At 45.9% G+C, this 72,089-nt stretch overlaps 1 protein-coding gene across 2 annotated transcripts; it reads right to left on the bottom strand.

Moving 5' to 3' along the window:
* Window positions 1-28,001: 28,001 nt before the first annotated feature.
* Window positions 28,002-67,763, bottom strand: LOC143960914 (uncharacterized). 2 transcript variants are annotated; one of them, XM_077469931.1, is made up of 5 exons: window positions 67,696-67,763; window positions 63,688-63,806; window positions 61,416-61,509; window positions 57,815-58,747; window positions 28,002-41,244 (listed from the first exon to the last, which is right to left on the bottom strand). In XM_077469931.1, exons 2-5 carry the CDS (start codon window positions 63,757-63,759, stop codon window positions 39,626-39,628), a joined length of 2,718 nt encoding a protein of 905 aa, XP_077326057.1. In that variant the 5' UTR covers window positions 63,760-63,806; window positions 67,696-67,763; the 3' UTR covers window positions 28,002-39,625. The 2 variants fall into 2 exon arrangements, with proteins under 2 accessions (XP_077326057.1, XP_077326056.1); XM_077469930.1 differs by having other exon boundaries at window positions 67,691-67,736.
* Between the last annotated feature and the right edge of the window lie 4,326 nt (window positions 67,764-72,089).

Below are 72,089 nucleotides of genomic sequence, written 5' to 3'. Positions count from 1 at the left end.
ATTTATACAATGGAACGATTTTATTGACAATATTCTTCAAATAATCTAAGGTAGGGGGCTGGGTAGATTTCCATCTAAGGAGTATAGTCTTATGTGTGTAAAACAATAAGAGGCCTATCAAAGTTCTCATAGATCTAGAGGTAGCCAGTAGATGAACGAGACCTAAAATGCAAACATTGTTGGTAGGGGTCTTTAAAAATGACTTAGTCCCCTCCTTAGACAAATTTACTTTACAGCTCATGGTCAGGATTCACCTGAACCAACCTCCTTTGCTCACTATCTCAGTTAAATAGGGAAAGTAGACATAGGGCGGTTGCAGCATCCGACAGAGAAGTATTTTCCTGCTTCTCCAAAACCCATATGGTTTTATCAAGAATTTACTTTGGGTTCTCCCTCAATATTGCCGATGGTAATCGGTACTTCCTATTCGGCCAGGTGTGTTTCAGATCACTCCCCTCTTGTGATCACTCTATCCCTACAAACCTCAACCAGTCATACATTGTGTAAGGTCAATCCATATTGCTTGACACTTCTTCCTTCATGGGAGGAAGTTGTATATGCCTTAAAGGAATATTTAAAATGTTATAAACCAGAGGCTACAATGTCTTTGCGGTGGGACTCCCTAAAGGCTTTCTCGAGGAGGGCTCTCATATCCCAGATAGCTAAAATTAGAAAAAAATGTAGGTCTTGGGAGAACAAGATAACTCTAGAGGTCACATGTGCGGAGATAAATTATGTGGCAGACCCAACTTTAAAACACCAACAGGAATGGCCGCAGAGTCAAGAATGTTATGCTGCTTTATCTCTGAAAAAAGCTGAACAAAAAAGATTTTTCTTTCATGCTTACTTTGAGGAAGGGGAAAACACTGGGCACCTATTAGCAAAGATAGTAAAAGCTCAGAAACCCATGTGGCAGAACTAAGGAATACAGCCAATGTCCTAGTTGATGCAACTCCACATATCTCCTCTGTATTTTGCCACGTCTACCAAAGTTTATACAGTAGTAAGGTTTCATATCAGAAGGAGTCTTTGTTAGATTTAGGTCCCATCCAACTGCTTTCTCTATTGAGTGCAGCATGTGTGGCCTTAGAGGCACCATTAGCTCTAGATGGCAGAAGAGAGTGTACCTAATAACAAAGCTCCTGGCACTGATGGCTTTTCGGGGAAATTTATAAGGCATTTGGTGAGCTTCTTCTACCAAAGATGTAGGGGTATTTAATGCTGCTTTTGATGTTGGGAAGTTGCCTGAATGAAGCTATTATTATTGTACTATTAAAGCCTGGCAAGGACCCTGTCAATCCGAAATCTTACCATCCGATCTCCTTGTTGACATTGGACGTTAAGCTCCTGGCAAAAGTATTGGCTAACAAAACACATAGATTCTCTTGTTCACCCAGATCAATCCGGGTTCATCCCAGGCAGGTCTACCGCCACAAATATTCAGCGATTATTTTTGAACATTCGGATTCCCGCAAACAATAATAGAAACAGTCATTTTATCACTAGATGTGGCTAAAGCTTTTGATACCATCAAACGGGCATGTGTCAGACTCTTTCCCGCTCCACCATGGCACAAGATAGGGGTGTCCCCTTTCAACCCTGCTTTGCAGTGGCATTGGAGATGTTGGCAGCTGTGAACAGTCAGTGTATATTGTAGGCTTCTCTAGATTTACAGGTGTTGATAAGGTCTCTGGTCGCACCCATGTCCCTTATCTCCACATATGGCTCTTTTTCCAGATTTTCTATAAATGGGACAAATCAGTCCTTCCTCCACTTGATCGATTACCGGGAGATCTACCCCCTGAAGTGGCATTAATATCTGTAGTCACCTCATTTAAATATTTAGGTGTCATTATTACCCTCCGGGTAGATGACTACTTGTCTCAAAACTGACTGCCTATGCTCCCTAAATTACGTCAAATGGGTAAAACTTGGTGCAAATTGCCACTTTCAGTAATTGGGAGCACTAAACTGATCAAGCTGGTCTGCATGCCACAAATATCTGTTACATAATTGCCCTGTCTGGATCTCCAATGCCTCTCTGGTGTAATCTGACATTACCTAAACTTACCAAACTTCAGGGTTTCGACTTGTGGAAGAAAGCAGGGATACTGCGCTTACACCAGTTGTATGATAAGGATGTTCTGTTACCTTTCGGCACATTGGTGGGTAGAGTTCACTTGTTCCAAAAAAGTTTTTTCAGTACCTTCAACTCCGCTATGCATTACAATGTCAATCAGGTTCCTGCCCATTAAAATACAACCCCTCTTCTCAATATTGTGGTATCGACTTCCTGTTCCAAAAAGGTTTGATAGGGCATGTGTATTTGACATTGCAAGCTTGAGCTCAAGTCCATCTGTCATGTGACAGTCAATAGGGGGAAAACGTTGGTCCTTTGGAGGATGATCAATGGCAACAGGCCTTGGCAATAGTACAGCAGGTTTCTCTATCTCCATCACATAGGTTAATAAAGCTCTTCATACTACATAGGGTCCACTAGCGGCTATACTGTTGGGGAAGAGCAGATACACCTGACTGTCTGCAAGGTTCCAAAAATATGGGCACCCTTATCCACATGTTATGGCATTGCCCCAAGCTATACATAAACTGGTCCACTATCTTTCAGATCCTTAATAACATTTGTTCTATTCAAATCCCTCCTGACCCCAAATTAGCAGTACTGGGTATTATCCCAGAGGATACTCTTCCAGATAACTTTAGCTTGTTGTGGACAAGGGCCTTGCATTTAGCTTGTAAATTGATAACACAAAAGTGACCCTTAATTTTAGCCTAATGCCTGACCCAAACCCTAAGGGCCCATTTTTATCTTTCTGCTGCACCATTAATTCTGAATTGCACCCCAGTACATTAAGACAAAACACCTGTATTTCAGCACACCACAACACATGGAAATATATGATAGCGTGTTGCTTTAAAAAAATTATGACAAGTTGAATTTTCAGGACAACTTGGTGCAGTGGCAGCCTATTCAATTTTCATCTTAATGCAATACATGCAGGGCCGGACTGGCCTACCGGGATACCGGGAAATTTCCCGGTGGGCCGGCTGCCTGGCTGCCCCTGCGGCCGCTGTGAGGGCAGTGGTACCTGAAAAAAATATGGCTCTGGTGCCGGGCTGATGTGAAACTGCGCAGGCGCCAGCGCAGTCCCGAAGCTGGCCGTGCTCAGGCTGAGCCCGTACATGCTTGGCAATTTTCGGAAAGGCGGGCACATGCGCAGTGACACAATGCCATAGAGCGGCACCATTTTTAAAAGTAAAGCAGCGCTCAGTGAGGTCTCCTCTGGTAGCGTGTGCCTCATCTTACGTCCCCCCTGCCGCCTCTGATGTCCTTAATGCCCCCCTGCAGCCTCTGACCTCCTGAACACCCCCCCTCCCCCCTGCAGCCTCTGACCTCCTGTCCGCCCCCCTCCCCCCTGCAGCCTCTGACCTCCTGTCCTCCCCCTGTAGCCTCTGACCTCCTGTCTGCCCCCCCTGCAGCCTCTGACCTCCTGTCCACCCCCTCCCCCCTGCAGCCTCTGACCTCCTGTTTGCCCCCTCCCCCTGCAGCCTCTGACCTCCTATCTGCCCCCCTCCCCCTGCAGCCTCTGACCTCCTGTCTGCCCCCCCTGCAGCCTCTGACCTCCTGTCTGCTCCCCCTGCAGCCTCAGACCTCCTGTCCGCCTCTGCAGCTTCTGACTTCCTGTCCCCCCTCCCCCTGCAGCCTCTGACCTCCTGTCCGCCCCCCTCCCCCTGCAGCCTCTGACCTCCTGTCTGCCCCCCCTCCCCCGCAGCCTCTGACCTTCTGTCCCCCCTCCTCCGCAGCCTCTGGCCTCCCCTGTCCCCCTCTGCAGCCTTTGACCTCCCCTGTTCCCCCTTTGCAGCCTCTGTCCTCCCCTCGCCACCCCTGCAGCCTCTGACCTCCTGTCCCCCTCCTCCTCTGACCTACCCTGTCCTCCCTCCTCCACAGCATCTGACCTCCCCTGTCCCCCCTCCTCCACAGCCTCTGACCTCCCCTGTCCACACTCCTCTGCAGACTCTGACCTTTCTGCCCCCCTCCTCCACAGCCTCTGACCTCCCCTGTCCCCCCTCCTCCGCAGCCTCTGACCTCCCCTGTCCCCCCTCCTCCACAGCCTCTGACCTCCCCTGTCCACCCTCCTCCGCAGACTCTGACCTTTCTGCCCCCCTCCTCCACAGCCTCTGACCTCCCCTGTCCCCCCTCCTCCGCAGCCTCTGACCTCCCCTGTACCCCCTCCTCCGCAGCCTCTGACCTCCTCTGTCTTCCCCTCTGCAGCCTCTGACCTCCCCTGTCGTCCCCTCCGTAGCCTCTGACCTCCCCCATTGTCCCCTCCGCAGCCTCCGACCTCCCCTGTTGTCCCCTCCGCAGCCTCTGACCTCCCCTGTTGCCCCCCCTGCTGCCTCTGACCTCCTGTCCCCCCCCTGCAGCCTCTGACCTTCTGTCCCCCCTCCTCCACAGCCTCTGACTTCCTGTCCCCCCTCCTCCATAGCCTCTGACCTCCTGTCCCCCTCCTCCGCAGCCTCTGACCTCCTGTTCCCCCTCCTCCACAGCCTCTGCCCTCCTGTCTCCCCTCCTCCATAGCCTCTGACCTCCTGTCCCCCCTCCTCCGCAGCCTCTGGCCTCCCCTGTAGTCCCCTCCACAGCCTCTGACCTCCCCTCCTCCACAGCCTCTGACTTCCTGCTCCCCCTCCTCTGCAGCCTCTGACCTCCCCTGTCTCCCCTCCTCCACAGCCTCTGACTTCCTGTCCCCCTCCTCCGCAGCCTCTGACCTCCTGTCCACCCCCTCCCCCCTGCAGCCTCTGACCTCCTGTTTGCCCCCTCCCCCTGCAGCCTCTGACCTCCTATCTGCCCCCCTCCCCCTGCAGCCTCTGACCTCCTGTCTGCCCCCCCTGCAGCCTCTGACCTCCTGTCCGCTCCCCCTGCAGCCTCTGACCTCCTGTCCGCCCCTGCAGCTTCTGACTTCCTGTCCCCCCTCCCCCTGCAGCCTCTGACCTCCTGTCCGCCCCCCCCCTGCAGCCTCTGACCTCCTGTCTGCCCCCCCTCCCCCGCAGCCTCTGACCTTCTGTCCCCCCTCCTCCGCAGCCTCTGTTCTCCCCTGTCCCCCCTCCTCCGCAGCCTCTGTTCTCCCCTGTTCCCCCTTTGCAGCCTCTGTCCTCCCCTCGCCACCCCTGCAGCCTCTGACCTCCTGTCTCACTCCTCCTCTGACCTACCCTGTCCTCCCTCCTCCACAGCCTCTGACCTCCCCTGTCCCCCTCCTCCACAGCCTCTGACCTCCCCTGTCCACCCTCCTCCGCAGACTCTGACCTTTCTGCCCCCCTCCTCCACAGCCTCTGACCTCCCCTGTCCCCCCTCCTCCGCAGCCTCTGACCTCCCCTGTACCCCCTCCTCCGCAGCCTCTGACCTCCCCTGTCTTCCCCTCTGCAGCCTCTGACCTCCCCTGTCGTCCCCTCCGTAGCCTCTGACCTCCCCCATTGTCCCCTCCGCAGCCTCCGACCTCCCCTGTTGTCCCCTCCGCAGCCTCTGACCTCCCCTGTCGCCCCCCCTGCTGCCTCTGACCTCCTGTCCCCCCCTGCAGCCTCTGACCTTCTGTCCCCCCTCCTCCACAGCCTCTGACCTTCTGTCCCCCTCCTCCATAGCCTCTGACCTCCTGTCCCCCTCCTCCGCAGCCTCTGACCTCCTGTTCCCCCTCCTCCGCAGCCTCTGACCTCCTGTCTCCCCTCCTCCATAGCCTCTGACCTCCTGTCCCCCCTCCTCCGCAGCCTCTGGCCTCCCCTGTAGTCCCCTCCACAGCCTCTGACCTCCCCTCCTCCACAGCCTCTGACTTCCTGCTCCCCCTCCTCCGCAGCCTCTGACCTCCCCTGTCTCCCCTCCTCCACAGCCTCTGACTTCCTGTCCCCCTCCTCCGCAGCCTCTGACCTCCTGTTCCCCTTCCTCCGCAGCCTCTGACCTCCCCTGTCCCCCCTCCTCCGCAGCCTCTGACCTTTCTGTCCCCCCCTCCTCTGCAGCCTCTGACCTCCCCTGTCCCCCCTCCTCCGCAGCCTCTGACCTCCCCCCTCCTCCGCAGCCTCTGACCTCCCCTGTCGTCCCTTCTGCAGCTTCTGACCTCCCCTGTCATTCCCCTGCAGTCTCTGACCTCCTGTCCCCCCCTGCAGCCTCTGACCTCCTGTCCCTCCTCCTCCGCAACCTCTGACCTCCTGTTCCCCCTCTTCTGCAGCCTCTGACCTCCCCTGTCCCCCCTCCTCCGTAGTCTCTGACCTCCCCTGTCTCCCCTCCTCCACAGCCTCTGACTTCCTGTCCCCCTCCTCCGCAGCCTCTGACCTCCTGTCCACCCCCTCCCCCCTGCAGCCTCTGACCTCCTGTTTGCCCCCTCCCCCTGCAGCCTCTGACCTCCTATCTGCCCCCCTCCCCCTGCAGCCTCTGACCTCCTGTCTGCCCCCCCTGCAGCCTCTGACCTCCTGTCCGCTCCCCCTGCAGCCTCTGACCTCCTGTCCGCCCCTGCAGCTTCTGACTTCCTGTCCCCCCTCCCCCTGCAGCCTCTGACCTCCTGTCCGCCCCCCCCCTGCAGCCTCTGACCTCCTGTCTGCCCCCCCTCCCCCGCAGCCTCTGACCTTCTGTCCCCCCTCCTCCGCAGCCTCTGTTCTCCCCTGTCCCCCCTCCTCCGCAGCCTCTGTTCTCCCCTGTTCCCCCTTTGCAGCCTCTGTCCTCCCCTCGCCACCCCTGCAGCCTCTGACCTCCTGTCTCACTCCTCCTCTGACCTACCCTGTCCTCCCTCCTCCACAGCCTCTGACCTCCCCTGTCCCCCTCCTCCACAGCCTCTGACCTCCCCTGTCCACCCTCCTCCGCAGACTCTGACCTTTCTGCCCCCCTCCTCCACAGCCTCTGACCTCCCCTGTCCCCCCTCCTCCGCAGCCTCTGACCTCCCCTGTACCCCCTCCTCCGCAGCCTCTGACCTCCCCTGTCTTCCCCTCTGCAGCCTCTGACCTCCCCTGTCATCCCCTCCGTAGCCTCTGACCTCCCCCATTGTCCCCTCCGCAGCCTCCGACCTCCCCTGTTGTCCCCTCCGCAGCCTCTGACCTCCCCTGTCGCCCCCCCTGCTGCCTCTGACCTCCTGTCCCCCCCTGCAGCCTCTGACCTTCTGTCCCCCCTCCTCCACAGCCTCTGACCTTCTGTCCCCCTCCTCCATAGCCTCTGACCTCCTGTCCCCCTCCTCCGCAGCCTCTGACCTCCTGTTCCCCCTCCTCCGCAGCCTCTGACCTCCTGTCTCCCCTCCTCCATAGCCTCTGACCTCCTGTCCCCCCTCCTCCGCAGCCTCTGGCCTCCCCTGTAGTCCCCTCCACAGCCTCTGACCTCCCCTCCTCCACAGCCTCTGACTTCCTGCTCCCCCTCCTCCGCAGCCTCTGACCTCCCCTGTCTCCCCTCCTCCACAGCCTCTGACTTCCTGTCCCCCTCCTCCGCAGCCTCTGACCTCCTGTTCCCCTTCCTCCGCAGCCTCTGACCTCCCCTGTCCCCCCTCCTCCGCAGCCTCTGACCTTTCTGTCCCCCCCTCCTCTGCAGCCTCTGACCTCCCCTGTCCCCCCTCCTCCGCAGCCTCTGACCTCCCCCCTCCTCCGCAGCCTCTGACCTCCCCTGTCGTCCCTTCTGCAGCTTCTGACCTCCCCTGTCATTCCCCTGCAGTCTCTGACCTCCTGTCCCCCCCTGCAGCCTCTGACCTCCTGTCCCTCCTCCTCCGCAACCTCTGACCTCCTGTTCCCCCTCTTCTGCAGCCTCTGACCTCCCCTGTCCCCCCTCCTCCGTAGTCTCTGACCTCCCTGTCCCCCCTGCTCCGCAGCCTCTGACCTCCCCTGTCGTCCCTTCCGCAGCTTCTGACCTCCCCTGTCATCCCCCTGCAGTCTCTGACCTCCTGTCCCCCCCTGCAGCCTCTGACCTCCTGTCCCTCCTCCTCCGCAACCTCTGACCTCCTGTTCCCCCTCCTCTGCAACCTCCGACCTCCCCTGTCCCCCCTCCTCCGCAGCCTCTGACCTTTCTGTCCCCCTCCTCCGCAGCCTCTGACCTCCCCTGTCGTCCCTTCTGCAGCCTCTGACCTCCCCTGTCGTCCCCCTGCAGTCTCTGACCTCCTGTCCCCCCCCTGCAGCCTCTGACCTCCTGTCCCTCCTCCTCCGCAACCTCTGACCTCCTGTCCCCCCTCCTCTGCAGCCTATGACCTCCTGTCCCTTCTCCGCAGCCTCTGACCTCCCCTGTCGCCCCCCCTGCTGCCTCTGACCTCCTGTCCCCCCCTGCAGCCTCTGACCTTCTGTCCCCCCTCCTCCACAGCCTCTGACCTTCTGTCCCCCTCCTCCATAGCCTCTGACCTCCTGTCCCCCTCCTCCGCAGCCTCTGACCTCCTGTTCCCCCTCCTCCGCAGCCTCTGACCTCCTGTCTCCCCTCCTCCATAGCCTCTGACCTCCTGTCCCCCCTCCTCCGCAGCCTCTGGCCTCCCCTGTAGTCCCCTCCACAGCCTCTGACCTCCCCTCCTCCACAGCCTCTGACTTCCTGCTCCCCCTCCTCCGCAGCCTCTGACCTCCCCTGTCTCCCCTCCTCCACAGCCTCTGACTTCCTGTCCCCCTCCTCCGCAGCCTCTGACCTCCTGTTCCCCTTCCTCCGCAGCCTCTGACCTCCCCTGTCCCCCCTCCTCCGCAGCCTCTGACCTTTCTGTCCCCCCTCCTCTGCAGCCTCTGACCTCCCCTGTCCCCCCTCCTCCGCAGCCTCTGACCTCCCCCCTCCTCCGCAGCCTCTGACCTCCCCTGTCGTCCCTTCTGCAGCTTCTGACCTCCCCTGTCATTCCCCTGCAGTCTCTGACCTCCTGTCCCCCCCTGCAGCCTCTGACCTCCTGTCCCTCCTCCTCCGCAACCTCTGACCTCCTGTTCCCCCTCTTCTGCAGCCTCTGACCTCCCCTGTCCCCCCTCCTCCGTAGTCTCTGACCTCCCTGTCCCCCCTGCTCCGCAGCCTCTGACCTCCCCTGTCGTCCCTTCCGCAGCTTCTGACCTCCCCTGTCATCCCCCTGCAGCCTCTGACCTCCTGTCCCCCCCTGCAGCCTCTGACCTCCTGTCCCTCCTCCTCCGCAACCTCTGACCTCCTGTTCCCCCTCCTCTGCAACCTCCGACCTCCCCTGTCCCCCCTCCTCCGCAGCCTCTGACCTTTCTGTCCCCCTCCTCCGCAGCCTCTGACCTCCCCTGTCGTCCCTTCTGCAGCCTCTGACCTCCCCTGTCGTCCCCCTGCAGTCTCTGACCTCCTGTCCCCCCCCCTGCAGCCTCTGACCTCCTGTCCCTCCTCCTCCGCAACCTCTGACCTCCTGTCCCCCCTCCTCTGCAGCCTATGACCTCCTGTCCCTTCTCCGCAGCCTCTGACCTCCCCTGTCGCCCCCCCTGCTGCCTCTGACCTCCTGTCCCCCCCTGCAGCCTCTGACCTTCTGTCCCCCCTCCTCCACAGCCTCTGACCTTCTGTCCCCCTCCTCCATAGCCTCTGACCTCCTGTCCCCCTCCTCCGCAGCCTCTGACCTCCTGTTCCCCCTCCTCCGCAGCCTCTGACCTCCTGTCTCCCCTCCTCCATAGCCTCTGACCTCCTGTCCCCCCTCCTCCGCAGCCTCTGGCCTCCCCTGTAGTCCCCTCCACAGCCTCTGACCTCCCCTCCTCCACAGCCTCTGACTTCCTGCTCCCCCTCCTCCGCAGCCTCTGACCTCCCCTGTCTCCCCTCCTCCACAGCCTCTGACTTCCTGTCCCCCTCCTCCGCAGCCTCTGACCTCCTGTTCCCCTTCCTCCGCAGCCTCTGACCTCCCCTGTCCCCCCTCCTCCGCAGCCTCTGACCTTTCTGTCCCCCCTCCTCTGCAGCCTCTGACCTCCCCTGTCCCCCCTCCTCCGCAGCCTCTGACCTCCCCCCTCCTCCGCAGCCTCTGACCTCCCCTGTCGTCCCTTCTGCAGCTTCTGACCTCCCCTGTCATTCCCCTGCAGTCTCTGACCTCCTGTCCCCCCCTGCAGCCTCTGACCTCCTGTCCCTCCTCCTCCGCAACCTCTGACCTCCTGTTCCCCCTCTTCTGCAGCCTCTGACCTCCCCTGTCCCCCCTCCTCCGTAGTCTCTGACCTCCCTGTCCCCCCTGCTCCGCAGCCTCTGACCTCCCCTGTCGTCCCTTCCGCAGCTTCTGACCTCCCCTGTCATCCCCCTGCAGTCTCTGACCTCCTGTCCCCCCCTGCAGCCTCTGACCTCCTGTCCCTCCTCCTCCGCAACCTCTGACCTCCTGTTCCCCCTCCTCTGCAACCTCCGACCTCCCCTGTCCCCCCTCCTCCGCAGCCTCTGACCTTTCTGTCCCCCTCCTCCGCAGCCTCTGACCTCCCCTGTCGTCCCTTCTGCAGCCTCTGACCTCCCCTGTCGTCCCCCTGCAGTCTCTGACCTCCTGTCCCCCCCCTGCAGCCTCTGACCTCCTGTCCCTCCTCCTCCGCAACCTCTGACCTCCTGTCCCCCCTCCTCTGCAGCCTATGACCTCCTGTCCCCCCTTCTCCGTAGCCTCTGACCTCCTGCCCCCCTCCTCCGTAGCCTCTGACCTCCTGCCCCCCCTCCTCGACAGCCTCTGACATCTCTTGTTGTCCCCTCCACAGCCACTGACCTCCCCTGTCATCCCCTCCGCAGCCACTGCGCTCCCCTGTACCATCTGCAGCCTCTGACCTCCCCTGGAGAGGAGTCAAGAGTGGGAGTGCCGCCAGGATGGGGGTCATGGGAGAAGTCAGACATGTATGGACTTTGGAGAGGAAACTATGGGATAAAACCAGAGCCACTGAGCTGGAGCCCTGCATGGTGCACCTGAGAGGAAGTTAGTGACAGCGTCGCCAGGCCAGCCTGAGAGGGGGGGTCAATACAATATTGTAAGGGGGCACTGATATAAAGATTTCCTCCTTATATCAGTAAACCCTCTTATCTTAGTGTTTTCTTTCTGTGGAAGGTGGTCTCTGGTCATCAGAGTCCTCCCCACATTCCCAGAGTTCCCCTTTACATCATAGTCTGCGGGATTCCACCTTACAGTGCAAGGGGGAACTCTTACGTAAAGGGCTATGCTGCAGACCCTGATGTAAGTGAGAACTCTGATGTAAAGGGGAATGCAGTGGACTCTGATATAAGTGGGGTCTCTGGTCACCAGTGTCCCCCTTTTTATATCAGTGTTCCCACTTAGATCATGATCTGCAATGTTCCCATTTATGTCAGAGTTCCCTTGCACTGTAAAGGGGGAATCCTCTTGATGTAAGGGGGAACTCTGTGCTGGGTTATATTAATCTGACCTTCATGTAAATGGAGAAATATGTTTTTTGACTTTTGTTTAACTTAAACACATTGCTAATAGCTTTAGCTACATGTTTATAGCGTAAATATTGATATTTGCACTGAAAACTGCCATTTTTGGCACCTTTTTTGCAGTGTCAGTAAAAAAAAAATGTGCCAGTAAATGCCATGATTTTTTACTAGTAAACAATTGGTGCTGTTTGTAAATTCCACGTCTCTCCTATCTATTTATAATACACTCTTCAAATGTGCTTTAAAATGTATGGTTTTCCCTTTTGTGAACAAGAAAATAATGACATTATGTTGTTGGGCTGGTATAATAATGCTATGGGGCTGGTATGAAATTATTTCCAGTCCGGCCCTGAATGAATGTTCGTTATAATGCACCGCAAAAATCAAAATTGACGCTAAAGCTCAACCTAACATTTAAAATACACCTAACCCACTAATCTAACCCTGTATTTGTCCCCAACCCCTAAACCCTCCCATAACCCTTAAAGTTGACCTATACTCCACTTTTAAAAGTCCTGTCATAGAGCACATATTACAAAACATTATTACCCTAACCTCTTAGCCCTTTGTATGTTTTTTTTAAATATATTTATTATTTTTATTACTGTTGTCAAACTTTATGTCAAAGCTAAACCATTTGAAATTCCTCTGCCAAATGACAGCATCCCTCCTTGATCTTTAGTGCAGGGGTCCTCAAACTATGACATGCCAAGGTCATTTATCAAGCCCACAGGGGGGTGTGTGCGAGTGAGCCTCAGTGGCTGGCTTGGAAAGGAACATCCTGACTTCATCCTGTACCATCTGTGCCTCTGATTGCCTGGCGAGCCTCCCTCCTTTCTCAACATGTCTCCCTCCATCCCCTTCTTTGATCCCAGTCACCATTTTCAGGCCAGACTGCTCATCCGTGGCGTTAATCCAACTACGGCTGGCTGCATACTCGTGGCCCACCGCCATCTCCTGGGATGTTTGAGCTGCCTCTATCCCCCAGGTCACACATCAGCTTCATCCTGTCCTAGAGGCTGTCTGGGGCTGATCGACTGGCCTGCCCCACGGATCAGGCTGATGTTTTCCCTGTCCTTGCGGCTGGCCACCATCTTGGCTCCTTTGCTGCATTGATGTGCACTGGTTTGGCTGCATTGATGTCCACAGCTTTGGCTGCATTGATGTGCACAGGTGAGGCTGCATTGATGTGCACAAGTTTGGCTGCACTGATGTGCACAGGTGTGGCTGCATTGATGTGGCTACTTTAATGTGCACAGTTGTGGCTGCATTGATGTGCACAGGTTTGGCTGCATTGATGTGCACAAGTTTGGGTGCACTGATGTGCACAGGTGTGGCTGCATTGATGTGGCTACTTTGATGTGCACAGTTGTGGCTGCATTGAAGTGCACAGGTTTGGCTACATTGATGTGCACAGGTGTGGCTGGAGTGATGTGCACAGGTTTGGCTGCATTGATGTGCACAGGTGTAACTGCATTGATGTGCCCAGGTTTGGCTGCATTGATGTGCACAGGTGTAGCTGCATTGATGTGCAAAAATGGGGCTTAATTGATGTGCACAGGTTTGGCTGCATTGATGTGTACAGGTGGCAGATGTGTACAGGTGGCTGCACAGGTTTGGCTGCATTGATATGCACAAATGTGGCTGCATTAATGTGCACAGGTGTGGCTGCTTTGGTGTGGCTACATTGATATGCACAGGTGTGGCTGCATTGATGTGTACAGGTTTGGCTGCATTGATGTGCACAGGTGTGGCTGCATTGATGTGCACAGGTGTGGCTGCATTGATGTGCACAGGTGTGGCTGCATTGATGTGCACAGGTGTGGCTGTATTGATGTGCACAGGTGTGGCTGCATTGATGTGCACAGGTGTGGCTGCCTGGATGGGCACTGATCAGGCTGCATTGATGTGCACTGATGAGGCTGCCTTGATGAGGCTGCATCGATGGGAACTGATGAGGCTGTGCCAATGGGCACTGGTGAGGCTGCATCGATGGGCACTGCTGAGGCTGCTTTGACGTGCATTCTGTATGTCCTTGTATGGGCAAGCAAAGTTATTAGTGGTATTTTGTTTTTGTAGCGCTGTATTTATTGGTATTTTGCTAATAGCAATTTGGAATACCTAGAAATCAATTATGCCAAGAAAAAGAAAAAATTACTTTGAGTGCAGGATATTCAAAGAACAGTGGACTTATGATTACTGTTTCATGCAGTACAAGGAAAGAGATGTTTGTCTGATATGCCAGAATGTAGGGTCTGTGTTCCAGAAATATAATTTGCGTCAACACTATGAAACTCAATATAAATATGACTGTTCGCTCCGACAAGTGAGAAAAGATAAAAAAAATTAAAACTGAAAAATACATTGAAAACTTAGCAAAATACTTTTGTGAAGCAGAAGCAGCTAAATATTTCATCATTGCAAGCAATTTTTTAGGTTGCCAAGCTAATAGTGTGCACTGGTAGACCATTTGTGGAGGGTCAATTAGTTAAAGAATGACTTCTTTCTGTTGCCAACGAGATGTGTCCAGAGAAGGCTTTATTTAGTACAGTGAGTCTTTTAGGACCTACAATTACACAAAGGATTGAAGAAATGGGGACAATTTGCATCAGCATTTGCAAAACTCCTCAAAAAAATCCCTATCTTTTGCTGGCACTCGACGAAAGCAATGATGCTTGTGATTCTGCACAACCTCTATTTTCATTCAGTCACAGAGGAGCTTGCTGTACTGAAAAGCATTAAAGGAACAACAGGAGAGCATATCTATGAAAAGGTTTTCCAAACTGTTAATGATTAGGAGCTGGACTGGACTAAACTAGCCTGTGTGACAACAGATGGTGCTCCTGGCATGGTGGGGTCTAAAAAAGGAGTGGTTGCACGCATTAACCAAGAGATGGAAAAACACAACCATTTGCATCCAAACTGCCTCATCCACCAACAAACGCTGTGTTGTAAATCACTGAAGTGGGACTTTGTCATGAAAATGGTGGTATCTTATGTTAATTTCATTAGAGCTCATGGACTAAACCAGACAGTTTCAGGAGTTTTTGTCTGAGCTAAATTTGCCTGTCTCCTTTCTAAGCCTGTCTCCCTCCATCCCCTTCTTCGATCCCAGTCACCATTTCCCAGCCAGACTGCTTATCTGCAGTGTTATTCCGACTGCTGCCATCTTTCCCATCTCGGCCATCTCCTGGGTGTCAGGGAATTAGTAGACCAGACTGTGTGGACTGCACAGAGGAAACCAGAAACACATGTAAGTGAATAATAATGGTGTTTATTTACATAGGTGATAAGTAAGTGAATATAACAGTGCACAACCAACCCAAACCCACAAACAACAATGGTATATACAAATAATGGGAAATACCGGAATCGTAACAAAAGCCAGGCCAAGGTCATACACAGCGGGATCAGTAGATGGGTAAGGATGGGGAACCAACAGGACAGGGCGAGAAAGGATGGATGGGCTGCAGAGCAGGGATCCAAGGCAAACAGGAGGGACAGGTCCAGGGTGGGGTCAGATACAGGCTCAAGGTCAGGATCCAGGGAGAGAGATACCAAGGCAAGCATGTGTGGGCATGTGTGGGCTTGCCGGGTATTTATAAGACTGCAGTAATTGTCCTCAAGTAACACCTGAGCGCAGGAAGTGTTGACTGCTCCATACTGCCAGGATCCATCGACTGGTGGACACCAGTACTGTGGCCCAATGATGACATAACACCAGCAGGGAAAGTCTCTCCTGACAGTTACAAACTGCCAGGAGACATCTGCTGGTGGACTACCCCCCTCAAAGGAGCAGCCTCCGGACGCTTCATTTGGCTGAAATTGTCCATAGTCTATGGCGTCAAGCAGAACACTGGATGGGGGTATGTCAGGCTGGACAACAGGCTCTTCAGGCAGGGCATCAGGGCAGACAACGGGCTCCGGGTCATCGAGCTTGGTAGCAGGCATGGGTACTTCAGGCTGGGCAGCAGGCTCCGGATTGTCAGACTGGGCAGCAGGCACTGGGACCTTAGGCCGAACAGAAAGTACCGTAAGGGCAGGCTGGATCACAAGCACCGGCTCAGCAAGCTGGGAAACGGGCACCAAAACTTCAGGCTGAGACACAGGGACTTCAGACTGGAACACCAATATCAAAACATCAGGCTGGAAAGCTGGCACACCAGGCTGGGAAGCAGAGACATCAGTCTGTGAAGCTGTCACATCAGGCTGCGAAGCTGTCACATCAGGCTGGGAAGCAGAGACATCAAACTGGAAGGCTGGCACATCAGGCTGGGAAGCTGGCACATCAGGCTGGGAAGCAGAGACATCAGACTGGGAAGCTGGCACATCAGACTGGGAATCAGAGACATCAAACTGAAAGGCTGGCATATCAGGCTGGGAATTAGAAACATCAAACTGGAAGGCTGGCACATCAGGCTGGGAAGCTGGCACATCAGGCCTGGAATCAGAGACATCAAACTGGAAGGCTGGCACATCAGACTGGGAAGCAGAGACATCAAACTGGAAGGCTGGCACATCAGGCTGGGTTGCAGGAACTGGGAAGTCAGGCTGGGTTGCAAGAACTGGGATGGGTGTGGAGGCAGGTTGGGTTACTGGCAGGAATGTGTGGGTCGGAAAGAACTTTTGTTTCTTTTTTGGCTTAGCCACTGCAGCTTTGTACGTAGGTGCAGGGCTGTAAGAAAAGAAAGTATCTGGGCAAAAGGAAGACCAAGGAACAGTGGCTGGAGGAGGGTTTTGTGGGATTGTTACAGGTGGAGAAGAGGCAGGTGGATTGAAGGCAGGATAGGTGATACACTTGGAAACTGGGTAATAGTATTTGGTAGGAAGTGGGGTAAATTGGGCTGTAGCTGAGGTTGCCATAGGCAATGGGGAGAAAGATTATTGGGAAGGCAGGTGATCAATGACAGGGCTGGAATGTTGTGGCTTAGCTAAATACAGGAGATCTGACCATGCCAGTAGCACAGGTTGAACAAACGCTGATTCACACACAGCCTGACTAACCAGAGATTGCACTGAATGGATGCAATCAGACAGCACCTGCTGTAAACAAGAGGAATAACTTTCCATGAAATAGGCTGGATCATCCTCTAACAACCATACCAGAGATTCCACTTGGCCATAATTGAGGGGGGGAGAAAAATCACCACTTCCTTCAGGACAACATGACAGGGCTGGCTTTGCACATAATTGAATTAAGGGCTGAACATCCTCAAATAACATGTAGCCCTGATCCACCAGGGAATGAGCTGATCGGATGGTTTCCATAAGCTGGTCACTAGTTCGCCCTTTTAAAATCTGGCGACAATATTCACCATCCTCTTCTGCCAGCACAGAGAATAATAAGTGATTTCATTGAAATCCATATTGGCAGACTAACAAGCCAGGATGGTTACTCAATGCAGCCACGTCTGGTCATGGATGGCCTTGGTATACTGTCAGGGAATTAGTAGACCAGACTGTGTGGACTGCACAGAGGAAACCAGAAACACATGTAAGCGAATAATAATGGTGTTTATTTACATAGGTGATAAGTAAGTGAATATAACAGTTCACAACCAACCCAAACCCACAAACAACAATGGTATATACAAATAATGGGAAATACCGGAATCGTAACAAAAGCCAGGCAGAGGTCATACACAGGGGGGTCAGCAGATGGGTAAGGATGGGGAACCAACAGGACAGGGCAAGGACGGATGGATGGGCTGCAGAGCAGGGATCCAAGGCAAACAGGAGGGACAGGTCCAGGATGGGGTCAGATACAGGCTCAAGGTCAGGATAGCAGGCTCAAAGTCAGGATCCAGGGAGAGAGATACCAAGGCAAGCATGTGTGGGCTTGCCAGGTATTTATAAGACTGCAGTAATTGTCCTCAAGCAACATCTGAGGAAGTGTTGCCTGCTCCATACAGCCAGGATCCATCCGCTGGTGGACACCAGTACTGCGGCCCAATGATTACATAACACCAGCACCACGCCAAAGGATGGATCTTACCAGCGGACGGACTCTTTCCTGACACTGGGCTGTTTCAGCTGCATCCATCCCCCGAGTCACGCATCAGTTTCATCCTGTCCCCAAGACTGGGGCTGGTCAGCTGGCCTGCCCCATGGATCTAACGAATGATTTCTCCATCCTCGTGGCTGGCCACCATCTTGGCTCCTCTGCTGCATTGATGTGCAAAGATGTGGCTGCATTAATGTGAAGAGGTTTGGCTGCATTGATGTGCACAGGTTTAGCTGCATTGATGTGCACAAATTTGGCTACATTGATGTGCACAGATTTGGCTGCATTGATGGGCACTGATCAGGTGGCATTGATGAGCACTGGTGACACTGGCCACCTGACAGTTCAACAACCTCACTGAGCTCAGGTGACTCCAATCAGACAGGTAAACGCCTTGGAGCAGAGAGGTCCCATCAGAAGATCTGGAACACAAGACATTTCACCACTACTGATAGTAATTTTTGGGATCGTTGATTAAGATGTGCTTATATGAGTGCTGCTTTTCATTGCGGTGAGCTGATCTACTAAAAGGAGGAGTATTCTGATGTGATTGAGGATATATTTTTAACGCTCTAACCAAGGTTCCATCTGGTAAGCGCACTCACTATAAGGTGACGGGCACTTGTGCGCATCTGAGTGTGTTCAACCACCGTGGTGTTTTCACATAGGACCGCAACTGTTGATCATTTATGGACTCTTTTATGAACTCTTTAATGATGAATTCATATTAATTGTCATTCTTTATTTATAAGTTTTGAATATATCAACTATTTACATTCTTTATTTTACATTTTTTTCATTTTGGGGAGTTAACTTATAGATTATTTTTTGTTGGCGCAGCTTTTTGTATTTTCTTATTGCTGTAAGGCCGCGTACACACGCGCGGACTGTTCGCCCAACAGTTTCGGCAAACAGTCCGCTCAAACTTAGCATGGACGGACATGGCCACACACGACGGACGAACAGTTTGCTGAAACCGTGCGCGATGACGTGAACGGCACGTACGACGGGACGAAAAATACGACGTCCTATACACTGCATTATAGCTTTCGGCGTGAAAATCCTTTCTGAGCATGCGCGCAACTTTGTTTGACGAACAAGCCTACACACGGGCGGACTGTTCGCTGAAACAAGGTTTCAGCGGACAGTTTTTCGGAAATTCCGAAAAACCTTGTCCGTCCAACTGTCCGCTGAAACTGTCCGCTGAAAGCCCACACACGAGCGGACTGTCCGCCCAAACACTGTTCAGCGGACAAAGTTGGGCGAACAGTCTGCCCGTGTGTACGCGGCCTTAGATGTTTGTATCCCATTTATTGCTGCTGCCTTCTTTATAATTATTAGTAATTTTTTTTTGTTTGTTTTTGTTTCACCCAAGCGCAGTTTATTTTTCCTTTATGCATCAATGGGCACTGGTGAGGCTGTATTGATGTGCATTCTGTATGTCTCTGTATGGGAAAGCATACGGAGACATACTGGTATGCTGCTATATTGTTTTTGTAGTGCTGTATTTATTGGCATTTTGCCAATAGCGATTTGGAATCCCTAGGAATCAATTACGTCAAGAAAAAGAAACATTGACTGTGAGTGCAGGATATTCAAAGAACAGTGGACTTATTACTGTTTCATACAGTACAAGGAAAGAGTTGTTTGTCTGATATGCTAGAATGTAGGGTCTGTGTTCAAGAAATATCATTTGCTTGTCACTACGAAACTCAACATAAAGATAATGGAAAATTTATATCAAATACTTACCGTAATTTTCCTTTCCTGATGGGCTCCATGGCAGCATACGTGTGGGGTTAGCCCCGCCTCCATAATTACCCAATAGGACCTCTACTCCCATAAATCTTTGCTCCAAGCTGCTATCCGTGTTCCGTAACTAGCCTACTCCAACATTTGGGAGGGAACTCCTGCTGCCATGGAGCCCATCAGGAAAGGAAAATTACGGAAAGTATTTGATATAAATTTTCCATTTTCCTGACAGGCTCCATGACAGCATACGTGTGGGAAATAACTCGCCAAACACACCCGGGTGGGCTAAAAATGTTGAGCAAAGAAACTAGAAATGTATTTTTCATTGTCCACTGACAATACTTGTAAACCAAAATTAACAGAAGAAAGCGCAGCTGGCTCTACACAATAATGGGAAACAAAAGTATTAATTGAAGACCAGGAAGCTGCTCTACAGATAACTTCTGGTGCGACATGTCGAACTGCTGCCCAAGAGGTCGAGATGCCCTGAGTTGAATGAGCCGTCACTGCCTCAGGAGGAACCATGCCCTTTGCCTTGTATGCCCTTTGAATCGTTTGGACCACCCAAGATGAGATTGATCTTACTGATGCTCGCATCCCTTTATTTTTGCCATGGAGAAGGACAAAAAGAAAGTCTGTCGTCTGAACGAGGCTGTAGCATCCAAATATTGCTTCAAGGTGCGATCAACATCCAAGGGATGAATCTCTTGGTTGTCTGACATTCTAAACGTAGGTAGCACGATCTGATGATTTTCATGAAATACTGATGTAACTTTTGGATTTGACCCAAGCATAGGGATCAGGACCACTCTGTCCGGAAAGAAGGTTAGAAATGGTTCCACAGACCCAAGATTCCTAATTTCCGACACTCTTTTGGCTGAAGTTATTGCCACCAAAAACACTGTCTTGATAGTGAGATCTCCTAAAGACAGGTGAGCGTCCAAACTTTTTCCAAGATCAGAAAGAAAATCCAGTACTAATGGAAGGTCCCATTTGGGAAACCTGGGCCTTTTTTGAGGCCTAAGCCTGATGGCTCCTTTAAAGAATTGTTGTATTAATGTATGATTCGCCCACGAAACTCCTGTAAAGGCTGAAATGGCTGAAACTTGTACTCTCAGAGAACTAACTGCCAGAGACAAGTCTAACCCTGACTGAAGGAAAGACAAGATATCTTGAACTGCCGGAGAATTATATGAATTTGACCTAGAAGACATGTGGACCATAAACCTGGCCCATATACGTTCGTATACTTTATTGGTACTCTTCCGTCTGGCACTAAGAAGGGTTGGAATCGCTTCTTCTGGGCAACCCAGAGCTTCTAGCCTTCCCCTCTCAAGAACCATGCCCTGAGGTGTAGACAGGATGGGCACGGGTGTAACAGTGTGCCCTGGGACAGTAGATCTGGCCTGAGAGGCAGGGGAACTGGATCCTGATAGCTGAGGAACAACAGCAGAGGAAACCAAGGCCTGAGCCTCCGAAGAAACTGTAGGATTACAGGAACTGGAGGGAAGGCATAGGCTCTCTGGAACTTCCAACAATCCGTGAGAGCATCTGTCCCGAACGCCTGAGGATCCCTGAACCTCGAGTAGTATCTGTGCATCTTGCGATTGTACGGCGAAGCGAACAGATCGACCTCTGGAGATACTCCCAGAGTCAGAAGCCACTTGAAGACATCCCTGTGAAGGGACCACTCGTTGTTGTCTATTCTGACCCGTGACAGAAAATCTGCTTGAACATTCTGGACCCCTTTGTTGCTGGCATCTGAAGTTACTATTACCCAAGAAATGGGGACTATCGAATGATGGTTGCGTAGATTCTTCGCTTGAAGCCACCAGAGGAGAGACATCCTCATCGCTGGAGTAAGGAGTATGCGTTGTGTTTGACTGGACGAGTCCCATTGTTGCAGAAATCCTTTCTGGAAGGGACGAGTGTGCCACTGGGCCCACTTCACCATAGGGATGGTGGCCGTCATTGTGCCAATCACCTTCAAACATTGTAGAGCCGAAAGATGAGATAATTCCCAAGCCTTGTGAATCCTGTCTCGGATCACACTGATTTTCTCCTCCGGTAGGGAGATAGTGCCTTTTAATGTGTCGAACTGAGCCCCTAGAAACACGATAACTTGAGTTGGAACCAGATGGCTCTTCTCCAGGTTCAGGAGCCAACCAAACGTCTGCAGAGTGGAGATGACTAAACTCTTGTGTTCCAGAATTTGATCTCTGTCCTGAGATAATAGGAGCAAATCGTCCAGATAATGATGGAGACGAACTCCTTTGGCTCGTAAAAGAGCTACTATCGCTAGGAGTACCTTGGAGAAGACACGAGGAGATGTTGTCAACCCGAATGGGAGACAGGTAAACTGGAGGTGTTGATCGCCAACTGCGAAACGGAGAAATTGCTGGAAATCCCTTGCTACTGGCACGTGAAAGTATGCATCTTTCAAATCGATTGAGATTAACCAATCCCCTAGCTGCACCGACTGTTGGATTGTAAGAAGAGATTCCATCTTGAACTTTTCCTTGCGAATGAAGGAATTGAGGTTGGTCAAATCTATCACCGGCCTCCATGCGCCATTTCTTTTCTGAACCATAAACAGAGGAGAATACATGCCGTCGCCACGTTCGTCTTCTGGCATGGGCACGGCTGCGCCTTGATCCAGTAAACAACTTACGTAGGTCAATAGGACCTGTTTCTTTTCCTCTGAGCTTGGAATTGTTGTGGGAACGAACCTTAACCTCGGAGTGTTGATGAAAGTCCACTTGTGACCCGAGGAAACCGTCTTGACGGTCCAATAATCTTGAATTGATGCTGCCCAAACATGTCGGTAGTGAAGAAGGCGAGCCCCCACCTGACATGTTTGAGCGGGCCCAATTTCAAAAAGATTTAGTAGAATCTTGGTTACCTGCGGAAGCCCCCTTTGAGGTTTTCTTAAGGGAGGATTGTCTGGACCTCCAAGATCTAGAGAACTCCCTGCCGGGTCTATAACTGCGCGCTTCTCTAGCGCGATTCGAGGTCTGCCTTCTTGGAAAAATACGTTTTTGGTTTTGAAGACGTCTGTCTTGAGGGAGGAACCCAGACCTCCCACCTGTGGCCCGGGATATGGCGCTATCTAGTTTATTACCAAACAAGGAGGTTCCCTCAAATGGTATATGACACCATGCCTGCTTAGATGTTGGATCCGCCAACCAGGGACGGAGCCACAAAGCACGGCGTGCCGAGACTGCTGCCAACATAGCCCGAGACAGAAGGCGGGTAATGTCAATAGATGCCTCCCCCAAAAAGGCTGATGCCATTCTGATCTCCTGAATGGGAGAGTCTTTAGCCGTATTCACTGAGATACCTCTTAAGAACTCCTCAACATTGTCGGCCCATGTTTCAATAGCCTTTGAGACTGCGGCTAAAGCCAAAGTTGGTTTACAAGCCATCCCTGAAGTTAGATAAATTCTTTTCAGATCTGAGTCAATTCTTCTCTCTAACGGATCTTTGAAAGATACCGTGTCTTCCAAAGGGAGAGTCACGTATTTGACTAAACGCATAAGTGCTGCGTCTACCAGAGGAGCTGATTCAAGGTGCTTCACATCATCCTCCTTAAAGGGGTACAATTTAGACACTTTTGATTGCATGGAGCTCTTCCTATCAATCTTGCTCCACTCTTCAGTAATGATTTCTCCCAATTCAGATAGGAAAGGAAAATGTTGCTGTTCCTTTTTGAGTTGTTTGAAAAACTTTCTTTGTTTGGGGAGGGGGGAAGTAGTGGGTTCTTCCCATTTTAAAGCTTCTTTCACTGCCTTGACAAGAGCAGGTACTAAAGCATAATCAAATCCTACTCCTGGATCCTCTGGATCCGATTCGCTGTCAGACAAGAGCACAGAGTGGTGGCTTGGTTGAGAAGATTCCCCAGTCTCTTGTAAGAGCCCTTCACCTCCTGAAGGACATAATGGGTCTGAGGGGGATTCCATAGAGTGATGAGCTTCCCTCTGCTGCAGGGATTCCTTTACCACCCTTCTCACCATAGATTCCAAGCGTTGATCCGCACCATCACTTTCATCTGCGACTTTAGAGAAGCAATGATCACAGAGCGATTTGTCTGATGGGATGGGCATCTCACAGCCCCAACATGAATTAACTGGTCCTCTGCTTGAGTGCGAGTGACCACTGCGTTGTTCAGATCTGGAAGACCTATGGTGACCAGACTTTGATGATGATTTACGGTGGTGCGATTTTGACGATCCACTGCGACTATGCGCACTGTAATGCGGTTCGGACCTAGAAGGGCTATAAGGAAATATACAAAAGAGAGAGAGAGACACAGACCAGGCTGGTATCAAATGCTAAGGAATACTCCACATATACACAGCAATCCAGCCATGCACATACCTGTTACAAGCGGGCAGGTCACTAGTAGGCAGTGAGGCATCCATGACTAAAGAACGCTGACTGTAACAACAATAGACCCTCATAAGCAGCCATACAAAACACAGGAGCAACAATACATCAGAGCAGATCATAACCTACCTTACACCAACCAGAGAATGGCCCCGGGAAGTCGCTGAATTTCCTGCAATCATTCCCAAATTCTGACATCTCTCACTGTGTTTTAAATATGGCGCTCATGATGTCATCAGCGGCGTCAGACGCGAGATGCCTGCGCGCATGCGCGGGAACCAAGCCTCGCTTTGGATTTGGGTCCGCGCATGCGCAGAACGCAGCGCTGGACCCGGAAAACAGGAGGAGAAAGGCTGCTGGAACGCGGAAGCGTCAGCGCCTATGCACAAGAACCAGCTGGCATATGAAAAAGACACAGGTAGAAAAAACACATAAACACTGCTGCCATGAAAAACTGAATTTTTACAGCTCACCACTCCACCAACGATCATCTGGCCGAACAGATTCAAGCACACACCACCGAACCACCGGGCAGATAATGGCCACCTTACATAGCAGGTGATAAGCCGTGCGCACTTATCTTCGGACAAACCAAGCCTTCAGCGCTACTCTGCCATACACTCCATACCCATGCTTAACAGACAGGGCCTATCGGAGGAAAATAGCTTGATAGTCGGCCGACTTGATCGTAGTGAAGATCTCTTCAGATAGGAAACACCTGTCCTATGGAGGAGGACAAAAAAGGAACACGGATAGCAGCTTGGAGCAAAGATTTATGGGAGTAGAGGTCCTATTGGGTAATTATGGAGGCGGGGCTAACCCCACACGTATGCTGCCATGGAGCCTGTCAGGAAAATTATGATTGTTCGATCCGAAAAGTGAGAAAAGAAAAAAAAATTTAAAACTGAAAAATACTTTGACAACTCTGCAAAATACTTTTGTGAAGCAGAAGCAGCTAAATATTTCATCATTGCGAGCAATTTTTTAGGTTGCCAAGCTTATAGTGTGCACTGGTAGACCATTTGTGGAGGAAGAATTTGTTAAAGAATGGCTTCTTTCTGTTGCCAAAGAAATGTGCCCAGAGAAGGCCAAATTGATTAGTACATTGAGTCTTTCAGGACCTACAATTACACAAATGACTGTAGAAATGGGGGACAATTTGCATCAGCATTTGCAAAACAAGTTACTATTTTTTGTTGGCACTCGACAAAAGCAATGATGTTTGTGATTCTGCACAACTTCCAATTTTCATTTGTGGGACAAATGATTATTTTGAAGTCACAGAGGAGCTTGCTGCACTGAAAAGCATCAAAGGAACAACAACAGGATAGGATATCTATGAAAAGGTTTTCCAAACTGTGAATGATTTGGAGCTGGACTGGGCTAAACTAGCCAGTGTGACAACGGATGGTGCTCCTAGCATGGTGGGGTCGAAGGGTCCTTTCACACGGGGCAGATCAGTGCTGATCCGCCCCGTGGATATCCGTTTGCTCAGCGGGGATCGCCGGAGCAATCTGCGCTGAGCAGCAAGATGACAGGTCTGTCTCTGCACACTGCGCAGGGACGGACCTGTCACAGCGCCGCTCTCCCCTATGGGAGATCGGGTGATGACGGACCGCAGTGTCCGTCATCACCCGATCCAATGAGGGATGGAAAAAATATCTTTTTTCTCAGTCACACTTTCTCGGATCGGAGCGGGTCGGATGTCAGCGGACATGTCATCGCTGACATCCGACGCTCCATAGAGCTCTATGGAGCATCCGTTCAGGTCCACCTGAAAAACTGACAGGCGGACCTGAACGGATTGGTAGTGTGAAAGGGGCCTAATGCCGCATACACACGGACGGAGAATCCGTCGGAATGCGTCTTATCGGACCGTGTCGTCAGATAATCCGACTGTGTGTGGTATGCATCGGACTGATTCCGTCCAAATCTCCGTCGGACCCAATTTTCCTACATGTTGGAAATATTTCCCGACCAACTGGGCCGGTCGGACGTAATCCGATCATGTGTAGAGAATTTTGATCGGACCAAGTGCCACGCATGCTCAGATCAAATTCCTACATTAAAGCTACTAGCCTGAATCTAGTCCCATCGTAACGAAATTACGTCATCACGTTCTGAAAGATCGGATTTTTCGACAACTTAGCCCGACCGTGTGTATGCAACAGTTTCGGACACAATCCGTCAGACTAAATCTGACGGACAAAATCCGACGGATTTGGTTGTGGAAATCTCCGACCGTGTGCACAGGGGCTAAGAAAGGCGTGGTTGCATGCATTAACCAACCATCTCTCCCCTCAGATCTTAATCTCAGGAACCATGTACTCAAAATGTCAACCATCTTTGGCAACATATATGTCTGTGAACAGACTTTTTCCCAAATGAAACATCTGAAATCTTCAACCAGATGCAGACCCCCCCCCCCCCCCCCCCAACAGTCTGAGGGAGAGTGAACTGGCCCTGTTTAAAAAGTTTGGGGATCCCTGTTTTAAAGAGGCGTGAATATCTGTTGGCAGGGAAAACTTTACTATAGTCAATCCTAGTATCAAACTGAACTTACATCAGAGAAAAAGTCTGCTCTTAGGTTTGACTTTTACTTTAAAAAGTTTATTATGTAATATAGGTTACATTTTAAAGACAATCTATATTACTTTTGCATACTTTTTATGTTCAGGAGAAAGTGTTTTATATATATTTTTTTCATATATATTTTCAGGTAAATACAAAATATTACTTGCAAATCTTCAAAACCAATTTAGAAAATGACCTAATACCATACAGTTCGCCTTTTACCTCAACCTAATCAATAAACCTCAACATCCACCATAATACTATCACACTATCAGAATAACTACAGTGGCAATAATACTTTCAAGTGAAGGATTTCATGTGCCTGTACAAATATATGAAAATGTTAAAGTCATACAATATGCCTAGCCCCCAGTGCTAAAATTACTGTGCTTAAAGGTCAGCAAACATAAGGGGAGGCCAGGGAGAGGGATCTGTGTTTGCTCTACATTATTAGGCCCCTTTCACACCAGTGTACTAATCGGGTCCACCTGCCCATTTTTCAGGTGGAACCGATCGGACTACCCATTGTTCTGTATGGAGAGGCAGATGTCAGCAGACATGTGGGCTATCTGCACTGAGGCATAGAGTTCTATTGTATCCTGCCGGTTTGGTATACTTTCAGAAAGGGAACAACCCCTGCAAGATATAATAGGAGTCTATGGCTCAGTGCATCTAACCTGCAGCATGTGCACTGGGTTGCACCTGCAGTGTGAGAAAATCGCAGTGCATCAGTGTGAAAGCAGCCTTAGTCCCCTTTCACTCAATTGATCCGATCAGGTCTGCCTGTCTGTTTTTAAGGCAGACCCGATTGGACCCTCCCTTTACTCCTATGGAGCGGCGGATGTAAATGGACTTGTGCCTGTTTACACCCGCCTCCCTCCAATTCAATCCACTAAAAAAAAAAAAAAAATGGAGGGGGATTCATTCCGCCCTGCCTCTGAAAATTGGAGGAACGATAGAAAAGAATGAGCTTTGTCCATGCCCACTCTGCTCAGCAAGGGATCAGTGGAAAGATTCCCTGCTTAGCAAGCAGATTCTGCCCTGTGTAAAATGGGCCTTATAGGGGCTCAGGACAGTAAGGGTTAATTTACATTTGGGGTTGGTAAAACCCCACTGTTGAGACATGTTTTTACCACACAACCCCAACCACTGGTGTAGCATCAGGGACTGCACGGCCTCCCTTTCATATTCTGTTTTACACTTGAAAAGGAGATGTAGCGGGGGCGGCATATACGGGAAGTGATCCTCTCCATGTTCCTCCTCCAATCACTGAAATCCAGCTTCTCCTCCTCTTCCTCCTGCTGGCATTCAGCGGCTGCAGGAGAAAATAATCAAAACAAAAATTTAATTCTGAACCATTTCATATCATGGCCTGCAACTGGTTACCAAATTAGTCTTCAAATGGTCGAGCACCCTGATCCATGACTTGCTTTAGACAGCTAAAACTGAATTGCAGGGGACAGCAATAAAAACCAGACACTAGTTATAAACCCTCACCACTCTGTCCAAATCTAAAAAAAAAAAAAAAAAAAAGCTTTGCCTTTAATTATATTTTTAGGTTCAGCTATGCTTTGAAGTTTTTCTAGAGTTATGGTACATGAATTGGACTCAAGCGGTCAAACCTTAAGTCCTAGTTCACACTGATGCAATGTGGGAGACGCACAAGATTTGCTGTGTTTCCCTGCATCACACTGCATAGCTGCTTTTTCTCCTGCAAAAAAACCCCAAAAACTATTGAGGTAAAATTACAGGCATCCCACGCAACAGGAATCTCATTTTATGAGGAACCCAACACCCCGCTGGTCTGAACATAGATATCAGATAACTCAAGCCAAGTGTGGGACGGTTCCGTCACAGTCCCTTAAACAGTTCATTTCAGAAAGGGCAGCACCAATGCTTTATCAGTATGTCCTTAGCAGAAGCCAGTAAGAGTCTTTAACAAAGCAATGTACACAGTTGACCTGGAGGGTTGTTTTATTCTCCAAGCATTACTCCAGATTAATGACAGCCAAGCATATACAATAAGAGCCAGCAGTCATTTTTTTTTAGTTAAGAACACATACTTTAGGAAATACTAACTTCAGCTTAATGCCAACATAGATACATGGCAAGAATATTTACAAATATATGAAAAAACAAAATTCACCCTGAGCATCCAATATAACTCTTGGCGGATAATTACTCCTCCTGCAAGCTTATAAACAATAAGTTATATTTGTGAATAGTACATGGTGTCTTATTGGCTAAACCTGTATTTTATGATAAGCAGCAATTACATAAATTTACAATTATAAAGTGTCATACCAAAAACAGACTCTTTTTTTGCAACTCATATGTGCTTTATATAATGCAACTTAATCATCATGACTATACCTGTGGAAAAAAAAACTGTAAAGATAAAAACATGGAGATGGCTGACTTCTGGAAAATGCTAGCTGCCTGGTAATCTTTGGTTTATACCTTGAGTCATTAAATCAGAACAAGCATGCAAACAGTAATATCAGAATTTATAATTTGCATGCCTGTTCCAAGTTAGTGACCCAGGCAACCAGGCAACTTTCATTTTCAAAAGGAAAAGTAATGACGACGCCCATATTTCTCTTAGCGTGTTTTTTTTTCTTTTACATCACTCAAACTAATACCTATTTTTTTGGAAAGTTGACAAGAAGGACTTGTTGGCTGACATGCATGGCTCTGCACAGAGGGTTAGTGCCAGGTGTAGTCCTGCACACTTCGGTCAACAAAACTTTTCTAACAGAGGTAGAATACAAACTGTAGTGTAATGTAAAAGACGTTAATGACTCTACTGATTAGCCAAGCAAACAGGTGCCATAAAAACGGTCTCTCACTAGCGAGATATACACGATCAGCCATAACTTTATGACCATTTGCAGGTAAAGTGAATAATATTATCTTGTTACAATTAAATCTGAAAGTGGGTGGGACATATTAGGCAGCATGTGAACATGTTGTCCCTGAAATTGATGTGTTGAAAAGCAGAAACAATGGGCAAGCACAACGATTTGAGTGACTTTGACAATGGCTAGACCACTGTGTCAGAGCAACTGCAAAACTGCAGCTCTTGTGGGATGTTCAAAGTCTGCAGGGGTCAGAACCTACCAAGAGGGATCCAAGGAAAGAAACTAGCAAAGTTAGTTAGTTGGTTAATACTGGTTCTGACAGAAAGGGGTCAGAACACACAGTGCATGGCAATTTGTTGCATATGGGGCTGCATAGCCACAAACCAGTCAGGGTGCCCATGCTTGCCCAAGCCTACAGGTAAAAGCTTCTACAACGGGCACCAGAACTGGACTACAGAGCAATAGAAGATGGCCTTGTCTGATGAACGTCTTCTTTTAAATCATGTGGATGGCCAGGTGCATGTGCATCATTTGCCTGGGTAAGGGATGGCACCAGAAAGAAGGCAAGTCGGCAGAAAAATAAATGACCTGCCGTTGATGTCTTGGTGCCAGATACCACCGCATATAGTGCCTTGATAAAGTATTCATACCCCTTGAAATGTTCCACATTTCATCATGTTACAACCAAAAATGTAAATGTATTTTATTGGAATTTTATGTGACAGACCAACACAAAGTGGCACATATTTGTGAAGTGGATAACCATGATAAATGGTTTTCAATTTTTTTTTACAAATTAATATTTGAAAAGTGCGGCGTGCATTTGTATTCAGCCTCCTTCACTCTGATACCCCTAACCAATTGCCTTCAGAAGTCACCTAATTAGTAACTAGAGTCCACCAGTGTATAATTTAATCACATTATAAATACAGCTGTTCTGTGAAGCCCTCAGATGTTTATTAGAGAACCTTAGTGATCAACCAGCATCATGAAGGTCAAGAAACACACCAGACAGGTCAAGGATAAAGTTATGCAGAAGTTAAAAGCAGGGTTAGGTTATAAACAAAATATCCCAAGCTTTGAACATCTCATGGAGCACTGTTCAATCCATCATCCAAAATTGGAAAGAGTATGGCACAACTGCAAACCTATCAAGACATGGCCATCCACCTAAACTGACAGGCCGGGCAAGTAAAGTATTAATCAGAGAAGCAGCAAGAGGCCCATGGTAACTCTGGAGGAGCTGCAGAGATCCACAGATCAGGTGGGAGAATCTGTCCACAGTCATGCTCTCCACAAATCTGACCTTTATGGAAGAGTGGCAAGAAGAAAGACATTGTTGAAAGAAAGCCATAAGAAGTCCTGTTTGCAGTTTGCGAGAAGCCATGTGGAAGAAGGTCAGATGAGACCAAAATTTAACTTTTTGCCCTAAAAGCAAAACACTATGTGTGGCGGAAAACTAACACTGCACATCACCCTGAACATAGTGGACCCTGGACTTATTCTGTAATGTTGAAGATAGTTTACTACTCATCCCAATGGGTTCCTCAGTCCTTTCGTACGAAGAAAGATACTTGAATGGCAAAATGTCCAACATTATAAAACAAGTCCAGATGAATGTGACTACTACTAGTTTACAGACTAATCTGAGACTCTCTCGACAGTTGTGCTGAAGAATGTCTTACATTTGAACAGCCTGGCAATGCAGGAAAAGGGTGAAGTAGATTGTGTGCACTACAAAAGGCTCTACAAAGAAAGAACCACACAGCAGGGACTGTGGAGGCAAGTGTAATTTTACCTGTCAGTTTAGAAAACTCCACCAAATACATGCTTTTTTATGTGCATATAAATCCTTGAAATAGATTTGGTGGCATTCTTTAAAGTGCGAGGTTACGTATATTTAATAGACTCTGGCAGGTTAAAACACTTGCTGGTTATACAAACTGGGGACCCTCCAATACCCCCGGATCAGCTTGGTCAAAGGTCAATGTGCAGCAATGTTCAATGGAAGGCCAAACTAGGTGAAGAAATGAAGCAAGAACCCAGTTTGTGGAGGGCAATTTCCCAATCTGCCAAGCACACAAGCTTTTCAGCCTCCAAACAAATGTGAATATTTAGCAGGTTTATATTTTATCCTCCTCTACTCAGCATCAAATGTGTAAGGCTTGCAAGGTTGTAACTGCTCTGCAAAGTCTCACTCAAGTTAAAAAATAAATCACAACCCCATCTATATATAGCAGCATATCAGTTCATATAAAAACACATAACACCAATGAACTGCATAATACTCAATATCCACAAAAAACCTAGCCAGAAGAATTTCGCATACTTCACGTATTGATATCTTAGCTGCTGCCAGATAATGCAATTAGAGACTAAAAACATATGGAAGTACATTTCTCCAATTGAGGATGTGTGATCTGTGGTACACATATCCAAACGTTTCTTTCTCTTCTCCATGCTGAAGGTGTGATGACCTCTAATATCTGTGCTTGGCAATGGAAAGTCTTTAAGATCCAAGATGCAGGAGGAGCCAGTTAATGTTCTGCTGCAAGACTTGAAAGGGCACTGGCTTTTTGGACAATTAGCTGTGAATTAAGACCACCATTGAAATTTGTACGTTTGATGTCAACTCAATGAAACATGCAAGGTGACTTGACACTTAGTGATTTGGGTTTAGCAAACATCTCATTTTATAATGTTCAAATACATATTTGTCACTTTATAATTATTAATTTTTATATAAACCCGTTGCCTGTAACTTTATATAGACTCTTCTATTCACAATCCATAAATAGATGGAAGTTGGGCCATCTGTACTATCCTAAACAGGGGTAACACGCCATCTTGCCTTTTTTTTTTAAAGATTCCATCCTCTTTTTTATCTATTAAACACCACAAAAAATAAAACAATGTTGTGCAGATCTACTTAGAGGGCTGCTGGCAACATCTTTCATAAATAGAAATATTTACTGACAGAAATACAGAGGGGGCATTACTGACCACCTCCCGAAAAGGCTAGTTGGTAATCTCCAGATTCAATACTGACCCACTGCAGGCGTGCAGATTTTGGAAGTCAGAGTGAAGCCAGAACTCCACTCTACATACTTGTTCCAAGTTAGTACCTTAAAACGGTGGTCATCAACCCTGTCCTCAGGGCCCGCTAACAGGCCAAGTTTTATGTATTACCTTGGGGAGATGCACACTAAAATACTGCAATCACTGAGCAGCAAATGATATCACCTGTGATGTATTTCAGTTAGCTTGCAAACCTGGCCTGTTAGTGGGCCCTGAGGACATGGTTGATGGCCACTGCCTTAGAAAGTACTGAAGTTACTGGGTACCAATGACAATCAGAGATCCAGTCTTTTCTGACTACAGGTTTTATTATGGACTCATCTATACCCATGTGTTTTTAATGCACTTTAATACGAATACAGGTTAGCCTCTGGTTTAAAAGGTTCTTGTTGATGCACAAATTAAAAGATTAAGTTCAAGTTTGGAACACCCACATTTCAGGTGTCCAAAGCAAAAATGTAGCCGGCAACTCAATAACTCCTTAGTATAATCTTTTATTTGGCTACATCATATACACAGGATCAATGCGGACACGTTTCCGCTATTACAGCCTTACTCATAGCATCAGCATAAGGCTGTAATAGCTGAAAAATGTCAGCACTGGTCCTGTGGTTATTATGTAACCAAACAAAAGATTATACTAAGGGGTTATCGAGTTTCCAGTTAAATTTCTGCTTTGTATGTACGAACAGGGGAGTGGCAATCGCCCAGCCTGAGCACCAACTCTCAGCAAGAATATTTTTAATTGTGAGGTTGAACTTGGGTATCTTCCATTTGTATATTTCAGGTTTAAGATGTTCCAGGACCTCCCCCCTGTGACAGCGGGTGGGAATTCCTTTCCCCCACAGCCGTTATCCCATTTTAACTACTTGCCGACCAGCCACCGCAGTTTAACTGCGGCAGAATGGCACGGCTGGGCAAAACGACATTATGTTGCGTCGCTTCGCCTTTCGGCTACTAGGGGCGCACGCAATCGCAGAGTGTGCCCGACCCCAATGCGAGTGCCCGAAGGACACGACCGCTGGGCTCCCGCAACAGAGTGAGAACTGGGACGCACAGATCCCAGTTCTTTCAGGGGAGACAAGACAGATTGTTTGTTCATACTGTGTATGAACACCAATCTCTCTCTCCTCCTAGACCAGTGATGGCGAACCTTGGCACCCCAGATGTTTTGGAACTACATTTCCCATGATGCTCAAATACACTGCAGAGTGCATGTCCTAGACAGTCTCATTCCTCCACAGTTAGAAACACATATATTGAACCCCTTGATCGCCCCTAGTGTTAACCCCTTCCCTGCCAGTGACATTTACACAGTAATCAGTGCATTTTTATAGCACTGATCGCTGTATAATTGTCAGTGGTTTCAAAAATGTGTCAAAAGTGTCCTATGTGTCCGCCATAATGTCGCAGTCCCAATAAAAATCGCAGACCGCACCAATACTAGTAAAAAAAATAATAATGATAAAAATGCCATAAATCTATTCCCTATTTTGTAGACGCTATAACGTTTGCACAAACCAATCAATATACGCTTATTGTGATTTTTTACCAAAACTATGTAGAAGAATACATATCGGCCTAAACTGAATAAAAAAAAATGTGGGATATTTATTATAGCAATAAGTAAAAGATATTGTGCTTTTTTCAAAATTGTCGCTCTTTTTTGTTTATAGCGCAAAAAATAAAAACTTGCGAGGCGATCAAATACCACCAAAAGAAAGCTCTATTTGTGGGAAAAAAAGGACGTCAATTTTGTTTGGGTACATCGTCGCCTGACCATCCAATTGTTAAAGCGACGCAGTGCTGAATCGCAAAACATGGCCTAGTCAGACAGCTTGTAGTTCTCTATATACTACAAGGGCACTGATGATCCAGCTTTCTAAGAGAAAAGCCATGTAGGTAATATGGCACAAGAGGTGTAAATGGGAGAGAGAGGACTCTAGATTATGTGGAGCAGAAAGTCAATGAAGAATACATTCTCTGGCCAAGGTTCTTAGACTGTATAGTGCGTTTTTGTTAGATCCAGCAGTGTTTTCACAGCACTGCTGTGCACAGACTGTGTTGTGAATATTTACAATATGTTAAAATAACAATTGGGAACTCACATGAAGATAAAAATAGAATGCTTATTGTGAAAGTCAGGAGGGAGTTTCATCCAGGCACAGCATCAAAGGCTTTGTGAGTGGAAAACTGGTGGCAGCGAGGGAGACACCTGTGGTGACTGAGAAGACAGCAAGAGGACACCAAAGTGCAGTAAGGTAATAGCAACTCACTCAGGTACTTAGGAGAATAATATGTAAAGGTCCTAAATTGTTCTGCTGTTGCAATAATTATGGATCCAGGAGCTTTAACCACCACTGCTCAGTTGTTGATTGGTATCCAGGGACACCCAGCAGCAGAGAGGAAACAACATGCAGATCTGGTTTGATAAAGAGGCAGAGATGTCTTGAACTGCATAGCCACACCCACTAGAGTCCTGCGATGTCACTTCTGGTTTTGTCTGCACTTCCTAGACCTCCGCATACTGCTCCCTCTTTGATGGCTGCTGGGTCTCCCTAGATACCAAACAAACAACTGACCAGTGGTGGTTACAAATCCTGAATCCAGAATTACTGCAGCAGCAGACCGATTTAGGACATTTACAAAAGATTCTCATAAGTACCTGAGCAAGTTGTTATTATCTTGTGCAATTTTACTTTACCTTTTTAATGCACTTAGTTTGGCGCCCTCTTGGTGTCTTCACAGTAATTGCAGGTTTCTCCCTCACTATCACCAGTGTTCCACTCAGACAGCCCATTGATGCTCTGCCTGAATGAGACTCCCTCTTGACTTTTACATCATTTTGTTTTAGTAACTTGCCCACTAAACTCAGTTTGCACACCTTGCCGAGTCCATTAACAGAAACTCCCTACAGAGGTACAGGCAAAAAGCTAAAGTAAAAGTGTCACACATTGCATCCACGATTCACCATACAATGCATTGTAGGCTCCTGGGGGGAAAAAAAATAAATGCACTTTTTTTTACTGTTATGTTTTTCCCTAAAGGCGAACTTAGACATTAAACGGTTTATTATTGACAACAGATCACAGGGAGAAAAAAAAACAGATATGTTGAATAAAGGCCAGAGGTTTTACATTAATATTCAGTTAAAGCCAAACACCATGTTTACTTTCCCTTTAAATAGTTCATTATGGCCAAGCTAGCTAGCTCTTTACTAATTTCTGTGTTAGCTGTGTAAACTGTATGTAGCATCAGCTACATACAGTATACAATGCTTTGGCAGCGATACAGGGTCAGAGTACTGCCCAGCCATTCACATGAATCCTTGTATTTTTATCAATAAACGCAAAGCTTCCTTCTGGTTGGCTATGGTGGAAATGTAAGAAGGTGATGTCACGTTTTCCACCTCGGGTAATCAGAGGAAGCCTTCAACTCCTTGATAAAATACAAGGCTTCTTTCAAATAGCTAAGAAGCACTCACCCCAACTCGATTTTGTTCTGGTAGCAGGCAAGAAGTCCCCGTACCGCTGTCGAAACACATCTCTCATCGAAAACAGTTTGATTGAGGCAGCCCTAATGAAAGTAAATCCGGACTTAGGCTTTAAAGATCTCATCTCATACTCATTACTCGTACCTTTGCCCACTGACAAAGAAATGATTAGTCTATAATTTAATGGTAGGTTTATTTTACCAGTGAGAGACAGAATGATAAAAAACAAACAAAAAAAACCCAGAAAAACGCATTTCAATAAAGTTATAAATTGATTTGCATTTTTATGAGTGAAATAAGTATATGACCCCTAAGTAAAACATGGCTTAGTACTTGGTGGCAAAACCCATGTTGGCAATCATAGAAGTCAGACATTTCTTGTAGTTGGCCACCATATTTGCACACATCTCAGGAGGGATTTTGTCCCATTCCTCTTTGCAGATCCTCTCCAAGTCATTATGGTTTTGAGGCTGGCATTTGGTAACTCGAACCTTCAGCTCCCTCCACCTATTTCCTATGGGATTACGGTCTAGAAACTGGCTAGGTCACTTCAGGACCTTAATGTGCTTCTTCTTGAGCCACTCCTTTGTTGCCATGGCCGTGTGTTTTGGGTCATTGTCATGCTGGAATACCCATCCACAACCCATTTTCAATGCCCTGAGGGAAGGAGGCTCTCACCCAAGATGTGACGGTACATGGCCCGTCCATCATCCCTTTGATGCAGTGAAGTTGTCCTGTCTCCTTAGCAGAAAAACACCTTCAAAGCATAACGTTTCCACCTCCATGTTTGATGGTGGGGATGGTGTTCTTGGGGTCAGGGGCAGCATTCCTCCTCCAAACACAGCGAGTTGAGTTGATGTCAAAGAGCTTGATTTTGATCTCATCTGACTGCAACACTTTCACCCAGTTCTCCTCTGAATCATTCAGATTAGGGCTGAAACAACTAATCGATTAATCGACAACTAATCGATTATGAAATTAATCGATTACTATTTTCATAATCGATTAATCGGCCAGTAACATAATGGGTAAAAAAAAAACTAAAATGAGCCCTTTATAATACAAAGAGCAAATAATCGCTACTTTAAATATTACTTTCACTGTTCTACAGTAAATAAAATGATCCCCTTACAGTAGTGATTATCTGCTTTTTCTACTATAAAGGGCTAATTTTAGTTTTTTTAACCCCATTATGTTACTAAAAGTCTTAGATCTGGTTCACATCTATGTGTGTTTTTTTGGTGCTTTTTGCATAAATGCACTACAGTTCATTTACATGGTTTCCTATGGGACACGTTCATATCTGAAAGGGTCAGGGACTTTTAACGCAAAATGGTTCTTTATTGGTTCAATATACTTCAATGGAAAAGCTGCAGAAAAGCGTGTAATGCATTTTGCAGCAATTTGTGTTTTTTAATCTGCCCAAAAAATGCAAAAATGCAAATTGCAGTAAAATCACGTGCGCAAAAATCAAAACGCACAGCAAAGGGCACTGCAGAAACAGATCAAAAGCAAACTGCATATGTGTGTACCGAGCCTTATGCTGGCCACGCAGATCAATTTTCAGATGAGAATATTCAGACTAAAAATCTTTGTACATTCGCTGAATGAAAGAATTTTGGTTGAAATTTTCACTTGTTTTTAAAATGAATGTAATATCTGAACGAAAACCACATACACTGTCTGAAAATTCCTTTGACTAAGAAGTTTTCTATTATTTCTAAATTTTCCCATCACTGTGGTTGAAAATGAACGTCAATTTGACCCACTTTTTTTTATTAAGGTTATTAACCGATTAATCGATGAATCAAAACAATAATCGGCCAACTAATCGATTATGAAAATAATCGTTAGTTGCAGCCCTAATTCAGATGCTCATTAGCAAACTTCAGACGGGCCTGTACATGTGCTTTCTGGAGCAGGGGGACCTAGCGGGTACTGCATCATTTCAGTCCTTCATGGTGTAGTGTGTTATCAACTGTTTTCTGGTGACTATGGTCCAAGTTGCCTTGAGATCATTGACAAGATTCTCCCATGTAGTTCTGGGCTCATTCCTTACCATACTCATGATCATTGAAACTCCACAAGGTAAGATATTGCATGGAGACCCACAACGAGGGAGAGTGACAGTTATTTTGTGTTTTTTTCATTTGCAAATAATCACACCAACTGTTGTCACCCTCTCACCAAGCTGCTTGGCAATGGTCTTGTAGCCCATTCCAGCCTTGTGTAGGTCTACAATCTTGTCCCTGACATCCTTGGACAGCGCTTTGGTCTTGGCCGTGGTGGAGACATTGGAATCTGATTGATTGCTTCTGTGGACAGGTGTCTTTTATACAGGTAAAAAAATTGATTAGGAGCACTCCCTTTAAGAGAGTGCTCCTAATCTCAGCTTTTTACCTGTATAGAAGACACCTGGGAGCCAGAAAACTTGCTGATTGATAGGGGTCAAATACTGATGTCACTCATTAAAATGGAAATCAATTTATAAAACTTTTTTGAAATTGCTTTTTCTGGATACTTTTGTTGTTATTCTATCTCTCACTGTCTGTTAAACTAAACCTACCATTAAAATTATGGACTGATCATTTCTTTGTCAGTAAATGTACAAAATCAACAGGGGATCAAATACTTTTTTTCCCTCGCTGTATGCATTATTTTCTATTTAATCAATTCTTTGATAACATCTTAATAATAACTTTTGTATGGTGACATACAGTGCTGCAATTTTCATTTTGCATTTCCTACATATTTATTTTTAAAATATTTGTTCCACATCCATAGAATTTGGGGGTAAACCCCCCAAAAACACATTGCTATTAAGTGAATGTGAGTAAACTGTTTCTGGATGCAGAGTGTCCTGCACCTTCCTCCTTGTACACTAGTCCACTTCTGTGAAATTACAGACAAAAGTGAAGGCAGCCCTGCTTGTCTGTCTGTAGTTAGAACTTATGCAGTTAGTTTAATGAGACGTGGAGTTACCCTACCCCTCTGCCATAATTCAGTGAAATATTTTTAATACAGTGGTTCTAAAGGCTCAAGGTTTTTTACCTGCATGCATTAATGCATGCAGGTAAAAAACTTTCTCTGTGCAGCAATCCCCCTAATACTTACCTGAGTCCCATCACCATTGGCTCCCCCTGCTGTCAATCACAACCATCGAGCCAATGAGGAGAGATGTTAGGCCAAATGAATGAATGAATGAAATGAATTGACACATAGATCAACAGCTCAGGAGTGAGCCTGCTTGGATGCCCCCAGAGCAAGCTGCTTGCTCTGGGGGCACTTAGGAGGAGGGAGGGGTTAGGAGCACCAATGGGAGACCCGAACAGAAGAGACTCAGGTCTGCTCTGTGCAAGACCCCTACATTGGGCAGGTAAGTAGAACATTTTTGTTTTTTTGTTTTTAAATGCCTTTGATATCAGTTTAACATTTATTGGCTACTTGTTGCAACATGCTACTTTCTGGATGTAAAGAATAGCAAAGAATTTATATAAAAATATAGTATATCAAAATGATCAAAAGGTACATAAAGAAATGAGTATACATAATTGAAGAATATCAAGTTTTCCTTTAAACATCAACATATGGCATCTGCACTTTCCTGTGCACAAAGTGGTTAACCCAGTTTTGTTCTCCATCATGTCTAGGCTTTCTGTGAGCAGTATAGGTTTGTCACTGGAAAGCAACCTTTCCATGGCAAAGAAATATCTGGCAAGAGTGGAGCAAGGCAGGCATGAATTCAATAAAATCATAAAGGCCAGAAAATGGGGATGACATGAGCAATGCTGATGCTCAGATCTGATAATCCCCAAGGGGTAAATTTAATCTATCATCTCCTTATATTTTTGAAAAACTCTCATGGGCATCCAGTAGCTAGATCACTGTTGCAAATTTGTAGGTACTTATCTTACATGTTGCAGACACACAAAGACCAGTAAAATGATCTCACTTTGCTTTGCAATGGTAATGGAGTTGGGGGTGGCAAAACAGAGAAGCCCTGGGATGGACAAGATCAAGGGCCTAGAGTCCCAATAAAGGTATTATATAAGAAGGCAGTAGGTGTTTAAACCCATCAGAGTCCACCCGTTTTGGCTGGGGTGACAACATTAAAACTAATCTGTTCACTTTTTTACTCCAGTCCTCATCTATGTATTCACTTCTACTTCATTCTTTATGATGGACTCTGGCTGTCCAGGGTCCACTGTAACAGCTACCACATCAGCCATCTGCTCTCCTTTCCGGTGGATTCTTTGATGTTTAATAAGAGTTGAACAGTCAGTGAAGCTTCTCCCACACTCATTACACGTATAAGGTTTCTCTCCAGTGTGGATTCTTTGGTGTTTGACAAGGGTAGAGCTGTCAGTGAAGCACTTCCCACACACTTTGCAGGAATATGGCTTCTCCCCAGTATGAATTCTTTGGTGTTTGATCAAGGTGGAGTTATCAATGAAGTTCTTGCCACAATAGTTACAAATGTAGGGCCGTTCCCCAGTATGTATACGCTGATGCTTCACCAAGGTGGAGCTGTCCGTGAAACTTTTGCCACATTCAGTACATGGGAATGGCTTTTCCCCAGTGTGGAATCGCTGATGAACCACAAGGTGGGAGTTACAGGAGAAGCATTTCCCACACACAAGGCATGTGTATGGCTTCTCTCCACTATGGGTTCTCTGGTGTTTTACCAGGGTGGACCGAGCGGCAAAGTTCCTTCCACACTGGATGCAGGTGAATGGCTTCTCACCGGTGTGAGTGCGCTGATGTTTGACCAGGGATGAGCTGTCAATGAAGTTCTTGCCACACTGAGTACAGGTGAATGGTTTCTCACCTGTGTGGGTCCTCTGATGCTTCACCATAGCTGACTTCTTGGTGTAGCGATTTCCACATGTTAGGCACACAAAGGGCTTCTCTCCAGTGTGAACCCGTTGGTGTATAACCAAAGTGGAGCTGTCTGTGAAGCTTTTGCCGCACTCCCGGCACTGGAAGGGCCTCTCACCAGTGTGTGTTCTCTGGTGCACAATTAGATGCGAGTTGCAAGAATAGGTTTTACCACACTCCTTGCAGGCATAAGGTTTCTCGCCAGTGTGGCTTCGCCGGTGGACAACCAGAGTGGAGTTTTCCGTGAATCTCTTCCCACATTCACCACACTGGAAAGACTTCTCCCCACTATGGATCCTCTGGTGTTTCACCAGATTGGACCGGTCTGTGAAGCTCTTTCCACACTCCAAGCAGGTAAAGGATTTCTCCCGTGTGTGGATACGGTGGTGTTTCACCAGATTTGACCGGTCAGTGAAGCTTTTTCCGCAGACCGTACAATTAAAAGGCTTTTCTCCGGTGTGAATTCTCTCATGTTTTACAAGGGATGGACGATCAGTGAAACACTTTTCACAGTAAGAACAAGCAAAGGGTCTCTCACCTGCATGGATTCTCTGGTGTATGACCAGGTGTGAGTTATATGAAAAAGCCTTACCACAAACTGTACAAATATGAGGCTTTCCTACCGAGTGCGTCTTCTGGTGCTTTACAAACCGAGCTCTGTCTGTGAAGCTCTTTCCGCATTCAATGCACAAATAGGTAGTCATCTCCATCACTTTACCCGTTACGGGGTCAATAGCATTGTAAATGCTGTAACAGTTGTCCACCAGCTTAGTGTGAGGCCCCTCAGAGTGGTTTTGCGTGTTGCAGATGTCCTTTCCTGCTGGAAACTTGTCTACTTCTGTTGATGAACTGGACATCTCACAAGGCCCCCCCTTTTCATGCATCGCATCTGCACAAAAATAAGATTGCAACAATATATGAAATAGTGCTTTTTAGATTTAGGGCTTATTTACACTCGCATTTACACTGCCTTCAACTCTAACACAGATTAAAAGCACCTACTGCTTCAACATGCTTTTTTTTTTAATGTGTTTTTGATGCTACTGTGGTAAATTTTTTAAGCTTTAGGCCGGGTTCAAACTAGAGAAGGCAGGGCCTCATTTTGGGCTGAATTTGGACCTGAAACGGACCAAAAGACACACAGGACTCCAGTGCAATTCACACCAGAGCTTCTCCAGAGATGTGTGAACCAGCTCCATAGAGAGCCAATCACAATCTCATGACATGCGAATTTGATGCAAATAAACCTAAAACATAAACCCATAAAATCCAATTCACAATAGTGTGAACCCAGCCTAAATGAAGCTTGGCAAATTACCTGTTTGTGAAGATTTTCAATTTGTTTTAAATGGGCTCATTAGTACCCTCGTTCATCAGATCCCCAGCTTATTAGCCCCTGCTCAGTAGTAACCCCAGTTTTGCTGATGCCCTGCTGAGTAGTAACCCCAAGATTTGCTGAATCCCCCACTCAGTAGTAACCCCCAGTTCTGCTGATATTCTGGTTTGCTGATCCCCCCTCTCTCTGGTCCCCGCTTTGAGATTGCGATGACATCATAATCACTCCTCTTGCTTTCCACAGCTTGCCGTATGCCTGTAAGGAGGAAGCAGGGACAGGAAAGGACTCAACTTAGTAGAACTACTTTCCACTCTTTGCAAGTGGGAAGCATGAGGAGCGATTATGATGTCATCACAATCTCAATCAAGCAAGAGATAGGGAACACTTTCAAGTGGGAGGGTTTCAGTCCTAAAGACCTAGTACAACATAAGGGATGGTGAGCTGATGGATATAACCTAAAGGAACAGCGAAGTGTGAAAGGAGATCTGTTCCTAAGCCTAGTACACATCACTCTTTTTTTTTTGATCAACCCAGCAGGTTGAACAAAAAAAACTGACAGCTTCGGTTGGAGCCACTGTACTAATAATACGCTATTGTGTTCTGATAGGGGGTGGCCACCATGCCAGAACATCCCCAAAAGAAGCCACCAGGTTCCTCAAGAAGACCAGATACCACTGATGAAAAGGATCTATAAATAACATTAAGAAGTATAAAGTGCATCTGAAAGAATCTAAAGGGTTTCAAAACAATTGAAATAGTTTAGCTCTATAAAGAAAAGCATTTTTTTTTTCTGGTTTCCAATAGTTGATCCCAATTTTTATATTTGTATATTTTTGACATTTCCATTAGATAACATATTGTAGTATATTTGTACAAAAATGTGGTTACTCTTTTATGAACCAGACATTACCATTTATTGTTCAGTTCGCATATGCATATATTAATTATATATGCATTCATCTATTTGATAAATTGTATCAAATGTTTATTTTTCCCCTTCTTTCCTTTTCCATCTAGTTGCCTGGGCGCATAGGGCACTCACTGGCTTATGCCATTCAATCATCAGGCCAGTGCGTTGCCATTACTTGGTTTTGCTGTTGCGCATAGCCTGGGATTCTTAAAAAGGAAGTAAACCCTGATGGGTTTACCTCCTCTTTGATTCCCTGCCAAGGTAAAGCATAATGGACTACTATTTACCTGATACAGGAGCCAGCGAAGTCACCGCTGTCCCCTGTAGTTCTGAGCGTCCATCTTCTTGGTGGGTCTCGCTGTTCAGGCGCTGTGATTCGCCAGAGCAGCGATGATGTCACTCCCGCACACGCACACGGGAGCCGACACTCGCGGCATATCGCCGCAATCTGCGGCCTGCCCAGTGCGCCTGCGTGCTGCTGTCTACGGCGCATGCATCGTAGACAGCGGTGGCTGTCTTTGGGTAAATATCTCCTAAACCGTATAGGTTTAGGAGATATTTTTTGGACCTACAGGTAAGCCTTAATCTAGGTTTACCTGTAGGTCAAATTGGTTTGTAAGGGTTTACAACCACTTTAAGCCCTTCCTGAGCGAACAAGGTGAGCAGTCCGTTTTTGGCTGCCCGCACTTGATGCACGCGTTTTGGTGTTATATCTCCTTCCTTGTTTGGTTGAGGGCATAGGACTTTCCAAGATGGCGGCTCCGCTTTTATGAAGCTTGGCGTCTGTAAAGCGTGCGTCGTTCATCATGCCTGCGCATGTGCAATGGCACCATTCAATCCACCCACAACTCGGCGGTGACGTCAGACGCCGCTGAGTTGCAGAGGGATTATTTAAATGGCAAAGATACGCCATTACAGTCTGCCTGAGATCTCTGTATAGGGAGTAGGTTCCCCTGGATCTCTGTGATTTATTTATGATTCTGTTCAGGAAGATGCTTTTCTTTATAGATCTAAACTATTTCTCTTTTACAAAAGGTTTATTGAAAAATTCACATCAGTGAGACAATACAGAGATAACATAGATCTGCCAAAAACATATCAAAGACCTGTGAAGAGTTACATATAGACATAACAATGTTGGACTCGTGTCCAGGCCATAATAGACATGTAGAAGCATCTAAGGCTGGCCGCAACACGCAGCCGCACTCCATAGAGCAAAGCTAATGGGGCGTAGGGGCGGACAGAGTTCATTTGTTCGATGGGGTACCAATGTCGGATAACCACATAACAGATAGAAAGTCAAACAAAACTCTTAGGCCGCGTACACACGCGGGGACTGTTCGCCCAACTTTGTCCACTGAACAGTGTTTCGGCGGACAGTCCGCTCGTGTGTGGGCTTTCAGCGGACAGTTTCAGCGAACAGTCCGCTGAACAAGGTTTTTCGGAAATTCCGTAAAACTGTCCGCTGAAACTTTGTTTCAGCGAACAGTCCCCTCGTGTGTAGGCTTGTTCGTCAAACTAAGTTCCGCGCATGCTCAGAAAGGATTTACATGCCGAAAGTTATAATGCAGTGTATAGGACGTTGTATTTTTCGTCCCGTCGTACGTGCCGTTCACGTCATCGCGCACGGTTTCAGCAAACTGTTCGTTCGTCGTGTGTGGCCATGTCCGTCCATGCTAATTTTGAGCGGACTGTTTGCCGAAACTGTTTGACGGACAAAGTTGGGCGAACAGTCCCCGCGTGTGTACGCGGCCTTACACAGCGAGCAGATGAATTTGGGCTGCTGTCAAAAGGGGAATAAAAAAAACCCCATTACTGGTCAGAGATGCCACTGGGCAGCCTGAGTGCGCTGTGAGACAGATGTAAAAAAAAGGAGCAAAGGAGAAAAGAGATAGCGATAGAAGTATAGAAAAGAGAGAAAAGTGGGAGAAAGAGAGAAAAAGAAAAGAAATGGGGTAAGGGGGGGAGAGGAAGAGGGGGGAGGAAGAAGGGGGGGTCCCTGGAGCGGGAGGACATCCAACGTTCAAAGGGAGAGGAGTACCGGATCAAATCTGGATGGGCGGGTATAAGCCACCCAGGGCTGCCAGACCCGAAGAAATTTAGCATGGGTATCTGATGCTATCGCCGTCAGTTTTTCGTTCACCATAATATCATTCATACAGTTCTTAACTGCCTCATAGCTAAGAACCGGAGTCTTCCAGGCCCTTGCTATGGTGATTTTGGTTGCAGTAAATAAATGTGCAGCTAGCTGACGTTCCGGACGCAGGAGCTCTGCAATTGGTTTCCACAGGAGGGCCTCAAAAGGGTCTCTCCTAATATCCGCATGAAAGAGTGTACGAAGTAGAGCATATATTCTGACCCATAATCTAGTCACCCTGGGGCAGGTCCACCAGATGTGAGCCATGGTGCCCTCCTGCGAGCATCTGCGAAAACATAGGGGGGAGCAAGACGGGATAAATGTCGCCAGCCTCGCCGGGGTGTAATACCACCTATAGAACACCTTATACGCATTCTCCAGAAAGAGAACGTTTCTGGAGCAGGTAGGCAGCACCTTGGTCATAGCCTGCCAGTCCTCCGGGTCAAGCTGTTTGCCCAGTTCAGCCTCCCATTGAAGGTGATAGGGCCGGAGCGGCGGTTTCGTAGATGATAAAATAGCTGTATAAATGAGGGAGATCAACCCTGAGGCATGGGGTCGAGATCTACAAAGGCTCTCAAAAGGAGACAGTGTGTAGGGAGCAGACTGGGGCCCAATCAATTGGTGAAGGAAGTGCTTAAGTTGGAGGTAGGTATAAAATTCCCTGAGGGGAATATCATGGGATGACCGAAGGGCTGCAAAAGGGATAATTTTAGTCGGGGTGAGCAAGGAATGGACATCTACAAAACCATGATCCGTCCACCACGCTAACTGACCGGGGTTATCACAGCCTGGCGGGAATAGGGGGCAGTGTAGAAAACGAAGCAGCGGGAGATGGGGAGATTGGAGACCTGTGGAGTATTTCACCGAATCCCAGAGGCGGAGAGAATGGGCCAAGCAGAGGCCTATGTTCGGTGGGCGTTGTACCTTCGGGAGCCAGGGAAGGGACGCTAACAGAATCGGATGGGAGTCCACCATATCAAGAATTGCCCAGAGGGGCATTTGATGGCGTTCATGTAGGCGGGACAGGGGGGTGATTCCTGCTGCCGTGTAATATGCATGCAAATTAGGGACTGAGAAACCGCCGTTAGCCTTACGGGCATAAAGAACCTGCTTTTTGATCAGAGACTTCGAAGAGCCCCAGATAAAGCGCATAATTTTGCGTTGGTGGATTCTAAGTACATGGAGGGGTACGGGAACCGGCAACACTCGAAAATAATATAACAGTTTTGGAAGATAAGTCATACGCACCGCCGCTATCCTGCCAAACCATGAGATTGGGAGAGTTGACCATGAGTCAAGCAAACCCGTCAGCTTCCGAAATAAAGGGGGGTAATTCGCCTGGTAAAGCTCTGAGTACTTGGGTGAAAGTCTAATACCCAAGTACAGTAAAGTGGTTGTCCACTGAAAAGGAAATGCGGCTTGCAAAGACTCCATTTCCGCATGTTGTAGGTTGATAGACATTGCCCTAGATTTCGCTGGGTTAACTGCCAGGGCCGATAGCGCAGCGAAGGTATCCAAAAGAGAGAACAAATTGGGAAGGGAAAGCCTGGGGTTCGTAAGTGTCAGCAGAATGTCATCTGCGAACAGTGACAATTTATGCATAGTACCCGCAACTTCCACTCCCGAAATGTCCACACGTGACCGAATCGCTTCTGCCAGGGGTTCCAATGCTAGAATAAATAGTAGTGGGGAAAGTGGGCACCCCTGGCGGGTTCCCCTACGTATGGGGAAGACCGGCGAGTCGTAACCATAGTAGCGCACCTTGGCCTGTGGAGAGTCATAGATAGCCGAAATCCAGCCCATAAAGGAAGTGCCAAAGCCATAGCTAGTAAGTACCCGCATCAAGTATGACTAGGACAGGGTATCAAAGGCTTTGGTCACGTCTAAGGAAAGAAACATTGTCTCCAGAGACCTAGTATGCGCCAGATGTTGGACTTGCACGAGCCGTCTAATGGCGTCACCAGCCTGCCTCCGGGGGACAAAACCTACTTGATCCTTTTTGATCAGTCGGGGGAGGAAGGAATTCAGGCGAGTAGCCAGGATTTTTGTCAAGATTTTCATGTCAATATTAATCAGGGAAATTGGTCGGAAGTTGGCCCAAGAAGAGAGGTCCCTATCCGGCTTGGGGATCATCACCACATTTGCCGTCAACATTAACGGTGAGAAGGAGTGACCACCCTTCACCGCATTGTACACAGCCGCCAGGTGGGGGGCCAGCACCGCAGCCAGCTTGCCGTAATACAAAGCGGTGAAACCATCAGGGCCTGGGCGCTTCCCCACCTTCAATTCTTTAATGCACTGCAGGACCTCCGAGACCTGTATGTCCCGGTCCAAAAGCGACATCTGGACATCAGATAAAGAAGGCAAGGATAACTCCTTTAGGAAAGCACCCAGGTCCAGAGTGGAGGTGTGAGTTGGGGCGGAATAAAGTTTGGCCAGGCGGTAGCGAAATTCCTCCAATACTAGTCGGGAGTTACCCGTCAGAGTATTATGGCGGGTGTGCAGAGTGATGGGCTGAAATTTCGGAGTGAAGGTCCGCAACCTCCTGGCCAACATAGCATTGGGTTTGTTTGCCCTGGCGTACCACCTCTGACGAGCCCAACGGAGGGTGCGTTCTGCATCATCCGTGAGGCATAGGTCCAGGTCCAAATGAGCTTTATCCAATAGCCTGCGGTTTGCTGTAGAGGGGAAGTGTTTAAAAGTTGCGGAGAGAGCCTCCAACCTTTCCTCAAGCTTACGGCGGGTCTGGACCCTCTCCCTCTCCCTCTGGGATGCTATAAGAATGACCTGTCCCCGAAGGTCGGCTTTATAGGCCTCCCAGATCACCACCGGGGAGGATACTGAGCCCACATTCGTTTTAAAGTAATCCTCAGAGGCCTCGTGGAGGCTCTTAAGTATTGGTTCCAGAGAAAGAAGAGAGTCATTCATGACCCAAGGGGCGCCCTGCGGCTTGTCACAGAGGGAGTGGCATATAGTTAACACTGGGTCATGGTCAGACCAGGGGACCGTCAAGATGGAAATAGAGGCTACCTGAGGAAGATGTTTACGTAGCAAAAACATGTGATCGATCCTGGAATGGGAATGATGAGGGTGGGAATAGTGAGTGTAATCCCTGCCAATAGGGTGGTGTTCCCGCCAGACATCGATGAGATCATGGTTTTATAGGGCCTGCAAGAATTTTTTAGCTGATGGGGAAGGGGATTTAATGGGCCGGCGGGTAATTATCCATAGAGGGATTAAGTGTCACATTGGAGTCGCCTGCCAAGAAGAGAACACCTCTCTGGTGGACCTTCAGCAGGGAACAGTCATGGGTCAGAAAGGGGCCCGGATTATTATTTGGGGCATAGTAACTCATAATAGTAATCTCATTATCCTGGATGGTGCCCTGCAGCAGGAGATACCTGCCGTCGGGGTCAGCTAGCCGTTTACTGCAAATAAACGGGAGCGATTTATGAATGGCGATAAGGACCCCCTTCTGCTTGGTGGGGCCGTTTGCTAGGTATACTTGGGGATAATGCGCAGAAAAATATTTGGGGGAGGAAGAGGAAGAGAAATGAATTTCCTGTAGGCATGCAATGCTGATTTTAAGATGCTGGAGGTATTTAAATATTTTAATCAGTTTCTGGGGGAGTTCATAATCTGAACATTCAGGGAAAGCCAATGAAGCGCCATCATGGCGGTTGCATACAACAGCACATCTTCTGTTCCCACATCCCAGGGAGCGAAGGGTAGAGGGGAGGGACCGGAGGGAAAGGGGAAGAAGGGGAAAAAAGATCTAAACTATTTCAATTGTTTTGATACCCTTTAGATTATTTCAGATGCACTTTACTTTTTAATGTTATTTATAGATCCTTTTCATCAGTAGTGTCTGGTCTTCTTGAGGAACCTGGTGGCTTCTTTTGGGGATAACTAGTGCCAAGATGACAATAGGGGTCATTTAGGAAAGGCAAATCCACTTTGCACTGCAAGTGCACTTTCAAGTGCAGTTACTCTAAATCTAAGGGGTAGATCTGAAATGAGGGGAAGCTCTGCTGATTTTATCATCCAATCATGTGCAAGCTAAAATGCTCTTTTTTTATTTTCCTTGCATTAGAGCTGCCACGACACGTCAACGTAATTGACTACGTTGACTAAGAAAATACGTCGACATGCGTGCAGGTCGTCGATGCGTCACAGTGGGGGCAGTGCTTAGTATTTACCACTGCCCTCTGGGCCGCCGTCCCCCTCTCTTCTCCCCCTCCGTGTCGCCGTCCCTAGGGGTGCAACGGATCGTCACCGATCCGTGATCTGAGCGCACATGCCACGATCCGCGGAGCGCTCCGCGGTCTCGGCCTTAGGAGAGGCTGCGGCTTCGGCCTGGGTCCGAAGCGGCAGCCATCTTTCTACACCCAGGCGTTTACAATGTGTTTGCTCCGATGGAGCGATCACTTGTAAACAAACCGGCGTCATGACATGATGTACTGATCTGTGCAGTGGAGGGGAGAGGTCGGATGGAAGCAGCCATCCCTCCATACCCGGCCCGATACTCTGCCAGCCCGATACTCTGCCAGCCAATGCAATACTCTGCCCGGCAATACTCTGCCAGCCAATGCAATACTCTGCCCGCCAATGCTCTGCCAGCCAATGCAATACTCTGCCCGCCAATACTCTGCCAGCCAATGCAATACTCTGCCCACCAATACAATACTCTGCCCGCCAATACTCTGCCAGCCAATGCAATACTCTGCCCGCCAATATTCTGCCCGCCAATGCAATACTCGGCCATACAATACTCTGCCAGCCAATGCAATACTCTGCCATACAATACTCTGCCAGCCAATGCAATACTCTGCCAGCCAATACTCTGCCAGCCAATGCAGTACAATACACTGCCCGCCAAAACTCTACAATACACTGCCCGCCTCTATAATACAATTCAATACTCTACAATACAATACTCTACAATACAATACTCTCAGACCCCTTTCACACCAGGGCGTTTTGCAGGCGCTATAGCGTTAGAAATAGTGCCTGCAATCCGCCCTAAAGAAGCTGCACCATTGTGTGCAGTTTGAAAGCCCTGAGGGCTTTCACACTACAGAGGTGTGCTGGCAGGACGTCAGAAAAAAGTCCTGTCAGCAGCTTCTTTGGAGCGGTGAAGGAGCGGTGTGTTTACCGCTCCTCCACCGCTGCTCCCCATTGAAATCAATGGTGCAGCGCTGTAATGCCGCCGGCAAAACGCCGCTATTGCGGCATATTGCCGGCGGTTTTAACCCTTTCGCGGCCGCTAGCGGGGGTAAAAGCGCCCCGCTAGCGGCCGAAATGCGCCGCAAATCCGGCGGTAAAACGCCGCTAAAAATAGCGGCGTTTTACCGCCGAGGCTATCAGCGGTGTGGTGTGAAAGGGGTCTCAAGGTTATCCAAAGGATTAATTAGCCAATCTAAAAAAAAAAACACTAGATTCATTAAAAAATAAAAATAAAAAAAATAATCGGATAGTCGTTGACTAATCGAAAAAATAATCGATAGATTAGTCGACAGACAAATTAATCGTTAGTTGCAGCTCTACCTTGCATGTCCCCCTTGGATCTACGGCGACTTTACTTTCAGTGCAAAGTGGATTTTCTTTTAGTAAATAACCCCCAATATGTAGCGATTTTCTGTCAGCAAGACCAGTTTAAATTATTGATTCAACCTTATCAAAACACAAGGTAATTTCCTCCTTTTGTTGAGCACTGGGTAATATATCCAATGCCCACTGCACATTTGTGTGTGTCCCACTGAGTCTATTTACTTTATATGTTTTGTATATTTCTTTTTAGAAATATCATTTTGTAAGTTCCTCTCAGCAAGCAGTCCTGGCTTACATGCTGGATGGATGGGACGACAGATGCTTTAATTGATTTTATTGTTGTGTTCACATCCTTTTGGAACTGAAGTATATACATTTTTTTTGGTAAGGCTTTTCTGTGTCCACATGTTTCTATGCCCTTTTTGTTTTGATGTTTAGTCACGTTTATGGATTGTTTCTTCAATACGTTCATGAGATATTCATTCAAACTGTTTTTTTATTCTATTGTATTTAAAGAGTCACACCATCAATCTCCTGAAGAAACTCTACTGAGTGAAACATGTCGAGAGTGGTAGTGCTTTGCTTGATTTTGCTATATTAAAAATATATATTGTTTGATATGGATGTAAATATATATTTTTTTCTCATGTTTTTATCCATTTATTAAATAAATAATTATATTTTAACTCAATTTGATGAGTTTCTGATCTCCATAACCCAAAAATCCCTGAGGTTTGTAACCTCTCTGCCCTTCTTTCCTTTTTTTGAAATTCTTCATCTTTTGGGATGTGGTGTTCTGTTTTTTGATTTCTCTGTCTTGCTCTTTACTATTGTTATTCACTTTTAGTTATTTTCATTTGTGGACTGCATAAGGATATCTTGATATTTGCTTTTATTCTGGGGTTTTGTGCACTTTGTATAATTATTAGTTACTATTCACTTTTTCTTTTACTGAAGATCGCACTACCAGAAAGTATATTTCTATATTCATCTATTTACATAGGACTGTACGTTTTCACTTTTATTTAGTAATAGGTGCTTTGATTGCCATTTAGAGTGCTTTAAAAAGTGTGTCCAATGCCACATTTTGTAACAAGTGTAAATGAGCCCCTAGAAATTCTATGTTAGCAGAATTAACAGAGTGACTGCTGCATCATCATCTTGAGAATATTTTTGACTTCATCATATAGTAGAGTTAGGTTGACGTTAAAGATTAGATTGAAGTGTATATTACAGTTAAAAGTTGCAACAAGAACACATTTAAAGTTATATACAGCATAAGGTTATATTTAGCGACTAGATTAAGGTTAACAGTGGTTAAAAGTGTAAACCATAAGACCCCTTTCACACTGAGGCGCTTTCACGCCAAAGAAAAAGCGCCTGAAAAGCTCCCGAAAACCTATTTCCATTAAAATCAATGAATGCTTTCACACTGGTGCAGTACGTTCGCAGGGTGGTGAAAAAAAGCTCCTCTCCATTGAAATTAATTGAAAGCTCTTCAAAAGCACTCAATGTTTTACTGGCAGTTTAGAAGCGTCTCAGTGTGAAAGGGGCCTAACAATGAACTATTTGGTCTGTTTCCATCTATTGAAGATACCACTTTTTTTTTTTACACATCTAATGCCGTGTACACACGATCGGAATTCTTGTCGGAAAAAGCTCCAATGGAATTCCGCTCAAACTTGGCTTGCATACACACGGTCACACAAAGGGTCGCTGAACTTTCGACCGCCAAGAACGAGGTGACGTACAACACTACAACGAGCCGAGAAAATGAACTTCATTGCTTCCGAGCATGCGTCCAATTGTTTCTGAGCATGCGTGGGAATTTTGCGTGTTAGAATTGCTACAGACGATCGGAAATTCTGATCAAAACGTTTTCCGTCTGAAAAATTGAGAACATGCTCTCAAACTTTTGCTGCCGGAAATTCAGCCAGCAAAATTCGAATACACACAGTCGCATTTTTGATGAAAAGCTCTCATCGGTTTTTTGCTTGCCGAATTTTTAAACGTGTGTATGCGGCATAAGAAGTTAAAAACAATTTCAGTTGAAGTTGCAAGAAATCTTGGGAGCCAATAACTTCCTGTGCTCCTTGCCTGTGATAATCAATGACATTGTTCTCAGATATCCAAGGACTACAAAACCACTCCCCTCTGTTATGGAACCCAGGAGAGGGATGGGGTTCCTTGTCCTATCTTATTTTTGTTGCCCTGATACAGAAGGTAACTAAACGTTGCCATCCTGAATTTGGAAGCACGTTACTGACAGAATCATTATTATGAAATAAAACTTGAAAATAACTAATGTGCCCCCACATTGAAGGACATTCTTGTTTTTTGCAATGCCCTATAAACATCAAAAAAGTAAATGTCCACATAGTTCTATATATAGGGTACTTTCATGATTAAAAACTATCATTGCACCGATATTGGTGCCGATGTTAAGCATTTACACGAGCACTTGTACTCATGCAAATTCTCCGATACTAAAACTGATACCTTCAGAATCGGTTCACATATGTGCGGGCCAGTTTGCAGTGCAGTTTCATTCAGCGGTTCAGGGGAATTCCAAATCGAATTGTAGTGTATGAGAAAAGAAATCTCACCTGAACCAAACTGAAATGGCACAGAACTCTTTTTCAAACCCCAATGTGGCCTTCCCACACATATGTGAACAGGCTGTAAACACTCACTAAAACGCACATGAAAACGGATGTCTCCGCAAGTGAAATCTGTGCATATATGGAGAGAACAAGACCTTTAAAATAAAACAAAAAAAACAGTACTCTAAAGAAGTATCGGTACTGGGTATTGGTGAGTACTTGAGAAAACGTATCAGTACTTAGGCTTAAAAACCTGGTATTGGTGCATCTCTATTAAAACCATGCATTAGCACTTAGGAATACAAATGCCTGACAGCAGTAAGCCCCAGGAGCTTTCTACAATAAAACCAGTCACTGCTGCTCTCTCCCTATGCAGGGTGACTGATCCGGTCTCCCCCCCTACTGTAGTTCTCTGCAGGAAGCCTTTAGTGAGTGAAGCCTTCTGGGTGCATCTCATGGTGCTGCTCTCTGCGCAGGTTATGTACAGCACAACGACATCACTAGTTTTATATGGTAATATTTTGGTTTGCAAAACCATTTGGTGCCATTTTGTTATGCCATTTAATTGTACATATTATTAACCACTTCAGTCCCCGAAGGTTTTACCTCCTTAAAGACCAGGCCATTTTTTTTTCAATACGGCACTGCGTTACTTTAACTGACAATTGCATGGTCATTCAACGCTGTACACAAAAGAAAACGTATGTCCTTTTTTCCCCACAAATAGAGCTTTCTTTTGGTGGCATTTGATCACCTCTGCATTTTTTATTTTTTGCACTATAAACAAAAAAGCGATAATTGTGCTATAAAACATATCCAACAAAAGATAAAAATAAAAATGTAAAAAATCCCAAATTTATCAATTTAGGCCAATATGTATTCAGCTACATATTTTTGGTAAAAAAAAAATCCCAATAAGTGATTATTGATTGGTTTGCGCAAAAGTTATCACATCTACAAACTATGGGATATTTTTATGGCATTTTTATTTATTACATATTTTTACTAGTAATGAAGGCGATCAGCGATTTTTAGCAGGACTGGGACATTGCGGTGGACAAATGGGACTCCTGAAACTTTTTTGGGGAACCAGTGACATTATTAGAGTGATCATTGCTAAAAATATGCAGTTACTGTACTAATGACCATGGGTTAAGCGTGTCCCTAGTTGGTGCCTGCTAACTGTGTGGGGGATGGCTTGACTGGATAAAGACAGATCTGTGTTCCTGCTTCCCTGGCAGAATGCCGACAAGTCCGCCAGCCCCTCTGATTGGCTCCCCCTCTGTCCAATTAGCGTAAGCACACACCCATTGTCTATTGCACAAAATGACATACAGGTACAATGTGTCACACAATAGAGCCAACCTGCTGCAGTATATCTGGGGTAGGCGGTCGGTAAGTGGTTAAAGCGGTGTTCCAGCCGCAAAAAAAAAATTTTTTTAAGTCAGCAGCTACAAACACTGTAGCTGCTGACTTTTAATAAGGACGTTTACCTGTCCAGGGAGCTCACGATGTCGGCCCACCAAGGCCGATCTGTCCATCGGCTTGGGTGCAGGCGCTGCCAATTCCAACTAAGGGAAACCAGCAGTGGTGACTTGCAGCTTCACAGCCTGTTTACAACTGCGCATGCACGAGTCCCACGGCACTTTGTGAATGGCCAGCTTCTCTTCTGGGACACAAACAGGTCCCAGAAGACAACGGTGGTGCTCGCCGAAGACGAGGACGTGACATCCTGGGCCATGGCCTGGCTGAATCGGAAGTACACTCGTACTTTCAAAAAAGGTACTAAAGGGAAAAAAAATAAAAAATTCGGTATCCAAAAACAAGGGATGGAGAGGTGGTCTTTCATTTAAGACCACCTCTCAAAAGTGGGTGGAACTCCGCTTTAAGGTACAAAGGAGGACCTCTGATCTTTATCAATTTCTTCTGATGTATGTTAGAGTTTATTGCTGTCAGAAATTTGTATTTATTATAAGTACTTGTATAGCGCCGTCAATTTAAGCAGCGCATTAAATATATATTGTACATTCACATCAGTCCCTGCCCTCAATGAGCTTACAATCTAAGGTCCCTAATTCACTTTCATACAAAAAACCTACTGGGGCCAATTTACCTTCCTTTGGATTGTGGGCGAAAACCCACGCAGGTACAGGGAGAACATGCAAACTCTGTGCAGGTAGTGCCGTGGTTGGGATTTTAACTGATGACCTCACTGCTGCGAGGCAGAAGTGCTACTGTATGTTTTTGATCAGAAATTTACCCTATGGACAGAACTATATACTGTAGACATTTGCTTTTGTGAATATGGACAACAATGTAAGCATTTACAAGTGTGCTGTGTTTTACATCTGAAGTTAAAATGGCTAAAGGGTCTTCTTCCTGGCCCATCTTCTACATTTAAACCCTTTGTTACCTCAACACTCCATATTCCTAAAATGTGCCTGCTGTACAATCCATGTATTTATATGAGTAAGTATCCTGTTCTCTGTGTATTGCTTTCTTTATGTAAAATCCCTGGTGTTCCTGCCAGTCCCTCTGCATTCCTATTAATAACTGACCACACTAAACATGAGAGCACAGCATGGTCAGTACTCTAGCTATGCTGGGAACTCGTTTTTTTATATCTATAGAAAAATGTTTTGCCTTTAATTTCTATTTTAATCTAAATGGGTTGTTTTACAATCAATCACTTTAAGTTTACGGTCTGTCATTTTGCATCTTGCAGTATTAGGGCTTCTAGCACCCCTAGTTGTTGCAAGTAACGGGTTATTGCCACTTCACATCGGTTGATACTGATGGCCATGCAAACCATTACCATCTTTTGCTGACAACCTACAACTGATCTATTGGCCTCGTGAACCGGTGTCACTCTTCTATGCCTGGCTTCCCTACTTTCTCTCCTCTGCAATACCCATCATTATCCTTGGCGATTTTAACATCCCTGCTTTGCCCAGCTGCATCCCAACTTTTCAACTTAACCTCATCCTTTGACCTTACGCAATGGACACAGTCCCCCACTCACTCTGATCGTAATACCCTCTACCTTGTTTTCTCCCATCTTTGCCCCCCCCCCCCCCACAACCTCACCAACACCCCTTTTTCTCTCTCTCTGACCACAACCTCATCACTTTCACAACGTGCTTGTCTCCAACCATCTGTCCCAACCAATTACCCACAGAAAACGTCACCACTTTAATGCTTCTATTTTCTACTCTGCAACTGTCCACCTGCATGATTAAATCTCACCCCTGTCTTGCCCCAACCTGGCCACTTCTATCTATAACAGTCCACTTTCATCCACATTGGACCATCTCTAGCTCCTCTCACTGTACAAAATATCAGGCCCGACCATTACAACCTTGCAGACCAATGACACCAGAAACCTTGAGACATAGCTGCGCACTGGAGCGAGTGTGGCGTATAACCAAATCCCAGCATGCATTCACCCAATATAAATCTGCCTTCTTAAAATACTACTTTGCCACCCTCATTAATCCTCTGTCCTCCAGTCCTCATCGTCTCTTCTGTACTTTTAATGCTCTACTTTCTCCACCACCATCTTCACCCAGTAACTCGTTCACTGCTCACGAGATTAATGCAATTTGTGGGGACATCTCCACTGCACAGTCATCTAACCCAAGTAACATACTTATATATAAAAATAAGGTTTAGGGGTTCCCATTTATTTTCTAGCAAAAAAAAAGCGAGCAAAGTGTCAGAATTGGCATGGATGCAAAGTGATTAAGCACCTAAAGCCCAGCAGGTTTCCACATAATTGTGGCAAAAAATGAAATCACCTTGTGGTGTGTTATTGGATGAGTTTTATAATAATAATTATGGGAAAGGTTTTTTCTCCTTTTTTAGTAAAAAAAAAAAAACATGGTTATACCACCAAAGTAAATCTTTATTGGTATCAAAAAAATTATATTAACATTAATTTGGTACAGTGTTGCATGTCCGAAAAATTGCCTGGAAGCAAAAAAATGTAACACACTTCTATTACGACTTAGTTTATGTCCTGTCACTGCTATCACCATAGTAGTTACGGCAGCAGTAGTAAAAGTTTTAAGAATATTAATTTACATAAACTCTCTAACCCCCAGTGGCCCCTCCCTAGTGCCCTAAGCTACACTCAGCTGAAAAATTCCCTCTAGGTGCTTACCTTCTCTGACAGCATCCCATGTTTTTTACATCCTGCCTGTAAAATTCGAGCGCCAAGCTGCCACCAATATCCTATAAGCTTGAATGAGGCATGCCTGTACTGCTGGTGCAGCATCTCTAGATTTTTACCTGCAGGATTGTAATAAATACAGGAGGCTTTTGATATCGGAAAAGGCAAGCAAGCAAGCACCAGGGTAAAAAAAATGGTTCCGCTTATTGCCAGAAAGAAATCCTTGGGGTGGCCAAGGTCAGAGCACCAGAATCTCCTAAGGTACTGAATCTCCTCCCACACTTTTTATATCCATTGTGTTCCTCCCCAGTGTTTGGTTCTTTGATGTTTTACAAGGGTGTGCAGGAGTACAGCCTCTCCCCAGTGTGAATGCTTTGGTGTTTGATCAGGGTTAAGTTATCAATGAAGTACAATAGTTGTAAACATTCTTTGATATGTATACACTGATATGTTACTAAGGTGGAGTGGTTGATGAAACTTTTGCTGCATTGATTAGATTGGAACAGCTCTTCCTCAGTGTGGAAGCACCTATGAAACATCGGGTGGGTGTTACAGGAGAAGCACTTCCAACACACAGGTTATGTGTATGGCTTCTCTCCACTATGGGTCCTCTGGTGTTTCACCAAGGTGGACCGAGTGGAAACGTTACTTCCACACTGGATCCAAGTGAATAATTTGATGTAAGTGCCCTGGTGTTTAGAGATTAGCTGTCAATTAGGTTCTTGGCACACTAGGTGCAGCTGGTTTCTCACCTGTGTGGGTCCTCTGATGCTTCACCAAAGCTGACTTCTTGGTGTAGCTGTTCCCACATATTTGGCACACAAAGGGTTTCTCCTCAGAGTGAACCTGTTGGTGTATCACCAAGGTGGAGCTGTCCATGAAGCTTTCTCCGCATTTCTGGCACACAAAGGGTCTTTCACCAGCGTGACTTTTCTGGTGCAAAATTAGGTGTGAATTGCAGGAATACGTTTTACCGCACTCCTTGCAGGAATAAGATTTCTCCCCAGTGTGGCTCCGTAGATGGAAAACCAGAGCAGAGTTTTCTGTGAACCTTTGCCCACATTCACCACACTGGAAGGACTTCTCCCCACAATGAACAGTCTGGTGTTTCTCCATACTGGACCGGTCCGCAAAGCTCTTCCCACATTCCAGGCAGGTGAAGGACTTCTCCCGTGTGTGGATACTATGGTGCTTCAACAAATTTGAATGGTCGGTGAAGCTTCTTCCGCAGACCGTACAAGAAAATGGCTTTTCTCCAGTGTGAATTCTTTCATGTTTCACAAGAGATGGGCGATCAGTGAAAGACTTCTCACAATAGGAACATGCAAAGGGTCTCTCGCCACCATGAGTTCTCTGGTGTATGATCAAGTGTGAATTATATGAAAAAGCCTTACCACACACGTTACAAATATGAGGCTTTGCTACCAAGTGTGTCTTCTGGTGCTTCACAAACCGAGATTTGTCCGTGAAGCTCTTGCCACAGTCAATGCACAAAAAGGTGGTCATTTCCATCGCTTTACCAGTTTTGGGATCAATGGCATTGAAAATGCTGTGGCAGTTGTCTATCAGCCTGGCACATGGGTCTTGTTTGTTGCAGACGTCCTTTCCCACTGGCATATTTTCCACTTTTGAAGATGAGGTGGACATCATACAAGGCTCCCCCTTTTCATTTATCACCACTAAATCTGCACACAAAATAAGATTGCAACAATATATAAAAACAAATATTTCACACTAAAGGCTGTTTTCATCTAGAAGGTTAGACAAGTGACTGGTTTTTGAAATTTTGGCATAACCAACTCAGAAGTTCAATTGTTATGGAAGCAGCATTATCAGAGGACAGTTGCACTGATATTTTTGCTTTTATGATATAAAAAAATAGGTAGATTTAGGTTTACTTTAGGATTACACGTAGGGGCAACTTAAAGTGGAACTTTAGTCAGAAAGTCCCGCTAGATCAATTCAGGCTGGCCCCTTTTGCAGGTAAAGCTATGTAAAAAACTTTAAAAATAAGTGTCTATACTGTTTAAAATCCAGTAATACACTGTCTCACCCTGCTATCTATGTTTAGGTACTGCCAAGTTTGTGGAGGCCAATCTGCTGACAACCTTAAAGCATAAATAACTCCTTCTATCCCTTAAAGCCAAGGAAGCTGCTTCTGATTGATCTGAAACCACTATTGTGCTGAATATGTGATCACTTATGACTCCAGCCATTTGATGGTTTGACAGTTTGGTTGAGGACACAAGCAAATGTGACAGTTAGCAATCTCGGCATTCCAGGCACATAATGTTTTTTTTAAAACCGTTAAATGGATGGGTTTAGTTCCACTTTATGATTTGCTGCTGTTCAGGTGCTCTCAGCTGCAGCAAAATGGCAGCCTCCAGCAAGAAAAAAAAAACAGGAGCAATCCTGGAGGCAGCTTACAGCACAAACTAATTTTTGTAGCATAAATATTAATGTGGAATGTATGTTCCTTGCTAAAGAACATTCTTTTTTATCAAGTTGGTATGGGTAAAGTTCAACTTTAAGGGGTATGTTCATGTTTAGGTTTATGGGCTAGATCAAGGTTAATGATAGTGTCATGTTCAGTTGATAGGCAAAGAAGTGGACTAGTAACTAAAGGACAAGTTCATTTATTATATAAAAATCCTTCCAAAACCCCCAGCCTACACTAATTCATTAATTGAACCCTCCCGGATGCTTAGCTTCCTTGTTCCCCCTCCCCCAGCCTACATTAAGGGATAAGTTCACCTTTCTAAACATGCTGCTTTATGGTATAACATGTTTAGCATCAAACCCCCCCCTTCTTGTGGCAGTGAGCCAGAGATCTTCTCCTCCTACTCACTAACACAAATCAAAGAGAGAGGGGGCTGCACCCACGCGGCTGCATCATTGATTCACAGATCTCTGTGAATCAATAAACTACAAGTACTGACAGCCTTTGCGCTGTTGAGTGCTGTGGTAGTTCATTGATTCTTCCTGCCAATGTAAAACTGCCTGCCCGTATGATGTGATGGGCAGACAGCTTATAATGACAGTCCACAAGCGACCTGCATGGCATCAGTAACCTGCTGATCGCTGATGCAATGCTTTCCAGGCTCCTAAAACAAAAACAAAATAGTAAATGCAAATTTTTTTTTTTTACCTACAAAAAAAGTTGTGTTTATTGTTTTTTGTTAAAAGGTGAACTTATCCTTTAATTTACTAACTGAACTCTTCGAGGTGCATATATTTTTGCTCCAACAGCAGTGGCCTCCTTAGTGGTGTACAATCCAAGTAAAACTTTAGTGCAGGTGACTTCAATTGGACATACACATGGTGCTAAACCGACATCCCTACATAGTATTTTACATAGTAGGTGAGGTTGAATAAAGACACAAGTCCATCAAGTCCAACCTATGTGTGTGATTATGTGTCAGTAATAAATTGTATATCCCTGAATGTTGCGGTTGTTCAGGTGCTTATCTAATAGATCACCACCTCTGGAAGGGAATTCCACATCCTTGCCGCTCTTACAGTAAAGAACCCTCTACGCAGTTTAAGGTTAAACCTCTTTTCTTCTAATTTTAGTGAGTGGCCACCTGTCTTGTTAAACTCCCTTCGAAAAAGTTCTATCCCTATTGTGGGGTCACCAGTATGGTATTTGTAAACTGAAATCATATCCCCTCTTAAACATCTCTTCTCCAGAGAGAATAAGTTCAGTGTTCGCTTTTCCTCATAACTAATATCCTCCAGACCCTTTATTAGCTTTGTTGCCCTTCTTTGTACTTTCTCCATTTCCAGTACATCCTTCCTGAGGACTGGTGCCCAGAACTGTACAGCATACTCTAGGTGCGGCCAGACCAGAGTCTTGTAGAGTGGGAGAATTATCGCTCCCTACAATTTTATCTACCAAGATCTAAACAGCACAGGAGGCTGCAACCATGAAGAGAGGGTAACTACGCACATGAGTTTGGGGTTCAGCTTCCTGTAGTTCACAAAGTAAATCATGAATGAACTTGTCCTTTAAGGGTTGTGGCAAGGGGTTAAGGTTTATGGTTAAGCGTAACAGTATGGGCCCATTTAAAGTAATGTTTTTACAAGTTACAAGTGTTGCAAAACCCTGTGTGTCCTCTGTGCAACGATGTGAAAAAAAATGGCACTACTTTTACCTATTGAGGCACATTGCAGTTTATTCATTTTGAATAGGCCATCTAATTTTTAAATAAAAAGGTGTGATTGGTTAACTATTCATGTCCTACCGCACTGATCTTACAGTATGAATTTTTTTTGGTGTCAAAGTGCTTAAAAAGTCTGCACCCAAAGGGCCGACATGTCTGTGCACTGAATAAACATTTCCCCTTTTTTTACCTTCAGTTGAATCATCATCAGACACAGCAGTGTTCATCCGGTCATATTCAGATTCGGAATTGGATTCAACCTCATAATACATATCAAGGGAGACCTAAAGCAGAAGCACAGAAAAAATAACTCATTACTACAGCCTTTCATTTATAAGGCCTCTACTACAAAAGTCCAACAAAAATGCAGCTTCAAAAAAGGTGAATCTCCTGCCAATGTGTTTTTGTTTTTTTTGACAACTGTCTAAAACAAGACAAAGGTGAATGAATCTCCACAAAGGAGACAGAGAAGAAGAAAAAAATCTGATAAGTTTTGACTAATCTAAAATACACTTCTGCTTTCCTTCTATAAAGAGATCACCAGTAGGAGGTACCGATTTCCCTATTTAGATCTTTGGTTGGACCTCTGACAACAGTATTAATAACACAATCTGCCTCTGCTGCATTCTAATCAGTGGCCTACAGTCTCCTCACTGTGTAATAGAGAAGAGGAGAGAGGGGTTACTAAAGTAAAAAATAATAATAATAATGATGTATTAACATAACAAACATGTTATACTCACTTGCTCTGAGCAGTGGAATTGCACATAGCGTTCCGATCCTCCTCTTCTCAGGTCCCTGGCAGCAGTCCCGGCTACTCCTTTTCTTTGTGTGTCCCCATAGCAAGCCACTTTCTATGGAGGCACACAGTGTCTGCGAGCTCCCGAGCTACGTGTCTATTGAGCCACACTCCAAAGCAACGAAACTTAGCCCTGCCCCATCTTCCTCCTCACTGCATTTGATTGATGGTTCCCTGTGTAAAGAGCAGGGAGAAGGGAGAATAGATGCAGCCGTGCACAGCATACGATCTATTCTCCCTTCTCTTCCCCTTCACGCATTTTTTTTAATGTTATTTATTTTTTTACTAGTATTGGCGGCAATCTGTGATTTTTAGCGGGACTGCGACATTGCGGCAGACAGATCAGACACTTTTTTGGGACCGGTGACAGCGATCAGTGCTATAAAAATGCCCTGATTACTGTATAAATGTCACTGGTAGGGAAGGGAGTTAACACCAGGGGTGATCAAAGGATTAAATGTGTTCCCTAGGAGGTGTTCTAACTGTATGGGGGCTGGGCTGACCAGAAAAGGAAAGCGATCGCTGTTCCTAATCACTAGGAACAATCACTCTCAGCTCCCCGTTCTGTCTCTGTGTGGGGCGATCTGGGCCACGCGCGCCTGCTATATCTATTACACAAAGCAATGTACAATGACGACGATTCACATAATAGAGCAGTACCACTGTGGTTAAGGTAAGCAGGGGTGCAGTTGGCAGGAGGGTGCAGATCCGCTTTAAGCTGGCAATACACTAGGCGAATTTCAGCCGCCTCCAAATGAAGCAGTTAAAATTCGATCGGGGGGGGGGACCTTGTTGACAATCTCCTATCCGACAACCTTTAAAAAAAATCAAACAGGGCTGGTGGAAAATTGTTAGCTGAACAGCGTCTGCATCTAATAAGATGCAGAAACTGTTTGGGTATTGTGGCAGCTGGCCGTGATATTATGACAGCTGTCTGTGGGAGATTTGTCCATCTGCACTGTTTAGCGTGGATGGAGGAATCTGCTAGATACATGTATGGCCAGCTTTAGTCCTGTTCTAGCGTGAAGAAGCTGCTCTTCCGCATACAGAGAGTGTTGTCACCCTAGGACAGGAAGATGTTTTATATAAAGTAACACGAGCCAAAAACAAGGGAAAAAATAAAAATGCCACCGCTACCATATCTGGAGACTAAGAATTTGCAATATAATACAGGTTTTTTTTCTTGGGTTTAAATACATTTAAGAGTATTAGAGAAGCAATTCGTTTATCATTCAGTATAGCAGTGATTCTAAGCCAGGGTTCCTCCAGAATTGGGCCATTTCTATCTCTCAGATCCCACTCACACCATTGATCTTTCTTAGCTACCTGTAAGGAAGTAATTCTTCCCAATGACCACAAGTGTAAGGATCCTTCTTCCCAATGACCATCACACTAATGTATCATGAGTTGTAGATTTCAAATTTTTAGAAGGGGTTCCCCCGAGACCACAGAACTATTTCAAGGGTTCCTCTGTGATGAAAAGGTTGAGAAGGGCTGCAGTAAAGTCTGGTATTTATTCCAGACAACAGTTTTTAGTGCAGTAATGTCTACAGATGCCCAGCACATGTCGACAAGCACCTACCCCTTTTCTCCTCATTGTAATACTCAGGAGAGGTTGGTAATGGGCCTGGTTCTTGTCTATCCAGTATTTCGATTTTCTCACCTTGTCACTGTCCTGGCAGCGTTCATTATCAGATGCTGGCTCCGCAGCAGGACTGGGCTCACTGTCCGACATATTTAATATGTCAAATCGTATCACGGAGCAGAGGAATTATAGCTGAGCTACAGAAAGAAAAACAGTAAAATTCAATATGTGTCAATAAAGCTTTCATGTACAAGATTTGCACAGGAAAAAAAACTCCCTTAGTAAAATTATTTTCTCCGTTTTATGTTGCAGAAATCTGACTATTTCAGAACTACAGGAGCTCTCCCACCTGGGACTCTGCTGCACAGGGGATAATCAGAACATGCACAGAACGTTTTTAATTTCATCCAACCTGCACATCTATTTAGGACTGTTAGGGCTCTTTCAGACAGGCGGTAATGCTTATCACCCCCTGAAAAGCATTTGTGGTGGACTTCTTTTTTTGTTTGCCGAGCTCCAATCTTTCACTGTGGAAATGTGCTAAAACTGCAAGCCAAGCATTTGGCTTGCAGTGTAGCCCCTGTGATCTCAATGGGTGAGTTTGACAGGTGATGCGGCCCCACTAATCTTAATGGGCGAGTCTGACAGGTGGTACAGGCCCCACTAATCACAGCGGGAGAGTCTGACAGGTGGTGCAGACCCCACTGATCTTAATGGGCGATTCTGACAGGTGGTGTGGCTCCACTGATCTCAATAGGTGAGTTTGATAGGGGTGCAGCCCCACTGATCTCAATGGGTGAGTATGACAGGCGGTGCAGCCCCACCAATTTCAATGGATGAGTCTGCAGGCAGTGCAGCCCCACTGATATCAATGGGCGAGTATGACAGGTGGTAATGAAAAAAGGGCACAAGACAGCCCTTGGTTGGACTTTAGAGGCATATTGGATGATGTTTAGGAAAAAATGGATATTTTATTGATAACAATTAATTTGTGCCCCACTGATCAGGTGGTGCAGGCCCCACTTATCTCAATGGGCAAGTCTGACAGGTGGTGCAGGCCCCACTGATCTCAATAGGTGGGCTTGACAGGTGGTGCGGCCCCACTGATCTCAATAGGCGAGTCTGACAGGTGGCACAGGCCCCACTGATCTCAATGGGCAAGTTTGACAGGTGGTGTGGCACCACTGATCTCAATGGGTAAGTCCGACATTTGGTGTGGCCCCACTGATCTTAATAGGTGAGTACGACAGGCAGTGAAGCCATACTGATCTCAATGGGCGAGTATGACAGGTAGGGAAATCACTATTGAAAAAAGGGCACAAGACAGCCCTTGGTCGGACTTTAGAGGCACATTGGATGATGTTTAGATAAAAATGTATATTTTATTGATAACAATTAATTTGTGCAAACAGAGCAAAAAGGCAATAAGAGTTAAAAACATACATATAACACACAATGAACATAAATTGCATGGCGCAAAAAGAGATTTTGCACCATGTGAACAGCAGTAAGCCCCGTGCATCGACAGGTGGTGGCAGCCTGAATTAAAACTGTTGCGGCAGCCAAGCAAAGTATGGCAGCCCCGACACGTGTACAGCCCTATCAGGCTGTAATGCTAGAATTCCGATGGGCAGCCAGAGGACGGTACCACCTGTTTTAGTGCTGTCCTCACTAATGCAGAGACTGTGATTTTATCAGGATTAGCATTACTGAGCTCCACTGAGGACAGAATGTCCTGTATAGACACTCCAGCCTCAGCGCCACCCAACCCCCCCCCCATGCCTCCACGAGTGACCGTGTCCTGGCACAGATTCTCAGTGGTTAGCATTGCTGCAAGGCAGAGCCACTGTGCTTTCCATATAGTAATAGGTGTCCAGTGGATACAAAATATCAAACAAACTCTAAAAGGCCGCGTTCACCTTTTGTAAAACAAAACAAAATAAAGGAGCAAATATTTTATTAAGATAAAACAAATATGCATTTATTTTTTTTCTGCAGCCTGTAAAGCATTGCGCCTGCGATCACCAGATCACGAATGCAAAGCTAGGATCCTGCGGACTCTGTCAGCTGTCCACCTGTACCTCCCATAAGGGTAGACAGTTGCTGAAGACGAGGAAGAATCAATGAACAACGAAAGTGTTCACCAGCACCCTTTCAATTCATTGAGAAACTACAAGCTGTCTGCTGCAATGGAAGATGGTAGTTGTAGTTTATTCATTCAAGGGAAACTGTGAAGAAATGACAGAGAAGTGTGGGTGGAGCCCCGTATGGCCCGCACTGTTTTTGAATTGTGACAACGGGTGCAGGGAGGGGATCCCCCGCTCGCTGTCACAATGAGGGATCAGGGGAGTGCAGGCAGGTGCTCTTCGGTAACATATTACACCCTGAATACAGATGTAACATGTTACCAAAGGGGAACTTATCCTTTAAGGCTGGATTCACACCTATGCATTTTTAGTGCATTTTGCTCTACAGAACGTGTTCTATAGGAAACCATGCTAAGCTGACTGTAGTGCAAATCTGCAAAATGCACTAAAAATGCATAGGTGTGAATCCAGCCTAAGACCCCTTTATGAAGAAATAGAATCCAAGGAAAGGATTCTGCGCAACCATATGGCAAACCCACACAATGGGTTTAATTTCTGTGGCAGTGCAAACAAAGGTACATAGGTAAGTACACTGGACAGGCTTCCCTGCTTTTTATCAGGCTCACAGGTACTCCAGATGCACAGGCATGGGTGCCTGAAAGCGTACTTACCTATCTATGTACTTTTGTTTGCACAGCAACAGAAAATAAATCCACTGTGTGGATTTCCTTTGAGTTTTTTTTTTTTAATATATAATCTGTATGTTCAAAGGTGCTTGCTACATATTAGTTCATAACAACAGATTGCCCCCTGATAACCAGCATAAGATGTGAAAGGGGAATATAGGATAGGTTTGTGGCAAGTGAGATTTGTGGCAACAGCAATTAGTGATAAATGTCATTTAGTTATGGCTTTGTCCTTTGGAATCCAAAAAAAAAAACTGAAGTGGTATTAAATCCTGAATCAAAAAAGAAATATATAGTAGTGGCTGCATCCATTTTCTTTTTTAGGCTTCCTTTCCTCTATTTTCACCTGGGGAGAGTAAGTATGTCCAGTCAGTAAGTATATATTTTTTTTTTTTACAGAACAAGCTGTCCTCTAGATGCAGCAGTAGGGAGTTGAGAAAGAAAAATAAATAAATAAATAAATAAAAAAAACAACATTTACCACTGGCAGGGGTGCTTACAACAATCGGTGTTTATTTATGAAAAACTTTCGCTTCAAAAGGAAAAAATAAAATGACTGTAAGAGTGATTAAAGCGTAAGCTGGAGTTCAACTTTGTCGGTCTAAATCTGCTCGTGCATTTAAACACAACTCTTTGCCCCTTTTTTCTTGCACTGGAATGTACTAAAACGCAACAAAATGCATCAAGAACATACTGAAACGCATCAGAACCGCACCGGACCCCAGTGCATTTTTCCTGCACTGGGATGCGGTAAAACGCATCAAAAACACACCAGACCCCATTACAGTGTTGGGGAAAAAAAGCATCTGAAATGAATCTTGAAATGCATTAAAAATGCACCTAAAACGCGTTAAAAACATGCATGCAGAAACGCTTCCGGAGCGGATCTGGAGTTTGTGGTATGAACCAGCCCTACATCTAGGCAGGCTCAAGAATAAATCAGAGACACAGCTCCCCATCATACATGTCCTCTACATTCATTTATATACCACGAAGACTGGAGGCAGCTGTGCATGGCAACCAATCAGCTTTTAGCTTTCATTTACAAAGCTAACAGAACAAGCTGAAACTAGAAGCTGATTGGCTGCTATGCACAGCTGCCCCAGATGGTGCCTGTTCCAGTTTTAGTAAACTCCCCCAATGTATTTCCATGGATGTGCACACATCTATGAGAAAGGGGTGAGTGAGACGAGTCCGTGCAGCTGGTCAGCTCGAAGAGGGTGTGAAGAGCACGGTCAGCTCTCCCCTGGTAACACCAAGCACATGCACTCCGTGTCCCCCCAATAATCCGCTCTATTATCCCCTTACCTTACCCAGCCCGCAGCCTTTGTGTGCACAGGGGGGAAGAGGCGGGGCGGCAAACGTGCGCTCTCATTGGCTGCCACCCTGCACACGTCATTCGGCCGGCTCTTCTCCTGGGAGCTGTAGTCCTGAGAAAGGGGTCCAGTCTTTAATTCTCGCCTCTCATTGGTTAGAACGCAACTTGGGTCACACTATAGGACTTCAACTCCCAGCAGGCAACACCGCGGACAGCTGTTAAAGGTCGCATCCGGAAGGATATTGTAGTTCTTCATTAGTCAAACACAGAGCGGTGGGGGGGATGGACTACAAGTCCCAGAATCCTTTGCTGCTGGATGGGTCTGTGTGGTGACAGGGGATGACAGTACCAGGCAGGTGGGGGACATTGCAGAATGAGGTTTAGGTCGGCTTTCAAACTAAACGCAGTTGGATGCATTTTGAAGTGCACTCCCACTGCATAGACAGCCCAAAACCAAGGTAATCCTATGGGCACAGGTCATATCATTGCAGTGCAGCGCATTTAAAATAAGTAGAGCATGCTGCATTTTTCCGCACAGCAAATGCAAGGAATGGGCTACCAATGCGCTTCAAACGCACCGCACTGCACCCCTGAACGCCAACCCCCCCCCAAAAAAATGCAAACACAGTGCTAAATGCGGCGCAATACCCACTCAATTGCAATTCAAACATGCTTTAAATACATGTAAACATGCAATCAAAAACACAAAGTTATGTGCAGTTTCTGGTTTGAATAGGTCCAGGTGCCTTTTTTTAAACGCAGTACGAATGCATATGCAAGAACAATGAATGTATTAGGCAAGAAACCGCGTTAGTGTACCAGCATAAATGAATAAAAACAAAGCAGCAGCTTGAAGTGAGATACACACAAATGGTAGATAGAAAATTAGAGGTGTGCACGACATCTTAAGAAAAACCTGCTTACTGGATGGCAAGCAAAAAAGGCATTTGGCTATGGCCCAGCCAAGGCCTTTAGCTTGCACAGATGATCTCTGGAGTATCACAGGATGAAATTTCTGTAGATCTCCCCAGCCCTGACACTGTTTATGGAGTGCATGACCGTTACAATCAGCAACTGACCCAGAAAAAGACTGACCATAGTGTAATACAGTCTAATCGATTTCATTTATAAAAAAAGTATTGCACTTAGTATGTTAAAAAGTTGCATGTAAAAACAAAGCCATCCGGCAAACAACAGAAGCCCTTCCTCCTAGTACACAGCATGGTAACGTCAGCATGTATCCTCCTCCAAGCGCGTTTTATCATACGTCAATGGTGAACGGGGAGCGTAATGACTCACCACCTTATATAAGAAACCAAACCTCGTTCCAAGTGTTTAGTCATAAGCACCATATTCAGGAAAACCTTCTCTATCGCCAGGGAAAAAACAATACATTAAACGGTTTAACAGATAATTGATAGACAAAAGTATTAAAACTTAAATTTGTTAAAAACCATAAGCTAACCTCTACGGCCACACCTAAAGTTATAGACCTCGAATGTGGTTATATAACGCTCAGTAAGCACCAACACTATATGATATTAGTTCATAGCAAACCATAATATAATATATATATATATATAATCATATTGGGTTCTCTATTATTAATCATAATAATAGAGAACCCAAAAACCCAACTTATAAATAAATCAATCATCCATCCCCAAATGTAATATATTATGATATTACTAATTAAAATTAATATGCAGTAAATTAAATGACCATGAATAATTTATTATTAACCCCTAAATTCAAAATCAAATAGATATTATTTGTGTAAACATTTCAAGTATTCCTAATTCGAATAATAAATATATGAATTTGTATTTATGAAATTAATAATTTAAAGTAAAATAAGTATTCAAATAAATAAGTGTAGTGTGAAAGAGAATATCAAAATAAACCCCTAAAGTAAATTATAAGAGTGTAACGTGACAAATAGTTAATAATAATATTAATTATAATTAATAAAATTATAAAATGAATAAGTACCTCAAAAATTTATGTGAGTACAATTAAATATTGGATTAAATAAGTAAATGTGATAAAAATAAAATATAAATTAAAAATAAAAACATAATTTGGGCCTACACTTGTGTCTCAGATCATGTGTACAGCTTAACCGTTTATGAATTATCAATGAAGGCAATCACATTGACATCTATGTTTAACCCATAAGGGGCGTATACGTTTTAAGCCTATGGATCCAGGACATTTCTAGTTTAGATATTTCCTTCACTAGTGAGCTTCCCCTCCAGTGGGGACTAAACTTATCAATGCCCAAAAAGATGGTCTTGGAAGGATCCTTATTGTGCACAAACAAATAGTGTTTGGACACCAAAATATTCCTAAATCCTGTCTTAATATTAGTGATGTGTTCATTAAGATGAATTTGTAGGGTGCGTTTAGTCTTTCCTATATGTGTCCACATGGACATTGCAACATATACACCACTCCCACTGTGGAACAGGTAATAAACAGTTTAATATTATATTGCCTCTGTGTACTGGTAGAAATAAAACTGGTGGTTCGTCTATGAGTACAATCACTCAGAGAACGCACCCTACACCTCTTGCATTGATAAAACCCAATAACAAAACAGATGCAGCGCTAATGACAAACTCATAAGTACATGTGAAAATAAGTGATCAAATACAAAAAGAAAATGTGATAGAAAAAGAAAAACTAATGCAGCGTCCCATTAAAAAGAATGGTGAAAAAAAGTGTCCACTCAAATAAATGAAATGATAATAATAACATCTGTGACGTGTCTTCAAAAGCATGCAGAGTGCGTCCTCATCACCACAAACTGTATATGAATTGCCTGCTTACCAAAAGGCGATGACAGCAAAAACAGTTTCGCCCAATCCTCGGGAAGTAAGGTCTCCCTCAACGTCTGGGGACTGGCCAATCCCCAGACGACATCCTGTTGCTGATGAAACGCGAAGGGTGGGGCCTTGACGGTGACATCATCACGCTAGCTGCGAGACGGTGAATGGACATACGAGTTAGGAAGTAAAGTGAAATAACCAATGAGACCGCATGGGACGCTTACATATCCCGAGCAACTTTTCGGCTGTTAGATGATTATTAATTTGTGAGGGCAAACTTTTTATTTTCATTAAATATATTGATTTTACATACTACACTATGGAAGTCTCTTTTGCTTTATATCTTTGAGTACTTTATACAGAGGCTCTGGAATATCTATAGGGTTGAGGGAGACCTTACTTCCCGAGGCTGGGCAAGACTGTTTTTGCAGTCATCACCTTTTGGTTAGCAGGCAATTTATATACAGTTTGTGGTGACGAGGATGCACTCTGCATGCTTTTGAAGACACGTCACGGATGTTATTATTACTTCATTCATTTGAGTGAACACTTTGTTTTTTTTTACCCTTCTTTTTAATGGGACTCTGCATTAGTTTTTCTTTTTCTTTTTTTATCACATTTTTTTCTTTTTGTATTTGATCACTTATTTTCACATGTACTTATGAGTCTGTCATTAGCCTTGCATCTGTTTTGTTATTATGTTTGTTTAGAAGTTTTCAGTACTGGACTTTTTTGGTGCTAGCTGCTCATTATATACTTCACTTTATCACATATATTTTATTAGATTTTTTGGTTATAGCGCAGCGTTTGCCTTAGGGCTCCTAACATTGATAAAACCCAGTTAGTTGATTAAAGAAACTGATTTTATTTGTGGGAGGGTTAAATATATTAGGCGCTACCCTATTTCTTATGGAAGGAGCCCCTCTAGGTAGCAGGTAGCACCTGTCAGAAACCATGAATCAGACTGAGACAGAAGTACAGTTAAATCACATTTGTTTAAAAATAATAATAGTAAATAGAACAAATGTAGTCAAAACATAGCCAAAGTTTGCTAACCGGAATGGATAGTCAGACAAACCAGAAAGTCAGGAAGCCAGGGAACAGCATAGTGGAATAGCAAGCAGCATCCGAAGCCAGAAGTAATTTCAGCCAAGGCGAAGGCAGAGATCATCTGGGCTGGACGGCTTAAGCAGGCAGAACTGACGAGCAGGATATCATCAACAAGTGAGTCACTGTGGAGAGATAGGAGATGGCAATTAGCCAACAGCTGAGTGGCCAGCTCAGAGAAGAAAGGGCTGAGCCCAGCCCTGACAGTACCCCCTCCTCAAGGACCCCTCCCTCTCGAAGGACCACCAGGCTTGAGGGGAAAACGTCTATGGAAATCACGGAAGAGGGGAAAGTCATGTACATCCAAGGATGTGACCCAAGAGCGTTCCTCCAGACCGTACCCTTTCCAATGCACCAGGTACTATATGCGCCCATGGAACCTACGGGAGTCAAAAATGGTCTGTACTTCATAGTCCTCATGGTTCTCAACCTGTACAGGGTAAGGACGAGG

This window comes from Lithobates pipiens, unplaced genomic scaffold, assembly GCF_037356315.1.
Source record: "Lithobates pipiens isolate NorthernLeopardFrog02 unplaced genomic scaffold, aLitPip1_a1.2 Scaffold_8, whole genome shotgun sequence".
Taxonomy (NCBI): Eukaryota; Metazoa; Chordata; class Amphibia; order Anura; family Ranidae; genus Lithobates; species Lithobates pipiens.
Note: the sequence above shows the minus strand (reverse complement) of the source record. Positions and strands in the feature narration are given on the sequence as shown.

Excerpts from the sequence above, each read along its gene's own strand:
- LOC143960914 (XM_077469931.1), bottom strand. The coding sequence starts at position 63,759 with ATGTCGGACAGTGAGCCCAGTCCTGCTGCGGAGCCAGCATCTGATAAT. Across the intron at positions 61,510-63,687 it reads GCTGCCAGGACAGTGACAAG|GTCTCCCTTGATATGTATTA; the intron begins GTGAGAAAATCG and ends CTTCTGCTTTAG. Across the intron at positions 41,245-57,814 it reads GCATCAGAGGACCCACACAG|ATGCGATGCATGAAAAGGGG; the intron begins GTGAGAAACCAG and ends ATTTTTGTGCAG.